General features: G+C 44.8%; 1 protein-coding gene across 2 annotated transcripts; it reads left to right on the forward strand.

The window, feature by feature from the left end:
* Positions 1-1,808: 1,808 nt before the first annotated feature.
* Positions 1,809-45,054, forward strand: mbd2 (methyl-CpG binding domain protein 2). 2 transcript variants are annotated; one of them, XM_064306959.1, is made up of 7 exons: positions 1,819-2,841; positions 12,854-13,013; positions 24,191-24,328; positions 32,648-32,738; positions 33,285-33,462; positions 39,688-39,823; positions 44,542-45,054. In XM_064306959.1, exons 1-6 carry the CDS (start codon positions 2,726-2,728, stop codon positions 39,809-39,811), a joined length of 807 nt encoding a protein of 268 aa, XP_064163029.1. In that variant the 5' UTR covers positions 1,819-2,725; the 3' UTR covers positions 39,812-39,823; positions 44,542-45,054. The 2 variants fall into 2 exon arrangements, with proteins under 2 accessions (XP_064163030.1, XP_064163029.1); XM_064306960.1 differs by lacking the exon at positions 24,191-24,328 and having other exon boundaries at positions 1,809-2,841.
* The last annotated feature ends 23,814 nt before the right edge of the window (positions 45,055-68,868 follow it).

The raw sequence follows: 68,868 nt of genomic DNA on the forward strand, positions 1-68,868 counted from the left end.
TTCACTTTATAAAATACAGCGGAGCTGGGCATTTTATTTGTGGAGTTATGATCTAATCAGTTCATTTTCCATTTCTGTCCCAATGATTCCAATGAACAAGCTGCACTGAGCCATTTTCTGTAGGTGATCATGCCAGCAGGCAAACATACATAGTGACCAAGAAACCAAGAAAGTAGCCAATGATTATGTCTTGCAATGGCTATTATTTATTTGGTTATGCATCTGTTGGAATGTTAAACCCAATAGTAAAAAAATCATTGGCTGAAAATCACAGCACTTTACTGATTTACATTTAATTTTTTTTTATTGCTGCCATGCACACATGCCATTCCATTCACGTTTTGTTGCATCATGAATCAGTCCATAAGCAGGTAGTCTGCGGTGAACTCCGATGGTAGCAGTTAAAGTGAGTCTTAATTTTTTGATATGTGCGTGTGTCATTTTGGGGGATCATGGCCCTTCAAACTAAGAATTATGCTGACTGTGAGAACTGGACATACTGTGTTCATGGCTATGAATAACTTACATAATGAGTATTGTACATTATCGGACCTGTGTTTTGTAGTTGTTCCAATGACCTTCAGTATGCACTTATTGTACTTTGGATAAAAGTATCTGCCAAATAAATGTAATGTAATGTAAGAACAAGAGTTGTACAAGCACTAAGTAGTCCTATAATTCATTTAATTTGTCAAACAAGTGATATATTAAGTACATGGAAGCCTCTAGCAGTGCGCAAAGCTGCTAGAAAGCTGGCCTACACATCAGTTCCAGTCAAAGTGTTGTACACAGCATTTAAAGTGTCAGAATGTTAGTGGGTCAATGACTCTAAATACTACTTGCTCTCCAAGAAAGCTGGGGTTTTTTGTTACTATGATTAAAGTGTTTCTATGGGGAATAGGTAAATGTGTGACATAGAACAGAGACATAGAATTCAGATGATCATTGCACCAACACAGGTGTTCAACTACATGGCATATTTTATGAACTTGTGACCTGCTTCTGAAATTGATCTCTCAGAAAACATGCATCTCACAGTATTTTAGTTAAAAGGTGTTGTGAAATGTTGGAATGTGAAATGTATTGGAAACGTAACTGACTTGTGCATATCTAGTGTACATCAAATTATATGGAAATAGGCCTATGGCCCTCATATCATACAGCCTTGTGTTAGCCTACAGACTTCTGTCAATCAAAACTCTTATTTTCCTGTCTACAACAAACCTAACTCTAAAGATAAAGGAAGTGCAATGATTTTAGGAACATTTAGGCTATATTATTGTCGCTGTAAGATTTTGGGGGTGTGCATATATGCCACACTGCTCGGTATGTTTTGTTGGCGAGGCAGATTACATTTAAAAATGGGTAGAATTAATGAAATGAAATCAAAATTAATTTATATAGCGCATTTCACAAACAATTGTCACAATACACTTCACAGACAACCCCGGCCTAAACCCCCCACATGAGCAAGCAGCAAGATACAGAAAAGCAGGCTGTATAAACAGCATAATAGCGCCAATGACGTTTCCTTTTATTGATTGATTGGCATTGGCGTAGCCTTCATATAGCCAAGTAGACCAACTAGTACGAGGCTAAGAAATTCCTTAGCCGTGCTTTCACATTTACACAGTTACATCAGAAAAAGTAATCAAGTTATCGTGTAGCGCTGTCACACGCATGACATGTGTTTCGTTTCCACGAAAGTAGGCTACGCAGCAACAATAAACTTTTGATTGGTCAGGCTAGGTCATATGACAAATTAGCTACAATCTTGGTTAGGTACTAAACGCCCTTATTTCAACGATGCGCATAATTTATGTAATATTACGCAGCTATTTCGGCAACCACAGTATTGTTCAGAACATCAGATTAACACGAACGAACTGCAAACCAGAAGTAAGCAAGCAAGCTTGAAACTGCACTTCATGCAACTATGCGACCATTCAGCGCCAACATAGTCAAGAGTTGGGTAGCCAAAACCAGATGAATGTTTGGCTATATTCTCTCGTCCGTTCATAACGGAGGATTCGGAAGTGCGTTTCATCCTGCATTGCAAACGAATATGAACGTTACAACCATATTAACGTTTTGTAAAGCCGTCATTTGTGATAGCTAACGCGAACTGTTAGCTAGATATCTACAGTCGCTCCCTCCTGTGCGTTAAAAAAGTGGAAAATACAACGAGCAGTAAAAAGTTACATTACAAAGCTTAAGCTGTTATTACGCGATACATTCCAGAGTGGACCAGGTTATCAAGACGTTCAGTACGATGTCTTTCTGAAATAGTTGGCTAACTTTGGAGCAATGTAGCATCGCTGTACGGACTTAAATCAGCTTTTGAAGCAGTGACGGCGGGGCCCATTGGAGGCGGGGCGTCGCTCTGAGCCAGTGTGTGTTGCCAGGCGCTTGGTCAGTGTGTGGGAAGTGCTGAAATTTCATAGCGTCACAGGGCTTTACTCTGCCGCCGTCACCGAGTGCTGGAGGTGCTGTCGTGAGTGTTAGCTAGCTAGTTGCTGATCGGAGAGTATAGCTACTTAGGGTCGGTAACGAAGCTAGACAGGACCCCGTGAAGAACCGACAGAGGTCAACTATTGGCAAACTTTATTGTATAACGTTATTGACCGAGGCCACATCTTCTGTTTTTCACTGGTGCTGTGTCGCAAGAGCTTCCCCCATTTTAACAGCGTTGGCTGGGGTGATACCCTCTAAGTGCAATAGCTAAATGATCATGGAGAGGAAGAGGATGGACTGCCCGGCTCTGCCCCCGGGTTGGAAGAAAGAAGAAGTGATCCGGAAGTCGGGGCTCAGTGCTGGCAAGAGCGATGTCTACTACTACAGGTAAATCTGCCAGTAACAGTACTGCGTAGCAAGAGTTGGAAAGATTGCGTGACATTAATGCACAGTTTGTTACCCATTTTTTCTGGCTATGCATGTTCTCAAAGTTAAGTTCTATTTTGAAACAAGGCAACTCGTGGATCTGTTCAGCTGCAAGCGAAGTAGCCTGCTTGCTGCCGTGTTAGCAGAGCAACACGAAAGCTAGCTACTGTGGAAAGTTAGTCGCGCTGGCTACATTTGTAACCGTTTCTGTTAAAGCGTGCATTAACACAAAGAAGGAAGTTGCTAGCTAATTGTTACTAGTTAACTAACGTCAACTCAACGGGCCAGCTTATTTACCAAAATGTATTCTGATGTATGCGTTATTTGACACTCCAGGAGCACTTTTTCTGTTTGATCTTAGCTACCATTTGTGAGTGTTTTGCCAACTTCATAATACCGAATAGGATATTACTTTCCCTGTGTGTTCTATGTAGCAACGTTACTGATTTTAAGCGGTATCTAACATCGCCAACAGCATCCAGCTGTAAACGTTATACGGTTCTTTCATGGAACACCGCAGCAGTTTTAAAAATAAGAGGCTTAGCTTTTAGTTCGTGCGCGGCGGAACAGTGGCTTCTCATCTGCGTGGTCAGAAGGTCACACAGGAAAGTGCGTGGAGAATCCAACAAGTACACAGTTTCTGACAGCTCTTCCCAACTCTGTTCAACTGTTATTTATCAGGACCGTTTCATTCAGGCCCACCACTGCGCTGTCCTCAAATACATCTCACCATCTTGCACGCCGTATTTCCCCGATTTAGCCTGTTTAGTATTAACACTTCCTAGTCGTTTAGTTTATGCTCGCCATTATCCACCCCATTATCTTAATCTGAGGAGACAGTTTATATTTAATAATACAAGCTCATCATTTTGATGTGAAAGGAAAATACACACATTGCGATTTCAGATACCAGCTTCTGTTATTTTGACACTTGTAATGTAAATTCACAAATAATTGTTGAACACATTTGCTTGCTACAGCATTTTGATGGGATACCTGGAAGTGGCCTGGTTATTTTGATCTCTGTCTTCCTTCCATTTTGTACCAGATATTAAGTCATTTGCTGGTGTGAGAAGAAAAGTTGTTTATAATTTGTCTGTAGAACCTCCTGTTGTTTTCTTGAGGGCTGCATGAGTCACCAGAGGTCCTGCTGACTACGGATGCCCTGCTTTGTTTCCGTCTTGCATGCTAGTGTGTTATGATGTCAGGAGCAATACCAGTGGATGCACTACTGGAAAAGCCCTCTGAATACTGAATGTAAAGAAATGTAATCTCTCTAGATGCAACTGGACATTTTTTGAAATATTCTGAGTAAACGGCTGCTATTATTTTCCCATTACCTAATGGTTTATTTCGCCGCAGTCACACAATGAGAATTGAAGATTATTTGTAACTTATTGGTTTGAGTTTGAACTTTTAGCTAATACCGGATAAAAGTGACCTGTTTTTACAGATAGATGAAGTCTAAGGAGGCAGTATTTGAGGGGGTGTTTTTTCTGTGGTCTCGGTTTCACTTCAGCCACGGAGCTCCTCGGAATCGAAACGGCTGTCGCCCGTGAAAAGGGCGCCCGGCGCTTCCTGTGCGCTGAGGCGAGGCCCTCTCGAGGCGTCCAGCCCTCCCGATTGTGCCTGTGGCTCCCTGTCGTCCCGGGACGGGGTCCCGCTCTCCGGGCCCCTTGTGAAAACGCCTCTCATTCTTATTCAAATGACAGGTCCACAGCATGCGGGAAAGTGCTGCTCGGTGCAGATCTGTGCGATAGCACGGGCTGGGGTCGGAGGTGCAGCTTTGGCCGAGTATATTTTTGGTGTCTCTCACATCCTGTGTTCAGATGTCTGCCTGCCTGCGTTCGTCTGCAGTGAAGAGGGACACGGACCCAAAGTGGATAATTATGTAAAAAAAAAAATAAACATCACGGCACGACCGAGAGGCTGTGAGCTCTCCACCATTCTGGATCTGGAGCTCTTATTTCCCCAGTGGCTGTGTGTTCTCAGTGTGCTTCATTGCAACCGAATGCGTTTTGTCCTGCCGGCAGGAAACGGGCTGTGACGAGGGATTTCTCTGAATGTAACGCCCTGGTTTTACAGCGGCCGCGTCGGGCACTTTTGAGCCGCAGCGCTTAAGTTGTCGTTTCTTTCTTTTTTCTTCCCCCCACCCCAAGCGAATCCTATTCACGCTGATGGGGCCCGGGGGGGGAGGGGTGTTTGGTTTGTTTAAGGTGCCGTGGTGGAGAGGAGCTGTAAACCGATCCCATGCCTGCGCTCCAGCCTGCGCGTCCCTCTCCGGTCTCTCTCGGTAACCGTTGTAAATAATGCGGGGGCCGGGTTTTCTTCGGGAACCCAATCTGCTGTCCCCGGCCACATGCCGGCGACTTTTCACACCGCGCATCAAATTAAGGAGGCCACGCCCACTTCCGCCCTCACTTCTGCTCCTTGTTTTTCTTTCTGCTTTTTGCGGACATTTTCGGGTTTGTGTCTCTGCTTCGTGCAGACGTGTTTTTTCTCCGGCGTTTTGGGAAAGGGTGAGATTGGCGCTTTGGCGAACACTCGCCTGAATCAACAACATGTTTGAGAAAAAGCTGGGGTGCTGGACCACATCTCTGTAAGGCGACCACTGCAAACATGGTTGGCTTTCAGCATGGACTTCAGCAAACAGCAGTCATCTCTATGTGTGTAGGCTCACGGATTGCGCAGAAAGGTTAAGGTGTCTCTGCTCAAAGTTGTCTCGAGTATTAGGGTGGCTATAAGCTTGCTCCACGAGAGAGAATTTAATTTAATTAAATTTTTTGCGGCGGTACCTAAAGAGCAAAGAAAGCAGGATTCAGATGAAGTCCGGCCAGGTGCTGTTCGATGTCCTGTTGGGGTACGAGCCTGAAAACGTGTCCCGGCATGACTTGGCAGTGCGCTCTCTCTCTTCCTGTAAACTTGGTCTTTCACCAGAACTTGGTGCAGAAGTGGGAAGAGTCAGGATTAGGCCATTTCCGGGTAATCTCGAGTCGGAGGAAGGGCTGGAGGGCGGGGGTGGGGGCGGGGGGGGGGCATACGGGAATGCTTGCTAGCCATCACGTAGTCTGCATGTTTCCTTCTTGCACCCGACAGGGACGTCGCTATGAGTCAGACTGACTCAGAGTATACAACCCCCTCCTCATCTAATTCTCAGTGGTCTAGCTCCTTGAGACAAAGTCAACACTCACTTCATAGTCCCAGGGTCACGAGCTTTTGGGCACCCCCCCCCCCCCTTCAAACCAGAGACCGTCTGATGTAAAAAGTAGGAATCGGGGAGAGCGAAGGAGAGGGTGGCCCCTTTTGTGAGTGCATTTACGTATGGTCAGATTCTGTGAGAGAGAGTGAAGGGGGGGCGCGGGGGGGGGGGGGGGTTGTTATTGTGTGTGAGGGGGTCAGAACGACTCATGGTTCAGATCAGGGAAGGAGGGGTGGACGCTGTTATTGAGGCTGCTGCGGTCAGGAAAACCAAACCTTGGGCTTGCCCCCCCCCCAACATGAAAACTGGGAGAATATCATCCACTTACCAACCCAGTCATTTTGGAGCTTTCTGCCAGTCATCCGCAGCTTTGTTCAGCTTCCGGCTCTGACTTGCACAACCCACTGATGACTGTCCTCGCCCAGGACCTGTTACTTGTGCGTTTTGGGTATGTAGTAGCGGTGGGAGATGAGAAGGGTGGCTGTTCTGAAGCTCAGCGGCTGAACACCACAGCAATGTCTCTGGGAGCGGGCACACAGAACGCGTGACTGCGGGTGGAGAGGGAACATATGTCCAATGGGATGGCCGGCAGAGATGCTTACTGTGTCCGTGCTGCCGCTTTTCCAAAAATCGGCAGGAATGCCAAACGCCATTTTCCGTGGTGCGGCGGAGGGAGGAAGCGAGCCTGTCCGCTTGGGTGGAAATAACAGGCCAATTTACACCACAATACTCTTGTTCACACGCTCTTTGTAGTCGAGCTGAGCGCGAGTACATCTCGCTTGTTTCTGTAAGCGCGTATGTTACCGAGGCGAGGTTATTGCGGTTGACAAATGTGCTCGTTATATGTGGTGCACATCTCTAGATTAAGCAGCTGGCAGAAAAGATGATTTCCTTTTGAAACAGGATCAGCATTAGGCCTATTTACAATCAAATGATTAGGAAGAGAGAGCATGTCGGCTTGGGTTTTACTTCTGCAGTTGGTTACAGGGTTCAAACTGGCCTTTGGAAACCTTGAGTGCTTTATTTCTGATTTCGAAAATGAATGTTCTGGAAATGCCTGGAGTTTGCACAGGGTGCTTGTACAGACTTGTTTGTTGTGGTTTCATTTATTTTGTGTAACTTTTTTAATTGGTGTATGCAGGCAAACGTGTAAAGTGTAAATTTAGTGACATAAGAGGTGACATATGTGGAGCTCAGGCTATAATCTCCTTATTACAGTGCAAGGATGAGCAATCGAAAATATGTGGTCTATTATAAGATCATGTAGGCCTGTTTATGAATAAGCACTTGAGCTGTGCTTTCATAATTTTGCAGGGACGCAGTGGCTGCATAATCTGCTGTGTCATGCTTTTCTTTTAGATTTACAGTAAAAATCAGCACAGCCTTCTGATTGGCAGAGGGATCCACCCTCGCGGTTGGGCCTGTCCGCTGATTGGCAGAGCGATGCGTGGCCTGCGTGCGTTTTTTCAGTCCTCCCGCTCCCATCGTCCTCGCGCAGTTTCACACCAGCCACGGAAAGCGCTCCCCAGGCCGCTAAATAATTCAGCCGCGTTCCCCTTCCCGCGGCCACGGCAGTGACGGGGTTAATTTCCGAAAGGGCGAGAGAGAGAGCGCGCGCAACTCTTTCACAGACTCCACTGCCCCCTCCCCCCAGCCTGTGAAAGCACACTCCTCCTGCCCACGCCCTGCTTCCCTCGCTCGTCACGCCAGCTGGGCCCGCCAGCAGTGGAAGCTTTGGAGGAGGGCGCGATCTGTGCTCTCCTCTCCGAAAAAGCCGATTTCCGAAGAAGGCCGGGCGATGCCAGGAGGAGCTGGCACGGGGGTGGGGGGGGGGGAGCTGGGGTTCAGAGGCCTCCCCTGCCATGTCTTGTCTTTCCTCCGCTCCCCCCACCCCCACCCCGCTCCCCCCCACCTTTTTGTTCCCAGTGGCTACGCTCCGCCGTAGCGACGGTCGGCGGCTCGGCTCAGCGCGCCGGGCGGTGGAGCTGGCTGAGGTTACACGGTGTGAAATGAATCCTCGCATCCGTAATCTCATTTCACAATGAGCGGGCAGAGAGGAGCTTACGGGGGAGGCTCTCTGTTCGAAACGGGGAGCCGCTTCTCTCCATTACAGGGAGTTTGCTGCAATACACAGAAAAAAGCCCTCGGCTTAGACCACAGAACCCTACGCTCTTCCCCATCACAGAAGTGCCAGTTGTCTCGGACTAGCGATGGATCCTCCTGCACAATAAATGCTGGTTTTGGAATATTTTTTGGTTTAACTACTTTATTTATTTAGTTTCTGAACATATCTAAAATCAGAAATGTTTGTGCCGCTGTCATTGGCGATAAAACCAGAAATTCTGGTTAATCAATACCTCGCTGTCTCACGCCTCGACAGCCAGAAAATCGTCTGGTCAGCAGAACTCAGACATAGGCTACCAGTCTTAGCCAATGGAAGCTGGCGATTTCAGTTCCTCTGGAGCGGCGAAGACTACCGCGTGGAGCGGACCTGTGCCCTCCCTGTCTGTGCCAGTCCTGCCTGGAGTGACGGGGTGCCAATCCAGCAGGGCGCAAAGTTCACTTCTCCAGCTCACAGAGCCCTGTCCCAGCGTTCTCTGAGCTCGCTGCTAACGGGCTGCTGTGTTATATAGCGCCTTTAATCTCTCGATCTCTAAGCATTTTACTCTCCACAGCCACTGACTGTGTGCATCTCCCACCTGGGCTGGACTCAGGCCAGCCATTTTAACTAGCGGCTGGAGTGCTGCCTGCCGTCACCTGGAGTCTCGCCTTGGACTGCGAGCAAAGAGACGAGAATCTAATAACGGACGGAAAAATACAAATAACATACAAGTGACGAGATGCTACGCTAACTCTAAACGAGCATAATTTGGCGTATGTCACTCATGTCCTCCTGTTTTATAATGAAGCGTCAAAATGTTCACAGAATTTTAGGCTTCAAGTTTTAAATGTATTTATTAAGTTGCTTGCTGTAATAGTGCTGGTAGCGCAAATGAAATAAAGATTTCTATTTCCTTCAGTTGTGGTTAATACCTTTTGAGGCCTGTATTAGAATATGAATAATCGGATCAATTTATACTGGCAAATATGATTTAAAACGTTGCAGTTCACGAGGGGGAAAGACAGGGATCCTCTACTCTGTTTCTCAGAGGGGAGCGGCCTAGCGTTAGCCTCGGCAGGCTCAAACTGGCAGCGTGCTGTTCATTCCCTCAGCGCGGCGCTACTGAACTTGGGCTTGGGCTTGGGCTTTGGGGTTGGGCTTGGGCCGGTCGGCTCGGAACCCCGGCGGCCCGCAGTCTCCGCTCCACAGGGCCGCTGTGCGACTCTTCCGAGCAGGCCCTGCTCAGACGTGCCTCCTGAGCGCTTAGCGAGAGTTTTATTCTCCCCCCCCCCCCCACCCCCACCCCTCTGACTCATCGCTGAGTCATCCGGCCCGCTCGGAAACCAGCCCCGCGCTCGCTCACAAGCGCTCGCTCTCCCGGGCGCTCGTTCCCGTGTGTCCACTGGTCACCCAAACTGCAGCGTATGGAAATAATTAGACGAGGGCCGCGCCATTGACAGACCGCCCTTCCTGCCTTCCAATCGGCCGGCCAACTCTCAGATGCACCGCGTGCTCACCCTCTTCGTTTTCCCAGAATTAGGTCTAGATAACACCGCCCCCCCCCCCTTCCGCTCTCAGTAGACCTGCTGCTGTTGTTTAATGTAAGGACACCGTAGGAATTTCCCACGATTTTCCCCTCATATCGCATCCTACAGTCATGAGTCTGCTTTTAAAAAACCCTAATAAAACAATTTGCTTTTTTTGGAAAAGAAGTAGTCTAATATTCTACTGTCTTTTGAATGTCAGTGAAAATTGCTCGAAAAGAAAATAATCTTCACAAGGTATTGTCCTTTCTCCCTCAGTAGCAGTACACCACTTACTATCCGGTCTTACAATATCACAATGCTGATGGCGTGAAAGATTTTGGCGGCAAGAAAGATTTTGACATCTTGCTGGTTGGTACCGGAATTTCACTACGAAAAATGTAGACGCAAAATATTTTTACAGCAACACGCCTCAAAATGTCTGCCAACTTTCCAACAGTAGCTCTGTCTCAAAGTAGCCCTGCGCCAAAAAAAAAAATGCTTCTGGAACATCGTACTTTCATCCTTAAAACCTCACTGAAAAGCCGTATAAAGCAGCGGTGCGATGTGGGAGTGGGGACGCGCTCGTCAGAGGAGCTGGGTTTGAGGTTCCTGTAAGGGAAGTGCCGCTGCCGCACGGGAAACTGTGAGAAACGAGAAGCGAAACTTAACCACCGAGATCAAACTCCGCTCCGCGCCGCCGCCCGGCCTGGCCTTCTTGCTTTTACGAGGCGCGGGCCCTAATTCACGCCGCGGCGCGCGACCGAGCCGCGCGCTCCCACCAGGCCGCGGGCTAACGGCGGCGCGTCAGCGCGGGGTCTGAGGGACGGGGCCCCCCGGACGCGTCCCATTGTGCGCGGGGTCAATAAAGCGGGACCCTCCCCCCTCTCTGATGTATTGTCGGGGGAGGTGTGCACTCTCAAGCATGACCAAGGGCACAATAAAAAGACCCCTCGGTTTTGGGGCTCGCCGCCTGTAACGGGTAACAACTGGGCTCCCGGCCCGTCGACGCGTCTCACCGCAGCGCGTTCATGCCTCATATACTGGCCTTTTCCATTTTTCGGTCTTCAGGGTTTTTTTATTTTAAATAAACAGCATTGCGATTGGTTTAGCTGAAGGAAGTGGAATAGATCGCATTTCAGCCTATAAGTGCAGTTTGCTCTACGCGGAGAAATAAACACAGATTAAAGTCCGCTGTCGCTCCCACCCAGACCCAAAACATATCCCTGTGATAATATTGTGGAACTGCGTTTGGCTTTTGAAACGGGAACAGCCCAGTCGGAGGTAACTCCAGAGAATATTGACAGACGTTTCTCACTGATATCGGTTTTGTTTTTTCAGGTAATCCTGGCTCATCCCTGGCATATTTTCCAGTCGTGCCTCAGTGTGAAAAATACAATAATAGAGTTGTGGAGTCTGGATTTCACCTTACGTGTTGTGCTATTTTTAAAGTTTTGATGCCATCTAAAGATCTCCTAGAATTTTCCCCACTGAAAAGGACATTAGGTACCAGTCAGTCGCACACTGGTGAACCTGCATGGGTTATCTGACTGTGTTTTTTCATGTTTTAAGAGGACATTTACAAATATAGTGTATAGCGGCAGTCTCTCTCTCTCTCTCTCTCTCCCTCTCTCTGTCTGTCTTTCCTTCCCTCTCCTCCCCTCTACTTCCCTCTTCCTGTTTCTGTCTTGTTCTTTCTCTCTCTCTCTCCTTCCCTCTCCTTCTCTCTGTCCGCCTCTCTTTTTCTGTCTCTGATGCAATCCTGTGACCCATAGGGTGTGAGCCCTCCACCCCCTGCCCCACAAAAGAGATGATTTGCTCAGTTGTGTCTTTCATGGTAGCCTGTGTTTTCCTCTCCTTTCTGACATAGGTTCCACTGCTCCGTAACTAAGATACATCATGAACTGTATGAATGTAGACGTGAGAATTTGAGAGATTTATGTTTCGCTGTCTGTACTGTCTGGAGGTTGCAGCCTAATCCCAAAATGACTTATTTCCATTTCAGGGTTGTTAGGTAATACCCGGTGTTTGTGTGGGCTTAATGCGACAGGCGCCACTGTGGGAGTGCTCAGGTCACTGTGTTAATTGAGAGGCGTTATGGCAGAGCAGGGACGCAGCAACGTTGCGGTAATGTGGGGTACGCAAACATCTGGGCCAAAAAGAGATTTGTCCTCCCGATTTGCTGACGCCTTGGCAGTCATTTATGTCACTTGCGCTTAGCGCTAAGCCTTCGCGCATGTGGCAGTGTAGAGAAAGCAAGTTGGACACATTAGCAGTACAGAGGCAGAGGTCCCCTGACTGCATCTGTGCAGTTCTGCTCTGCTCAACTGCAAAGTCTGCAGTCCTGAAGGGAGGCAAGGCCTGGGTATTTGCATCTGTAATTAAGCTAATCTGTTTACGGCGCAGGAGGTCAGCACTATAAATACAAGCCCGACTCATCTGCCCGTCTTTACCACAGGCACGAAATGAGGAGAATAAATGGGAAGCGGCTCTCATTTGGAATAAGTCTTTGCCCTGCTTCCCATCCGTCTGCGTTTAGAGATCCTCTCTGGGAGGAGGCTCCACTGTGAAACGCTCAGCTGGTGAGATGCAAATTTTGGTCGCTCCTGAGCTCGGATTAACCTTTGCCAAAATGGCCTTTTTAGCAAACTATGTTTTGCTTCTGTGTGTGCTGGTTTCAAGGCTCCTGTCCTGTTCTGCAGAATGCGAGTGACTCCCTGTAATTCAGTATATATACATTTAAGAGTCCTGCCCACAGTTGATTACAGCACAGCTAAAAAACTGTTAGTCCTACCCTTGTGAGAGTTTTGGGTTATTTGTCTAGTCTTCTGTCCATTCCTTCTGCCAGAATGTGTGTCAGTGCGGTTATTTTCCTTCAGACTGGCCTTGAGGGAAAGGACCTGTAGTCGTGTCTGAAATCCCTAACCCTGTCTGCTTCGGGCTCCTGCGCTGAATTCGCTCTCGTGGGTGAGCGTCGTGTTCGGGCGAGGCCGAAGCGCAGGTGCGCCGCGGCGGAGGGTGCGTCTGTTCCGCGAGCGTGTCATTCTGACTGGCGCCTTGCCCTCCCGGCCACGGGTACACGGCGTGGCGCGGGCGTGGCGCTGCGCACTGGCCGGGCACAGGCACTGACGCGGTCCGCCTCTCTTCCAGCCCCAAGGGTAAGAAGTTCCGGAGTAAGCCGCAGCTGTCTCGGTACCTGGGCAACACGGTGGACCTGGCGTGCTTCGACTTCCGCACGGGGAAGATGATGCCCAGCAAACTGCAGAAGAACAAGCAGAGACTGCGCAACGAGAACTTCAGCCTGTCCAAGGTACTGCCCCACTGTACACACAGAAACAGTCACAACCATGCAGCCTGTCCAAGGTACAGCCCCACGGTTCACCCAGAAACAGTCACAACCATGCGGCCTGTCCAAGGTACAGCCCCACGGTTCACCCAGAAACAGTCACAACCATGCGGCCTGTCCAAGGTACTGCCCCACGGTTCACCCAGAAACAGTCACAACCATGCGGCCTGTCCAAGGTACTGCCCCACAGTTTATCCAAGCCCCACAGGTCATCCAGAAACTGTCACAACCATGCAGCCTGTCCAAGGTACAGCCCTGCAGTTCACCTAAAAACAATCACAACCGTGCGGAACAAAAGGCGATGTGATTTTTCAAAGCTTTGAGTTGGGATATGGTAATGTGAAATTACTGCAGAAATTATGATGATGATGATGATTATTATTATTATTAATAAGATGAATTAATTTTCATCACCCTCTAACACCTCTGTCCTGGCCATTGGCCAAGCTCATTTAACTTTCTCACAGAAGAGTGGTGATGTGTTTTTGGAAGGAAAAGTGGTGTTTGGTGTTAAAGGGGGAGGGGGGGGGCTGAAATTTGAAATGCTTTGTACTGGAGAATGCATCACCCGAAAGGGAAAACATAAGATTAAGAATACAAGCGTTTTGAAATCTACACCACTGTAACCAAACGCACTCTGTCAAAACAAATGCGAAGCTTCACTTGTTTGTAAGAGTTAAATTACAGGCATATTGTCCATTCTTTACTTTAATGTCAGCCTTTGGAAGGCTCAATTCCATGTTCGCTTCCACGTTTACCTTCTGCAAAGCCGTAAGATCGCTGCCGAGAGCAGATCCACCCGAGCGGGTCCTGAGCGTTTCCCAGCGCGCCGCGTACTCTGGAGAAGCGCATGCAGCATTAGCTCTGGGGCGCTAACGGTGCGCCCCCCCGGCCCGTATCCAGCCCCGGCTCTGATTTGTAGGCGGTAACGCGACACCCCTCCCCCCCCACCACCCCCCCCCAGCTTTGGCTCAATGAGCCGGCGGGGTCCTGTTACGGGCTGCGGCCGACCAGCAGCGTTAGCCTCCGCCTCCGCTCGCGCTCGCTCCGCGCCGGCTAAATAAACAGCGAATAAACGGTAAGGCCTGTCACATCACACGCTGTCATTTGCAGATTTCCCCCCGCGGGCATTCAGGGAAACATGTGAGTCGGGGCGTGTTGCTGTGGGGAAAGCCCGCCCGCCGTGGGCTAGCCTGTAGCTGGGGTGCCTTCCGGAGGGCCTGTGTAAATGAATACGGGGTGTGATTGTGAGTGCACCAGCTGTTGGGAGGTTGGGAAGATAAGGACGGGCGATGCCGTCTCGGTAGATGAAATATCTTCATTCCTCTTCCTGTTTTTATGTTGCTTTAAAGGCATACTGTTGTTCTGTAAACGCAGGACCTTGCTGTGGTCCTGCGTTTACAACCGAAGAAGTCTCCTCCTTCGTCTTCAGCCCCTCCCTCTCGCCCAGAGTACCCCACATAATGTAGCTAGATGGATAGCTGGAGGTAACCTTAGTTAAGAAAGTCCTTATTGTCACTAGCTTCACACTGCAGGTGACGTCACTTACAGGTCCAGCAGAAAACCAGCTTTTCATCCCTTTGGCGAACTTCAGCTGACGCCACCCAGGAAAAGCAATTCCAAGGTTAAATCTGGTTCTTGGAGGAGCTTCGCTGTATCCCAAACCACAGGCTCTGTAGCCACACCCACCCCTCCCCACACAGAAAAGGGGGCCACGCCCAGTAACGTCCCAAACACGTTTTAGAAGAAAAGGTGCACACATTCAGCAAAAGTGCATAAAGACAGAGATTAACAGTGCATCATAGATATGCTTCAGCATAGTTATTTTATAATATTTTCAAGGTGAAAATCCTGCATTGTACGTCTGTACCCCCTCACTGGCTGCCATTTTGTGGAAAGATGTGAAGCAGCGAATGTGGACACACCACACATAACTGACCGTGCACGTGACCGGCGGCACCAGTTTTCTCCGTTACCTCGGAGACCTCTCCCTTTTGCTGTGTTGAAATCTAGCGGCTCTCGGACGATAAAATGGGTTGGTAAATTTTTATCTCAAACCTGTGCCGTGCTCTGGTTGTTGCGGGCTGTTGGCCCAAGGCTCTGCTACGCACTAAAACGGGGAGTTTCTTGTGGTTGTCCGCCAGCTCCGGACCTGTTTTCTGGTCAGTGCAACGATGTGGACCGGCTTACAGATGGAGGAGGTGCTTTTGGGGCTGGAGGTGGGGCTGGGTGGGGGGGGGGGTGTCACACTTAGCCAGGATAGAGTAAATGTAATTATTTTCCGGTAAGGGAAGAGGATCAGCTGTGCATTAAATAGCAGTGGCACCTTATTTGTGCCACATGTCTGGGTAAATTGGAAATAGTTTTATTTTTTGGTATGTGCAACATTCAGCTCCTCCATGGGGCCTCAGGCTGTACCTGGTTCTCCCTCATCCTTACTGACCTCTCCCAACATCTGTGGGGCTACAGAGAAGTGGCGGAGTCGCCTGGAAGTCCTGCGCGGTGATTCTCTGTCTGGGGCCTGAACTATTCAGCTCACTGATAAGTGTACTGCTGTCCACGACTGGCTGTGCTTACTGAAGGTTCTGTATGGGGTCTGTTAGTGGGATGATATGCCAGGGAAAACCCTGCTTTCTCTGCATTGTGTTTCTCTGCTGTGTCTTCCCTATGGGAATGGGCTCCATCCTGCTGAAGGGACAGAGCTGATGAATTTATGAGGGCTGGCTGAACGCGTGATTGATTCGGTTTAATTTGAAATGGAATGCGGTGCGACCTCAAGCGTGCAGCGCACGCAGCATTAGCCTCCGCGGCGAGCACGAGGAGCTCTGCATTAGCGCCAGAGAAAAGGCTGCGGCTGACTCCACAGAGCTGCCGTGGCGTTCGAAAATGTAGGGTTTATGGGAAAAAGCCAGCAGGAGGGGCGCCCGGTCATGCACGCGCTCTGTTTGAACGCGGCCAGTGGGATTTGGTTTGTGGGTAATGTTGTTCGGCGGGTACAATAGCCTAGCTGACAGATTGTGTATCGGCTTCCACACATTGACTTGCGCTGTTGTGTATGTTGTATGATGAGTATTGGTTGATGTACAGTAGTGATTCCTGGACTGTTGCACTTAAAATGTAGTTAAGGAATACAGGCGTTTATTCTGCATATAAAGCCTTGGCTTTCTGTAAATTGATAGTCCAAAGCTTCATTTACTAGTATAACATTCCCATGAAAGTACAGAGATGCTGATTGGTGTCCTAGCCTAAAGCAGTGGCATCATGGCCTTGCTTCCCCTCTGGCTGTAGTCTCTCTTGTGCGTTTATCTCACAGAGTTTCCTGCTTTAATGTCCCTCCCTTTTAGTAAACCTCTCATTCGGTGCTTCAGTAGCCCGGCTCTTGGATGTGTGTTTGGCTGAGGCTCGGGGGAACCCTTCATCAGCGCTGTCGGAGCGCGCAGAGTGTGTAATTAGCGATTGCGAGACTTTTTGATGTGGGTGGGGCATCTTCTGGTGGCTGCAGTACCTTAAGAAAGGGCGTGGCACCATGTGTTTATCCTGCTGTTCTCTGGGTTTGGCTAACCGTCGTTCTGTTAAACCTCGCTGAGATGGTCACTTTTCTTTCAAAGATATACAAATGAAAGAGTGTGTTTTTGACAGAAAATGTCTATTTAGATTAATAAGAATATGTTTGCCATGTCTTTTTGTGGGTGAAATTAGGAACACAGTGAACATATTAGACAGCTCAATCTAGCCTACTTAATCATGTTTTCCAGTGGATTTGCCTAGCTTTTAGTGAACCGAGTGTCTTATACCAGCTGTGTTGTTACCAATGTTCATTTTCAGTGTCCTCTTCTGGGTTGTCAAATTATATCCTATGTTAGTAAAAATATCCAACAATTTAGTGTTTTCATAGCTGAAGTCAGTGCTTTCCCCAAAATAATATTGTTTGCAGTTGTTGGTCAGTCCAAAGCATCAAAGAGTGAAATAATGAATAATAAGTGAAATAATTAACTTTTTACTGAAGGAGACTTGATGTTTGTTAGAGAAAGAAGGTTTTAATTGCTAAGGTGGCTGTGGGAACACAAGCATATTTCAAAGTGAAGGACTAGTTCTCATTTATGAAGTTGTAAAGGCCCATTTACATGAATTGGCCCTGGGGTTGTGAGCCATTAAACCTCACCTTGATAGGGGAGGCGCTACACTGCATTGTTAAAACGCAGCTCTGTGATTGGCCCGGTGCTGAGGTGTCAGTAGGTAGGGAAACGCTGCACATGCAATTGTCAATTATATAGCTACATTCCCTGAGCTTTCTGAGACTTCATGTTATGATTTTTACACATAATTCAAAACATCTCATAGCCTTGTTGTGGCTCTGCTTCTTCATAGTCAGGTTTCTGTATAAAGGATTCAAATGCTACTCCTTTCACGCTGATATTTTAATATAATTTACTACCTCGCAGAGGCAGCACCTGGCAATGTGTAAAAACCAGTGTTTTGGAGCGCAGCCCTATGTAGTAATAGATCAGCCAATAGGAGACTGCATCGGATGGCTGCCAGGACTTCAGCGGGCATCTTTCAGATGTTCACATTTGCAAACAAAATGGCGGAGCCGCTCATTCCAGCATTAGGCCTCACCAGGAGATCTGATCCGCGGGCTGGCCTGGTACACCGTCTGTGTATGCAGGTCTGTCAGGGCGGTAGGAACGGAGTATCTCTGTTTATTTACCTCCAAAAAGACTACACTACACGATCACAGGTTTGTGAAAGTGATAAATATTGCCTTATATCATGACTGTGATGACTGCTGTACGGTATGTAAAGACATGACTCTGAGCTCTGAGGAGAGACTCAGCCTGTGAACACACCCACACAGCACCAGCAGCGCATTCCAGAGCTCATTTTAAGGCAGGCGTGTGAGCCGGGCCTCGCTCCGTCGCCATGACGCCACCCCGGTTCCGTTCTGCCGGCTCGCTGATGGCTGTGGCTGGGGAGGCGCTCACGCGGCATGAAATTCGCTGGCCTCGCTGTCCACGGCGCCCCGCCCGGCTGCTCGCCCGCGCGTGAGCACGCTCGTCACGGTGGGAGCGCTCGCTTGCGTCAGCAGGCCGCCCCCCCTCCCCCCACGGGACCGGGGGCTGGGTTTTAATTGGCGTCTGCTCCGCGCGCGGGTGAGGAGGAGCTGCTCGTCTGTGGCGGTTGCCATGAGATCGCCCCTCCCCCCCCCCCGCTAATGGCTGGGCCCTGAGATAACGGCACGCGCCGGTACCACCCAGGGCCAGGCCGAGGCGCAGCCGCCAGCCCGGCGGGTTATCAGCGCGGCGAGCCAGCTGAGCGCCGCAAGGTCACCGCACGACGCGACACGGCGGGGGGCCGGGGGGTCGGAACCGTGACCTGGTGCCACGCACAGCCGGAAGGCCAGGACGGCGTTTGGGCGGGTCAGCGCCTGGCTGCTGTCGTTGGGTCCGTGTCCGTGCCAGTTTGGGTTGTGCCACTGCCTGCGGTGGCGTGCTGTGCTTCCCCAGAGGCCCGTTTCCGTTCTACATCTCCGCACGCCTTTAATGAGGAGAAGAGCCTTTGTAGGCTGTCCAAATTCGATGTCATCTATGATTTGTATGAAATTCCAGTTTTTACATTTGTTAACTGGCCCCGCCCACCGCTCCTGGCCGGTGTCTGGTAAGGCTGCGGGTGTGGCCTGGGGGGCAGGCTCGGTCCCGCTGGCCCCTCCCACAGCGCCGGGGCTGCGGGGGAGGGAGATAGCATCTGAAGAATGCGGCGCAGCGCGAGTCCTCGACCGGTGTCTGGAGGCAGGGAGGTCTCCGCAGACGGGGGGGGGAGGCGCCGTTAACCCCTGTGCCTCTCCCGGAGCAGCACGCCAAATCCAAGTAGCACTTCCTTCCCCCCTGTTTGCAGTAGGGGTTGCTATGGAAACGCAGCAAAAGTGGCTGGGTGGAAAACGCAGCCCCACGCGCCGCAGTCAGGCGTTCCGAGCAGGTTAGTTACCCCACAGCGCTCGAGAGGGATAGGGTTAACCCCCCCCTTAAGAAATGCATGCTCGAACCAAAGGTCAGTTATGGGGCAGGCATCAGATTCTCATAGCGTATGGTGACTTAACCACACGCACACGCTCCAGAATTCATCCCAGCCTCTAAATTACTCCAAGAGTCCAGAAAGCAGGGCTGTGGTATCGTCTGGGCGCCATGGTAACTGTTGGCCCCCTTTGTAGTTGTAGTATCCCTGGCTACCCTTTTAAAAGCACCGGATTACTGGTTAAATGGGTGCCGGTTAATAACGGGCCTGTGTGAGAGAGCCCAGCCGAAGGTCAGGAGAGGTGCCTGTCGCCGAGCAGGGCTGCTGGAAGCGGGAGCACTTCCCCTGTACAGACGGGAACATGTTGTGCCGGATACTGTACCTTGTGCAGAACCGTCGCCTCACGTGACCCGGGCATGTGCAGCCTGAAATAACAGAATAAACAAGCACAGTCCCTGGGGTGCGTGTGCCGAGGGTTCACAGCACGCGCTCTGAGCTCGTTTACGTGCAGCACTCACACGTGCTTACAGTGAGCATGCAGCGCTTAACTGCTAACTGCTAACCGCTCACATGCGCTTACGGCGGGCACACAGCGCTTAACTGCTAACTGCTCACACGTGCTTGCAGTGAGCACACAGCGCTAAACTGCTAACTGCTAACCGCTCACATGCGCTTACGGCGGGCACACAGCGCTTAACTGCTAACTGCTCACACGTGCTTGCAGTGAGCACACAGCGCTAAACTGCTAACCGCTCACACTCTTACAGTGAGCATGCAGCGCTTAACTGCTAACCGCTCACACGCTTACAGTGAGCACGCAGCGCTAAACTACTAACCGCTCACACGCTTACAGTGAGCACGCAGCGCTAAACTGCTAACCGCTCACCCGCGCTTACAGTGAGCACACAGCGCTAAACTGCTAACCGCTCACACGCGCTTACAGTGAGCACACAGCGCTAAACTGCTAACCGCTCACACGCTTACAGTGAGCACGCAGCGCTAAACTGCTAAGCGCTCACACGCGCTTACAGTGAGCACGCAGCGCTAAACTGCTAACCGCTCACACGCGCTTACAGTGAGCACACAGCGCTAAACTGCTAACCGCTCACACGCGCTTACAGTGAGCACACAGCGCTAAACTGCTAACCGCTCACACGCTTACAGTGAGCACACAGCGCTAAACTACTAACCGCTCACACGCTTACAGTGAGCACACAGCGCTAAACTGCTAACCGCTCACAAGCTTACAGTGAGCACACGGCGCTAAACTACTAACCGCTCACACTCGCTTACAGTGAGCACGCAGCGCTAAACTGCTAACCGCTCACACTCGCTTACAGTGAGCACACAGCGCTAAACTGCTAACCGCTCACACTCGCTTACAGTGAGCACACAGCGCTAAACTGCTAACCGCTCACACTCGCTTACAGTGAGCACACAGCGCTAAACTGCTAACCGCTCACACTCGCTTACAGTGAGCACGCAGCGCTAAACTACTAACCGCTCACGCGCTTACAGTGAGCACGCAGCGCTTAACTACTAACCGCTCACACTCGCTTACAGTGAGCACGCAGCGCTTAACTGCTAACCGCTCACACGCTTACAGTGAGCACACAGCGCTAAACTACTAACCGCTCACACTCGCTTACAGTGAGCACACAGCGCTAAACTGCTAACCGCTCACACGCTTACAGTGAGCACACAGCGCTTAACTGCTAACTGCTCACACGCTTACAGTGAGCACACAGCGCTAAACTGCTAACCGCTCACACGCGCTTACAGTGAGTACACAGCACTAAACTGCTAACCGCTCACACTCGCTTACAGTGAGCACACGGCGCTAAACTACTAACCGCTCACACTCGCTTACAGTGAGCACACAGCGCTTAACTGCTAACTGCTCACACGCTTACAGTGAGCACACAGCGCTAAACTGCTAACCGCTCACACGCGCTTACAGTGAGTACACAGCACTAAACTGCTAACCGCTCACACTCGCTTACAGTGAGCACACGGCGCTAAACTACTAACCGCTCACACTCGCTTACAGTGAGCACACAGCGCTTAACTGCTAACTGCTCACACGCTTACAGTGAGCACACAGCGCTAAACTTCTAACCGCTCACACGCGCTTACAGTGAGCACACAGCGCTAAACTGTGAACACATGCCATATGCCGTGTGAGTTATGTAAAAAGGCTATTTTTTTGCTGTGCCCGGTCCTGTTGTTGTATGGCTGTCTGTTTTTTGTTTTTTTACTAAGTCAGTTCTCTTAGTAAATACGTACTGTGTTATTGGCAGTCCAGCCCAAAAGCAGGTGGATGTTGGAGTGCCATGTGTGGAATCTGGAAACGGTTTGGGCCTTCAGTCCTCACTCACCCATTCACAATGCAGAATACCTGCAAAACCTAAAGGGAATGAAAGCTGGGTGATTTTCTCTTAGCCTAAGTAAGCAGCAGACATACGAACAAGCACACACAAAAGTAGAAAAGAAAATGCTAACATTTAGGTGTCCTATGTTTTGTAACTTGTAAAAACACTTTTTTAAAAATCGGCCTGAATTTTTTCAAATGTGGCCTTAACTTTGTCTGTCAAACAAGGCCTGTCAAAAACATTGTTAATTTAAGAAAACATGGTGAGTGCATTATTTTTGAAGAAAAAAAAAATAATGTTTGCAAGTCAGTTTAATTGCATGTCAAAGTTAAGGACAAATGTTGATCGAGTCATTTTCTAGTGTTTATCACTGCCCTGGATTTGTAATTCCCTGTTGGGCCTTTTTCCGCTAGTCGAAGCTGAACTTCCTTTGGTAAATAATATTTTTGAAAGGCTAAGTGGTGGCTGAATTGGAATTTCAGTTTTGTTTTCTTCATGTTCCACCCCTGTCACTAGGTAGGATTAACAGCATGATCTTGGGACATACAGTAATCTCCGAACTCATCTACCACGTGCAGCTTGAAGCCAGCTATGCTTGCACTAGTCTTGCACTCTGATTGCATAATCCAGTGTACGAGTACTTAAAAAATCCTTTGAATGAGTACCCATAGACTTTAAATTATATACAGTCTACAGTGCAGTGTGCTAGGTAGTATACAGTCTACAGTGCAGTGCATTGTCATACATCACGTCCAGTGTGGGGTAGTGTGCAATGCATTGTTATACATAATGTCAAGTGTGGGGTACACAGTGTACAGTGCAGTTGTATTGTTATACAAAGTGTCCAGTGTGGGGTACACAGTGTACAGCGTGCGGTTCTGGGCCTCTCCTCCCCCAGCGTAGGGTGCCTCTGTGCCCCAGGACGGTGTGGCTCTTTGGGGGAGGCGCTGACGTCTTTGCCCTCGGCCCCCCTCCCTCTCTCACCAGCAGGCCCAGATTAGAGTTAACCCTTCAGTCACTGTGCCCTGCAAACCCATCAGTGTGTGCGTGCATGCACATGTACATGTGCGTCCGTGCATGTGCATATGCGTTAATGTCTCCGTGCATGTGTGTGTGTGCGTACGTATGTGTGTTTGTGTGCGTCCGTGCGCATGCGTATTCGTTCATGTGCGCGTGTGTGTGTTTGTGTGCGTCCGTGTGCGTGCGTATGCGTTCATGTGCGCGTGTGTGTGCGTACGTGGGTGTGTTTGTGTGTGTCCGTGCGTGTGCGTATGCGTTCATGTGCGCGCGTGTGTGTGTGTGCGTACGTGTGTGTGTTTGTGTGCGTGTGCGTATGCGTTCATGTGTGCGTGTGTGTCTGTGTGTACCCGCTCACACACTCCCTGTGGAAAGCATCACCTTTACTGCTGCACTCTCGCCATTTATGCTGATTAGCTTATTTTTAGATGCTCTCTGCCTCCCTCCTCCAGTCTCAGAAATATCATTAAAGCAGCATTTTATGAGCCGGGCCACGGCGCTCCGGAGCAGGGCTCCAGTGCTGTGTGTGTCACCATCTTCCAGGCCCTGCAGATTAACAGACTCCCACGCCAGCGGCTGCCCTCAATGGCTATTCTGAGTTCTAAAGCCTGAATTTATGGCGCGGCAGCTGTAAAAAGTGGGGTCTCCTCGCCGCTGAATGGAGAGCTCGGGCCATAAAGAGGTCTGCACCCCCCCCTCTTTATGGCAGCATGGCTTGGCTTTCTCATGTAGCGCTTACTTCATATGAATCACCCCCACCCCACCCCTCACCCCACCAGCCCCTCTCCCACTCCTGCACTTCCTGCCGTGAAAAGGTATTGAGTTTCTGATCATCTGAAATGTAGCTTTTCTTTGAGATTGTTTTTAGTTCTTGGTACCTTGTTTGGTTCTTCAGAAGTCCTCACTAACGTGCAGGGTGTACCTGTGCAAGTGTGTATTATCAGGCACAAGTTCTCAGTTGAATTCAGGTTTCCTTGGAAAATACATGGATTTGGAATGCAGTGAGAGTTTTGGTGGGATGTAGCCGGCACACACCAGCTCAAATTCCCTGACAAGGAACATTTATGAGTCCTCGAAACAACCAGCCAAATACTTTCACTTTCCCTTGTTTTCCTGTTCTCAGTGGCAGAGTACTATAATGGCTCAGGAACACAGAGGCTGCTGGTTTGAATCTCAGGTGGGGTCCTGCGTTGGCACCCTTATATTACTTAAACTCAATTGCGTCAGTGATGAAATACGCTGTGTATAAATGTTAGTTGCGTAAGTCGTGTGTGTAAGGGTGTTTACTAAGCAAATCAGTGATGTGAACGATTACTGGCGAACTATAGTGCCGTGCTTTTGTTTCATTCCTGCCAGGTTGTGTTGCGAATCTTTGTGGGTATATTGTGTCCCTTCGGTTTTGTTCTGTTTCTGCTGTATCGTACAGAGTCAATAGATTCAGCGTGCCAGGTACCCTGACTACAGCAACAGAGATAACTTCTTTAAACAGTGTGCCTGTTGAGCAACACTGACACACACAGACACACACAGGCTTACACGCAGCGCAGAGGACAGTTCGCATGGACTCATGTATAATGCTGCCTCCATATGTATTGTATTATATCAATATGTACAATTTGTATGTTGTTTGTGAGCGTGTGTGTGTACATGCGTGTCTGTCTCCGTTTGCATGCGAGTGTGTGCGTACGTGCGTGCGCGTGTGTGTCCTATTTCCGCTTACGGAGCCCTGCTCTGTCTCTCCAGGGAAAGCCGGACCTGAACACCGCACTGCCCATCAGACAAACCGCTTCCATCTTCAAACAGCCCGTCACCAAAGTGGTCAACCACCCCAGCAACAAAGTGAAGACAGACCTGCAGAGAGCCACCGAGCAGCCCAGACAGGTTAGGCCGCGCGTCGCCCTGGCAACACGCCGCCCGCTGCCCCAGCGTGGGTGTCGGCCCTCCGGGGCGTAGGCGCTAGCATTTAGGGGCGTGGCTGTGAGGAGAGGCCGCTGCGCAGAGCAGGAGGTGGGAGGCTCACAGCGAGAGGCTGGAGGTGTTCCTTCCGTAGAAACGATTAGGTGCACAGGCGCCCGTCCGTTTCAGTGGAGGCCTAACGGACTAAAGCTGCTTGCACACGATCAGCGTCGAAATGCTCAACACGGTGTGAAACCGTTGCGTTCCTATGGAGTTCTGATGGCTGACTTGGCGGCTACACTAAGCCAGGCGTAGCGCACAGCTCACAGTTAATGCCGAGTAAGCGATCCTCAAAGTTCAAATTGTTTGAACTTTCACTTGTTTGAACCTGATCTTTTATAGCGAGTTCAATCACATCACTGCTTTGTATGAAGCAGGCAGATGTAAACATGGAAGAACATTTTGGGATGAACCTGGGATTTTCGGTTTCACAAAGCGAGTTCACAACGCAGACAGCATACTGCTATCACAGCTTGTTACAGTTTTCCAAACCGATGGATGACGCCAAGTGTTGAAAACCATAGGCCTTTCCCTAGCCATTCTCTTAGCAGCTAAGTCTTTGTGCCATTGATAGCCATTTTTGGTACAGTTTTTAATGGAAATTGTGAACATGAATAGTCGTCCTCCGACTCATCTGTGTGAGCTCCACCTGTGAACTGCAGTGTGATGAGAAGCAGGAGCTGAGTATAAAAATATGATTTGACATTCCAAAGGGGGAGAAAAATGGTAGGGGTGGGGGCAGTAAAAAAAAAAAAAGTTAACTTCTCATTACCAGCTCACTTAAAAGATTGGATAAATTGCTGTATTAGTCAGACAATAAACATGGCCTTCACATTAACAATTCTGCATCCTCCTGTGGTTGGCAGTATATTACTGGCTTAAAAACTTACCTGAAACTCAACTGAATACAATAGTCTTGATGTCATAGCACTTGTTCTCTTTGACTCTAGAATATAACTTGAAAAAAATGAAGGTTTGCATAGTGCCCTTATGTTGAACAAACTTTAATATATGTCCTCGTGTTGGATGTCCAACCAGACACTTTCCCTGGGTTTTCATTTCCTCATTAAAGAGCCTGAGGCCCCTTTTAATCAGACCTGCTCAGAAGCTCAGGTGAGCAGTCATTTAGTCTTCAGGGAGGGCAGCTCCACCCCCTGTCATTGCTCTAAGCAGGCAGTGCTCCAGTCCTCTCCCTGCTGTAATCAAGCGTCCTTCCTGCGGTGCAGACTGCAGGTAGCCTCGGTGGGGGCCCGAGTGTCCCCTAAAGCAACCGCTTCCTCAGCTGAGCGCTCCACGGCTGCGACTCCACCACACGACTGCGGCCCGGTATCTGTCCACTTGAAATTTGAATTGGAGGAATGAAGAGTCACTTTTTTCTTCAGTTTGGCGAGTTAATTTTAGCGACTGATGAACTCGCCGGACAGTTTCTGTGAAGAAAGCAAATTGACACGTGTGAACTGGAAGTCAGGTTTAACTCTCAGTTAAAGGAGTTGCAGAGAAAGGCTGAGTGGCCCCAGGCCTGTGTCTGGCTGTAGAAGCAGGCCCTCTCTGCATGTCCGGCGTCTGAGACAGGTCTGACGCAGGTGCTCCAGTGTGAAGCTCCACGGTGGCTGGAGGCGTCTCCGGTGGGGAGTCCCGGCTCACTGCCAGCGCTCTGGGGGCGTGGCAGAGCGGTCCCCGTCCTGTCAGGGCCAGGGATTGGATCAGAATGGGCCAGGATGCTTTGGGTTTCCACTGTATCAGTTCCTCTCTAACCTGTGTGAGAGATGCTCCTGTCCTCTGCATGGTGCTGGTGCTCTCTCGTAGAGTTAAACACACCCAGGCTAGCAGGAGAGGCCTTCAGAACAGCGTGCGTCAACTTTACTCTTCCTGTGTGTGGTGGAAGCCACACAGCTATAACTCAATAGGGAATATTAATGATTTCAAATCAGGGAGAACAGTAGGGGGGGGGAAGTATTTAAGTTTCAGTTTCATTCCCTTGTGCAACATAAGGGCCCACATCACATTAAGTCATTTCTTTCTGTGAAATTGAAATATACTACAGTATAATGAGTCGATACTTTGACTGTAGTGCAATAAACCCGGTGAACCTTTGTGTGACGTAGAATCGTCATGTCATACATGTGATCTCCCAGTAGAGGGCGCCCTATCCTCACAGGACCCAGGGCTGCACTCACAAGCCTGTCTGCTATTCTGTAAGATTGAAAGGTCAGTTGTTTATGTGGAGGAATTGAGAGAAATTTTCAAATAATTGCAGTTTTCCCCTCTGTGATGAATGTTACAGATGCAATCAGGAGTTCAATATTCTGCTTCTGGCTAGAAATGCACATGGTAACTACTGGGTCTGAATTGGCAAACGATCAAATTATCTTTTGGCCTTTGCAAGAGCTTGTGCTCTCAGGAACTGCTATTATAGATGTGATAAGTATTTCCTCTTCATAATGAAGAATGATTTGAAGTTCCAGGACATAGTCTAATGTTTGATTAAAGAGGCAGTTCACCCCAAAAAATAAATAAGTAAGGCTTTATTTCCACTTACCCAGAGTGCTATCTGTCCATACAGATAGATCGTTTTGCTGAGATTTGTAGAGTTTTCTAGATATCTGCTGCAGCTCACCCTGATACACCGGACCTCAATGGGTCAACATTTGTGGTGCTCAAAAGCGCCAAAAATGAACATCTGAGAAACTGGACAGCAACGGCTCTTTCGGACAGCAGACTGCCCCTTTAAGTAGCATGCCATGTCCTTCAGTGCCTCTGTTTGTCAGCATGGTCCGTAGCACCCTAAGGGTGGGGTAATAGAATTTTCTGCGATGTCGGGGTAACCTCATGTACCACCTAAATGTTCATGTGACAGGCCGTATTCGGCAGGACAGCTCGGAATCAGACTCTGAAGCGGTCCTTGGCCAGATATCGCCTCCATCATGTTTATGGCTCTATGCAGTGGCCTTGCCGCTGACAGAATGGCATAGACATGATTGTCTGTCTTCATTTAAATAGAGTTCAGTCTGGAGACAGGCGGAAGCCATTTGAGATGCTTGTCTGTGTTTCTCTGTGAGCTTACAGCAGTGTTGTGCCCCTTTATAACTCGGTTTGCATAGTTTAGTCTGCGTAATTTCCATCATTGCCATATACAGAGCAGTTATCGCACCCTCCGCCTATCAAATGGGATTTTCTCGGAGGCCAGGGCTAACCGTTCGCTCGAACTGTGTTGCGAAAGTGGCAATAGCAATATGCAATGGCACAATAAAAAAGCATGATAAATCTACTGCAGTCCATTTGGATCAAATGATAACACGAAATGAGAGAACGATGCGTGCGCCCGCTAGACTGTAGAATGCTGGAATGTTCTGTACCGCGCTTATTAACAGAGCGATTACTAAACCACGTGTGTGTCACACTGGGCACGCTCAGTGCGGGCCGAGCAGTGAATCAGACTGTGACAGCCAGCCGGAGACGGGGGGTGTAGGGAGGGGGAGGGGAGGGATTGCAACACTGCGTGTGGCTAAATCCCCCTCCACGTGACTGCGGAGTAACTGGGGAGTAATGGCGGGCCCGAGGGAGGCTTCACGTATTGAGGGGTAGATGCTGTTGCCCACAGACGGTTTCGCGCAGTCTGGCCTGTTTGACAATTCCTCCTCCTCACACCTGAGATAGGGAGTCTGGACCTACAAGTGAGGCAGTTCTGTGCCAATTTTAAAAGTAGCTCCTGTCTGTTAAGCAGACCAGCCTCCAAATTAAAATGTATTCAGGGTGTCTATGACGAGCATTACAGCATGAATGCGATTGGGGATGATAGATTGGGAGAAAAGGTGGTGTGGTGGGAGGGGGGGGGGTGGTCGGCAGGGGGTGTATGTCCAACCGCAGAGGCTCCTTTAAGGGATTCAGTCTTGGTTCTTGCCTCAGTGCAGTGATTTAGTGACTCACTGTTTGCGTTGTGATGTGTGAAAAAGTCAAGGCCATTGAGCAATTTCCCAGAAGTCCCGGAACGGGTTCAGGCGGCACTTTCCGGAAGGCAGCCCAGTCACCAGCTCATTCCAGTGGCCGCGCATTGGAAAGGACAGTGCTCTGGGGCTGAGTGACGCGCTGCCCCCGCCCCCGCCCCCCGCACCCAGATGCAGCGCTCCCTACGTCATGCATTATTCACACGGCGGCCCACGGCTGCGCCTGATTGCAGGGACTTACAGCAGCCTTGGGTGATGTCATCGGTGATTAGGCCTCTGCTTCTGCCTTCCCTGCCACCTCAGGATCCAGCCTCTTTCTGAGCTGCTGCTCTGCTGGAGAACATGCGCCAGACATTCATTAGAGATGTTCTTTTGGGTGCTTAAACACATAACTGGGTGCTTTAGCCAGTTATGTGTGGAGGTGCTATTTTGTGGAACAAAGAGCAGGTTATAGAGGAAAGAACCCGTCTCCCAAGTCAGGCAGAATGCTCTGGGCATGTCTCACTAGCATCCCCTTGTGGGGTTTGTAGGTAAGTGCTGAGTTGTGGCTCCAGGAATTTTACATGTTAACAGAGGACTGCATGCACATTTGAGGTAATTAACCTGGATTACTTTAAACTACACTCTGTGTGAGTGTGACTTACTGTATACGCACTTTGAAAGGCTGGTGAAATGATAAAAACTTTGAATAGGAGCCTTTACCCAGCATAATGCAGAGGGAATGAGTTGAACTGGTGCCGGATGTCTGAGTCCTCAGGTTTGCCTTTGTTTATTATGCAGTTTCACTGAAGTGTGGCGGGGGTTGCTTCAGCGTTTGAAGACTGCATGCTGTTGTGACCTGGTTTATGCCGATGCTCAGTGATGATTTTGTCAAACGTGAAAAAGCTGCTTTTTGCCATAGCAAGAAAGCTTTCGAGTATAAGTAGTTGAATCTACTCCAGTCCAAAAAGGTAAATGGCAGAAAGGAGGACTTATAACGCAAATATTTATACCTTACGCTGCTGAGAATCACCATTGTCGGACTTGCCTGTTCTGTGGTGTAATTATTATTAGTATTATTATTATTAACAGAATTACATAAACTTGCAAACAAACAGCATCTTTGTCATATTTGTGTCCTTTCATGCAATCAAATGTCTTTCACCAAACGCTTGTCCTGTAACTGGACATGGCATCCTTCTGGTCTTCTGGTCTTCATTGGTCTCTGTGGTCCAGTCAAAATGTTGCTTTCCAGCGAGCCTCCTCCCCTGTGCTGCGGCCATGTTGTGTCTCTGGGGGTTGCCGAGTCGCCTTTAAATCTCACAGAAAGACCTGCCAACCTCCAGCCTGGTTGTTATGAAAACAAACAGCCAATGGGAACGCACGCGTCGGCCTGAAAACACTCCTTTTCCATTATTGCGAGGTCACAGATCAGAGGAGAGTGGAGAAATGAGAACATAATTGCGCCGCGCCGGTGCAGCTGAAACGGGGCCAGCCGAGTTGTATAAAACACCTTAAAGCAGATATCCACCTCTAGAGCTGGCCACTGTGTGGAGCGTTAGCCTTGTGAGCTGCGCTGAATCGAAGTCCTGCTGGGGAAATAAATAATACGCTGTGATGAATCAGCCGCTCTGGGTGCTGCTCTTGTTTTCTGTTCACCCTTCAGACGGGGACGTGCGGCATTTTCAGGGTTTCAGCTGAGAATGTCTGTTTACATGAAAAAAAACTCCTCAAGTAACTATTCTGTCCTGAAAAACTGGGCCAACAGAAAACTAAAATTTATTTATTTCTTTGCATTGACTGTGAACAGACCACTGGAGTGGTGATTCATTGAGCTGTTATGCTCTTCATACAGTTTAATAAAATCAATGTCCTCCATTAGGCACTCAAAAGGGTACAGTGACAGGGAAACTCATACCAGCACTTGTAATATGCGGGCATCACTAAAGGCAGATTACAGTAAAGTACCGTGTTTGTCTTTGTTTGGTCATTACTTGCTCTTTCTGGTTAATGCTGAAATGCGCAATAAAATATAACTGGTCCGACTAGCAAGGTCTGCTGCCCTCAACATTAAAAAAATCCTGTAATGTGGAGGGAGTGGAAAACCTAATTATGCCCTACATTGCTGAGTAGGTCATTTCTTTTTCTGTCAGCTTCTTCATATAAAAGGCTTGGTGCTTCCTTTGTTCTCAAAAGGCTTCCTGTAAAACTCTGCTCTCAAGACTTGAATTAAGGTATTGGGTGACATTTTCTTTTCACAGTAATAGCTGTAAGACACTAAATGGAATGTGACAATTGATTGTAGTGCTGGAGTGAGGTTTACTGCATTCAAAGGGCAGGTAGTGGAGGGGAGAGCAGGGCACGGGAGCGAAGTGCTACAGACCACGCGCGCTCGCACGCAGACGCACGCACAGACACGCGCATGCACACAGATGCACACGCACGCACATGCTCACACACACACACACGCATACGTGCACACACACACACACACACACACACACACACTTGCCCACCCACACGCATACGTGCACACACAGACACACACACACATGCGCACATATGCATGCACACACACACACACGCATACGTGCGCACACACACACACGCATACGTGCACACACACACACACACACACGCATACGTGCACACACATACACACACACATGCGCACATACGCATGCACACACACACAAGCATTTGCTTTGGCTGTAAACGACTGCAGTGATAGAAATTACCTCTGCAGTTCCTCTCTTCCTTCCTAATGATGAAGGATGAAGTCTCACCATTAAGCAGATATATGGTGCCAGTCCTGATCCTGACCATTATGGTCTCTCTCACACAGCAAGTCAAAGTCCCAGCAGTGCACCTTGACACATTCGTCCTGACTCCATCTGAATATTGACAAAAGTAGGGTACCGCTAGGTCTAATTTTTCTGTAGACATTATACATTGCAAAGAATAGATTATTAGAGCGAAGACTTCCATATTTCAGCGTATCTCGTCTGACCTAGTTTCAAATCGTCTGAGAGATCATGATCTGTTCTGATATCCGGCACACAAGAGAAGGAATGCTGTGATTTAAAATTCATGAGCGGAAGGCCAATACCACAGAGGGTAATATGTCTCTGGAGGCCATAGCTGGTCTCACGACTAAGTTTTAAAAAAAAATCCTTCATATGACTGTGACACTGACGCTGACTTTTCTCTGCCATAAAACGGCTCTGCCATCCCCCGCCTCCGCCCTACCTGCAGAGCCGAAATGGGCCCCGGCTCCCGCTCGGCAGTGCGCCAGTTAGCATTACTTACGCTCCACAGACTTTAATTGATCCAGCAGTGTTCTCAGGAGCCAGCCCAGAGGCGGACCGATTTGCACCGGCCTGAGCAGAGCCCACCGCCACCGGTCTCGGGCAATTGCCCGCGGACGGGGACACGATTTGGGGACTCTGTCCCGGGGCACGCTTCCGTTCCTCTCTGATCTCTCCCCCGGCCCGCCCCCGCCCCCCTTCTCATTTCGGGAGGGAGATTGATGACGCGCCGCTTTCCCGAACCCAGCGAGGCGCCTTCAGACTCGGGACGTCTTGGCGTGGAGCCCGGCTGTTTATTTGCTCCTTAGCACAAAGTTGCTTTTGTTCTTCCGCGATTTATGTATCTGTGTCTTGAGGGCTTCGCGGCGCTGACTGAATTAGCTGCAGAGCCCAATAAATACTCGGTGATTTTACAGGGGGCCCGCGGGGAGGCCGGGGCGCTCCCGAGTCGCTGTGCGGCCTGTCCTCGCGGGATTTATCCGGCCCTCTCCATCACTCCTGCGGGAGCGGGGCGGAGCGGGACGTTTAGGACCGCAGCCTTGTTTATTCGTTTTCCTGCGGGCGAAGTCGCCTCCGTCCGCTAGCGTCGGCTTCCGCGCCCGTCCCCGCCCCTGTTTACGCTGCGTACCAGATCGCCGGGGAAACGCGCTGAGAGAGATGGAGCCGCGGTTTGTCATCCGCCGATATGAGTGTGAATGCGTCAACGCCGGGTGAGGCTTCGTCTGGGGGTGGGGGGGGGCTGGCGCGCGCTCCTTCCACAGAACTGACGGGCGCGTCTGCCATGCGTCGGCCGTAATAACGGCAGGATGTGCAGCGGCGTGGTTAACCGCACGGAGCTCTCTGCCCCGCTCTGACGTCTCCCTCGCCCTCGGGCGTCACTGCTGGCTTTCCTGTTATTTAAAAACATGTCAGCGTCTGATCTGATTTAATAAAACCCACTCACCGCTCGTCGCAGGAAGACCGGAGTCTGTTCATTGTGTCTGCTGATGTCCTGCTCTCCTTCTGTCCGGCAGCTCTTCTGGGAGAAGCGGTTGGAAGGGCTGAGGTCGTCAGACATAACGCAAGAGGTCCTCAGGACCATGGAGCTCCCCAGGGGCTTACAGAGTAAGGCCAGCGTTCATTACTGTTGTGCTTTGACTGGAGCCTTTTCAGTTGTGTTGCAGTTTTAAAATGCCTGCCTCCACTGTCCTGATTCATGGTGATTCCTCTTCAGAACCAGACTTTTTGTGTTCTGTTTTTGTTGTAAAATGTTGCACCCCTAATTGTATCTGATAAATATTTCTGTCATTTATCTGTGCAATATTATAAACCCCCCTGGTATTAGGCTAATTGTCGGTTAATTGAGAGCCTAATCATATCTGGTGGGATGAATGGTAGGTGGAATCAGAGGTGGAAAATCCAGGCTCAGAAAGTAAAAGTGCATCCCAGTATTTTGTTCCAGTCACCTGGATTTGCTAATTGGCACTGGAGGTAGACCTAATTAGTGAAATCGGGTGGCTGAGTTCATGGGTGGAAGAAACTCAGTGCTGGACTCTGTGACCCGTGGACTTTCCACCCCTGATGGTAATGGAGGTGAGCCTCCCCCTTTCATTGTGAAGTGAGACACAAAGCCAGGGCTCTGACCGCGCCCGTCTCCCCCGCCTCCCCCAGGCGTGGGCCCGGACACGACGGACGAGACGCTACTGTCGGCCATCGCCAGCGCGCTGCACATGAGCTCCGCCCCCATCACGGGCCAGACGTCCACGGCCGCCGAGAAGAACCCGGCCATCTGGCTCAACACGTCGCAGCCGCTCTGCAAGGCCTTCATCGTCACGGACGAGGACATCCGGTGAGCCCCGCCCGCCGACACACCACCCCGCCCGCCATAGTTATGTAGCTGGTGGCCTTCTCTTATTTGGCAATGACAGTGATGTCATGAATTAGCTTGTGGTTAAAGCAGCATCACTGATCCTGCTAAGTGGTGCTAATACAGAGACCCGTCATCACTCCCCCCCCATTGCAGATTTAACATGAAATAGGTTTTTATCACAAGCTGGTCTGCCTAACTGGACTATTGGAAACTAGAAGAAATTTATGGTAAAACTTTTCAGCATCAGAAATGGCTCCCTGTTTTGACACATTGGCCGCCGTATAGGAATGTGTCTGTCTACCTCCGTACAGCCTACGCTGGCTGCCCCACCTTACCCAGCAGCTTTTACTCATCCTTGTCACATGCTCATAAATGAAAGCAGCCCTCTTGTAATCCAGAGGAGCTTGCTGGTTGCATAGAGGTGTGTAATATAAGATGCATCTGACATGAGCTGATATGAGCTGTAAAGCTGATGTAAACTACTGTGGGTGGCATTGCTTCAGTGCAGCAGAGTCAGTGGAGGGATTGTGGAGGGATTGCGCAGTAGGATCATAAGACAGTGTTTCTGCTGGGCCTCCATCAGAGCCGGGTCTCTGTCCTGCATACTAGCGTGGAGTCTGCAGATTGTTTCATTTTGGAATTTTGCACTATGGACCATATTATAACTATCAATTTACTGTTTATTTGTTAGATAGTGTCAAGAAAGAAATACCTTATGCTCTTTGTCTGGGGATGCAAGCTACAGAAGCTAGATGAGGTGGTTACTTTTCAATAATTACTTCTTGTTGAGCTTTGGCTTGGTCTGCATATCATTTGGTCCTCAATTGCAGTCATTTGGTCCTTAATGCATGTGACAATGATTAGACTTCCTTATGCAGGCAGTCAGAAAATGAGTTTCTTCAACTGTTAGTTTCCCAAATGTTGAGATGGTACGAGGTGTCATGGGTAATTCTGAGTCCTTGTGTGCTTTTGTGTTGTGTTAAAAAGCACACATGGTTATATGTTATTACAGCTGCTTGATAAAAATGCTAAGAGCTTGCTAAAGGTATGGGTGGGTATAAAAGTGGATTTTGGGTAGCGTGGCGACAATGTTGCGGCCCGTATCGGTTTCCCCAGGCGACAGACGTCTGCGCGCCGCCCCGTGTGATGAGCCTGTCAGAGATATCGGGCTCGTGAAAGCAGCGGCGCTGTGGCGGTACATCATAATGCAGGGAAATTGTAAATGGAGGTGCTCAGCATCCTTTGATTCGCGCTGTCACAGGGCCAGGCTGAGCTCGCCTGCTGCCAGACGAGTGAAAGAAGCGCTCTAATGTCTGCTGTAATCTGAGCGGCTCAGAAGGGCACCGAGCGTCTCGAAACCGCGCGTCGCGCTCTCTCAGAAGCCTGGCGTTCGGGCGCTAGCTAGCGACGCGCGGCAGCTGGGCCCAGCGCTCCAGCACTGTCCCTCTTTATCTGAGTGGAGCCGCTGGTCCAGGGCAGGACACCTTGTGGAAGTGGGGCCGTACCCAGACTCCACCATGGTCCAGCAGTCTCCCCATGGCGGGGGTACTGTGTGGGGGAGGCCTCTTCTGGCCCAAGTCTGAACATATTGGAGATAAGAACTCTGCTCTAGTATGAGTGCCTGTAAAGAACACTCTGACGCAACCCCTCTTAGATTTAACAAAGGCACTGATCATACTTGTCTGTGCCTTGAATGTACTGATATTTTCAAGGAACCATTCCTGTGCAGTGGATTGCATAATATTGCATCTGTAGTTTATACATCATTCTAAATTACAGTTAGCAATTGTGTGTGTGTGTGTGTTTGTGTGTGCATGCGTGCGTGCGTGTGTGTGTCTGGATGTATAAAACATGCACCTAGCACCTATATCTAAACTATCAATGTGCATCAGATCTCTCCTGCTGCTTCTGTATAAATGTTAGTTCAATCAGTTTATTGTTCTAGTTAAAGAGAAATGCAGTGTCATTGTTTCCTTGGTAACAGTTGAAGATTTGGTCCTTGAACTTGCAGATGCAGTGACTTTTCTAATGAGTTGCCTGGGGATTCAGAAGATTTTCTATTCTCAAATGAACAAATGGTCTGTGCGTAACACTGGTGCACCTTTTAGTTGGAGACATGGTTTTATCGATCAGAAATAAACATGGAGGAACCATATAGTGTTTGTTTTTAAATGTAAAAAAGAACTGCCAGCATGCTATGAAATATAAGTGGTGGCATTGCCTTTACCACAGTCTACATAATCATTCCTATGACAATTAACGCCATCACCCAGGCCAGTAAATCTATCATTGTAAGATAAATGTATTTAATGATTCCTTTTTGATCCAGCCCTCTTTTGCTCTTCTAAATTGCCATGTTCTGTATTAATGAAGCGCATATGATAGATAATGACAACCAGCTGCAAGTGCAGTTTCTACAACCTCATATCTTCAATCACAAAATACTTTATTACCTCGGGGTAGATTAGGTCTATTTTCAGTGCCTGTTCATGAAAGTCCACGGGCCAGTGAAATGGGAATATGTCTAAAAGGAGAGAGCTGCAATCCAACTGGAAATTGATGACATGCATCATTTGCATGGCTAGGCATTCTGAACCTCATCTTTTTAGTCAAAGACCCAGCCCTCCTCCCTAGACCATCGTGCCAGCCGAAGCTGTTCATGACTTTATCAGTGAAAAGTGAGGCTTGCTCTTTCAGAGAGGCATTCTCGGTGGAGGATGTTTGTGAACGTCCTCCATGGTTTCGTTTTCAGTATAAAATTGTCCCCGCACGCAAAGCGTGTGTAGATGCCCTCATGTCTGGACACTCGATAATTGGTGTCTTGCTTCTCAGCGGGCCCTCACTGCAAAAAGCCTGTTTACAGGGTCATTATATCTCTGCGGAATGGCCCTGGCGTTGCACTTCCAGTCAGCTTTCATCATTCTGGGTGAGAAGGAAGCTCGTCTGCCACAGAAAAATGCCAAAGGAGAGAAAGTGATATTTTTCTGTGCATGGACTGTTCGAGGCCATGGTGCAGCTTGCAAATCCCGGCAGGTCACAATTTCATTCCCCAAATGCATTAAGCGCTTGCAGGCCACAGCTTAGGGTAAGCATGTGACTCGCCACTAGATGGCACTGTACACTTGGTAATAGGACCGGTTTAAATCTGCACTGAGAGGGGCAGCACAGGTAATGCTTTGCTGCGAGATCACCTCCCTTCAGCCCGCCTTAGTGCATTGAGCCTTATCAACAGGGAAAATGCATTAGGCTCAGCTGCCTGGCTGTGGGTTATTAGGAACCATGGGCAGAATGGATCACAGCCATTTCTCTTACCTCCTCATTGCATAGATGGATACGGAAAAGAGGAGCGGTTTAAAAGCATTCCTCACCCTCGCTGTTATGGCAGGAAATAAATGTTGCCACCAGCTGCGCAGCAACCTTAAAAATAACTGTTGTCCTGTGAATGTCAGGTCATTATGGATAATGTTCTAAGTAATATGCCAAAATAGTATGTTATGTTGCCCGTTGAATTGTCTAATTGTCTCAGCATGTATGTCTCAATTATTTTGTTCTGCTTAATGCATCTCAATATGCGTGCGTGCGTGCATGCATGCACACACATATACATGCATACAACGTGAAGCACAACAAATTTTGTTCCCTGAGTATTTTAATTATCATAATTTCCTTCAAATCCATAGCTCTAGCTTGAAAAAAGTCCTCTGTGCGGATGGATTTAGGTAGAGGATGGCATGTATGTAACGCAGGTTTACAGAAGTGTAAATATGACTGCTATTGAAGCCTATGCACCTTTGAGAGAGTATACGGAAAGCTTGGTGAAAGAGACATTGTGACTGAAAATGAAATGCCTCACAATACAATAGCTGGAAAAATGGCCATTGGGATTTTGGCGGTCAAAATGTTCGGGATCTCCAGATATTTTGTTGTGCACTGGTTGGCAATAGTAAGTTGGCAGTTTTGATTAAATCCAAAAGCCTAATCTTATTCCCTGATCTGTGTTAGTATGTGATTACCCCCGCTCCTCCTCCCCCCCCCCAATGCACAAGGTAGAGTTTATTATTTCTGGGGCCCATATATCTCCCCTGTTTTCACCAAAACAGCGTGGCAGCACCTCCAGTTTCTGAGCAGAACTCTAAGACTTTGGGCAGGACATTGTTCCTGAGCTCTGTGAGATTTCAGCTGTGACTGGAACATTGCACAGAATGCTCCAGAATACAGGATGAACTCACCACCCTGCTGGAATAGGTTTGTTTCCCGGTGTCATGTGCTGGAAATTTGGAAATAAAATGATAGAATTGGAATTCTATCATTTGGACCGCACTGTGTAGAGTGTGTGTGTGTGTCTGTGTGTGTCTGTCTGTGAGAGTGTGAGAGAGAAAGAGAGATAGAGAAATTTATAGGCTCATTTAGGACAAGAAACACAAGTGCACAATCAGTTTGTTACACCAGTAACTGCATGTTTTTATAAAGACTTTTTAATAAAGTGCATTCATCACTTCCATTGATCTCAAATAGAAATCATGACAGTAAACCTTCATCAGCTGTCCATGGCCTAGTCTCACAGAAGCTTCTTAAGCACAGCAGGAACCCCTGTTGCTGTCCTGTAGGTTATTACATTACATTGCATTTATTTGGCAGATGCTTTTATCCAAAGCGACGTCCAATAAGGTTATGCACAGCAGACTCCCCTCTCTTAATGGACGTCTCTGTGCGCTAGCTGCTAATTTCAGGCAGCAGCTAACAGCCCTGCGCCCGTTGAGTGATCGCTATAAGAATGGAAGCAGAAGACACTTATCTGACCTTTCTACTGGCTCCCGTCACTGACATGTACAGAGGTGTGATCGCTGCACTGACAGGAAGTACATGCTCCAGGCTTTGACCGCAGCGTGGCTGCGAAGGCCATCTCGCGCAAAGGTGCTGATCTTATAGAACATGGGAGGTCCTGTGGTGACACGCAGGACGTATGGGAAACTGCCGTCCCTTACTGACTGCACGAATCTGGCCCTGATGAGTCATAGCTGGAAACGGCTTTATAAGGTCAGAGGGAGGCCATAGAGCTTCACCCAGCCTCATCTTACTGAGACGTTGGGCCGGTTTTTTTGTGGATGTTTGTCAGTGGTCAGCCCGCTGTCGTAAAGGTGACGCTCGTGTTGAGGATGCTCATTCTTCTGTGAAAACCAGAAGCAGATTTGTTTTGATTGGAGGCCTGGGCCTTATTACTGTGAAGGGAGATGTGGATTCAGATGTATAACAGAGTATTCCTGGCCATGTTATCCTTAACATTCCACAGTACTTTTTTGTCTTATAGTGAATCATGTTTGTAATCACATGTAATGTTTACTTGTGGTGTGTATACCAGTGTATATACCCTATAACTCTGTATACCCCTTTGAGGGGGTTTCTATGTGTTAACATTTAACATTTGGGTGTAACAAAGGCTAAATGTTTATGACATTTAACCACAATCAGCTCGTCACAGATGTTTATTATTCACATTATTTTTTATTTTGACATAGTTAAATGTGACAGTTACTTAAGCTCAATGGTGTCAGCATTTAAAGAGTGACCTGAGGTGCCTCCCTTCTAAGCAGGAGTCTCACAATCACCTCCCCCCTCCAACTGTCATATCCATACAACATATACACAACAGATATGTTTTACTAATTAGATCTGCAACATTATTCAGATTTATAATAAGAATAGAAATTGCTACTCATGAGCCACTTGCTTAGGATTCTGTGTTTTGTTAGCGAGTGTATGATGGTGATGTGATATTGTGGCACACGGGAACAGTGTTGTAGGTTGGCATGATGAAGCAAGTGCTCTCATTTACAGAGGGTTAACACAAATGGGAAAACCGCCCAAAGCTTAACCTGTTTAGTTTTCCCCCGTCTGTCAACCTGTAATTACAGACGGGGGCTGTAAGGTCGCTAAATAAATAGCCCTGCACGGATCCTAATTCACTGGCAGTCAGTGCAGAGCGCAGAGTGGCCACTGCCTGCAGCAGGACCGGCTGTTCCTGCGAAATGACTGCAAACGGACGATTCATCATGGATCAGTGAGCCGTGGCGGGGGAACAGCGGAATGGCGCCCGTGAACTCCCCCCGCCCCCCACCGCACGTTACCTTGCCCCCCCTTGTCGCCGTGCTCGATCTGAGGGTCGCCCAGCGATCCCGGGGCTCACCGGCGGCTTTGTCTACCCAGGGAACAGGAGGAGAAGGTGCACCAGGCGCGGAAGAGCCTGGAGGAGGCGCTGATGGCGGACGGTTTGGCGCGGGCCGCTGAACTGACCAGGGACGCCGGCTCGGAGGGCAAGGCCAGCGCGTAGGAGCTGCCCGAGGTGAGAGATTCGGGGGTGCGTGTCACAAAGAAGCGATTGAGATTCTGCCACCAGTACTGACCCTGGATCAGTTTAATCCCTTTTCACACAACGGGCAAAGTGATGGCTGCGGTTGTGGGATATGTTCTGAGATCAATTCTGGGGCCAGAATGTAACCATGTGGGGCTCATGCTAAAGACCATTCTGAGCTCAATGTCTGCCGGGAAACATGTCTTTCTTTGAACCGGCATTTCTTTTAAATATGTAGGGCCGTTAATGATTTTTTTAAAGAGTTTAGGCTGCTGTTTAAAACACGGAAACCCACAAAGCAGTAATTTCATTGAATAGTTGCAATTGGCTACATTTTGCCTTATTACTAAGGCAATTTAACGTAGAGTGTTGGGCATCCAAGTACGCCCATCTTACCATCCCGAGGTGCAAATGCGTGTCACAGGGGGCCGATTCAGTCCGCTTTGAAGAAGTTTATTTGCATTACCTTAAAGCAATCACATCGCCCACAGAATGCAAGCAGGGAAATCCCTTTCAGTGACTTTTTCCTCATGTTAATCTTTATGTAAAAAAAAAAAATAGGTGGAATTTGAATGTGTGTGTGTGCGGGTGCGCTCGCATGCATGTGTGTGCGCACGCACGCGTTTCTGAGACTGAAAATTGGTTCTGTGTGTTTGCCCAAATGCTTTACATGACATTGAACTGAGCTGTTGCGCAGTCTGCATGTTAACAGGATGTGTAAGCGTGGGCGCACCCTCCCGCTCGCGGCGGACATTTTGGACAAATGATCCGCGCGCAGGCTGCACCTGCATTAATGACGCGCCTCATAAAATATTCAGCCACTCGTTTTGCAGCTTCCGCCGGCCGGGGTCAAAGGGCAGCTTCGAGCTGAGCGGATCCTCCCTGCATTGCCAGGAATTTCTTTTCTCATTAATGATTGAAGGGAATTAATAGTTCATACAGGCAGCCGCCGACTCTGTGCCATCTCATTTCATGAAGCGGGAGTCCGAAGGGGGCCATCGGCAGTTTAACTGCGACACGTCTTAAATGGCTGCGTACGCCCTCCATTTTGAAAACATATTATAACCCCCATTAAAATTCTCAGGTTCCTTATGAATGCTGATATATGCTGCGCTGTCCTTCTGATTGAAAAGCACTGGTGCACACCAGGAGTAAAATTGACTGAGCCACCCTTTTCCACGTAATCAATTTCACTGGCATCAGCCAGTGAGGCAGGTTTTTACCACGTCTTTCTTTAATATCGTCTGTGCTCTAGTAACTATTTGTGTTTTTCGAAGAATTGGCGTTTATGAACCTGTTTATTCTCACATTACTTCACATTAATCTTATTTATTTGACAGATGTTTATCCAAGGCAGATTGGTAGATTCAAGTTATCGAAGGCAAAATGCAAAATCAAATTTTAATACTAATTACCAAGAACAAGTACCGCAAACAGCATTGTCCTTAATTTGATTTCTGCAAGCAGTTCCAATCTCAGCATCTTTTAATCTGGTACATCTCTTTATGCTTTAGTGAAAATGAGTGCTATTTTTATTTTTATTTTTTTGAAGAAAGGAAGACGTTTTGCATTAGTAGACCTGAAATACAAGGCCTGTTCACTCCTCCCTTTGGTAATAGCCTTAAAAGAGCGTGACTTGTTCATTCTTATAGCCTTTAGGATAGCAGCGTGTTCACGTTGTACGCCAATAGCAGGTAATTTCCGTGTGATAGCAGTGAGCGAGCAGTCTAAATAAGTCTTTAATAATCCCTGATGGCCCCATAGCTGAGCGTCCATGGCTACTGTAGCCCCCTGCTGGATTTATAGGCCTTGGTCCCCCATAGTTCAGCTGAGAGTGCGCCGGAGGAAAGCTTTTTAACCCAGAGAATGGCTCTGAAGTGCATCTCCAACAGGCAGGTCTCTGCTTCCTCCTCCAGCTTGACAAATAGCTACACGCTCGACAATGTTTCCGGAAAAAGGGTAAAGCAGCCAGGAAATGACACATGGCAGCTCCCCCGTTTGATGAACGGCTGTTAAGAAAAAAATCTATTTAAAAAAAAAAAAGAAAAAAAAAACCTCCGGTCTGCCATTTGACTGTGAGTGTTATAATCTCCTGGTTGAATTAAAAATCCTGTGTCAAGCTAATCACGGCAGGAGCAGGATGAGCTAGCTGTGGGGGGGTGAGAGTGAGGAGGGGGAGGAGGGGGGTGCAGGATTTTCCGTCCAGCCGCTCGCCAGACCAGCCGGTGGCCTGCGAGACCGGCTCAGTGTTTACCTGCAGGCGCGCGCTCGCCTATCTTCCCAAACCACATTTCACCCCCTCCACTTCAGCCTGGCTCTCTGCCAGCCCCAGCCCACGGTTACTGCAGTGTAGATTAATACGCCATTTGTGTGTCAAAGACAAAAGCTTTACGGGCAGAGCTTTTGCATGGAGGGTGTTGACTTTTAGAACATTTCACCATCCAGTAGAGTGTTGACAGATTTAACAGGAGTGATCTTGAAATTTTGGTCCATCCTGTCATGAAAATGACTATTTGGATGCAAACTATATTTTCTTGTTCATAAACCATTGATGCAAACTATTTCCATACACTGGTTTCAACACATTGTCAAATTGTTTCAAGGAATAAATGGGGGGGTGCATTTCTTCGTGATCATGTTAACATTAGTGCTTTATCACTTAATTGCTGCTAAAGATGATTTAAGGCTATACTTCTTAGCCATGCTTAATTAGAACATGTTTAGACATGGGGCATTAGAGGTTTCAAAGCAATTTAAAAACGTGATAAGATCCTCCTCAAGAAATTAAGGAAGCGTTCTCCAAATGGGCTCAGATTATGCCTCTGGGATATGTTTGGTAGAATATCATTAATTACTGCATTATTCTGGATTTTAATTCTGTAATCATCTCAAAACAATTAACTTTATTTCAATATGATTGCATGCGGTGGTGTCCGCAAAGAGCGTAGCCTCTTTGGAGCATTAGCTTCATTGCCTGAAGTGGCCATAAACACGCGTCTGCTTTGACTTTCCGTAATAAATGCCTTTGGCTCTGTCATCGTACCGTTGAAACCAAGCGGCACCTGGCTCACGGAACCCAGTGCTCAGAGAAGTCGTTTTTCATCTTGACCATGCCGTTGTGACAGACCATCTGTTTTGATATTAATTTAACTCATCGCTCAGCTGCAGTCTGTTGTCTGGTGAATTCTAATACTGTTGGCTCTAGACCTCCCTGAGTCTTTAGATAACGCTAAAAAAAGGCATTTAAAAAATTAGCTTCGCTTTGACGTGCGCTTGTTCACATTTTTTTATATGCTGTATTTTGTAAGCTAAGACTTATTTTTTAATGCGTGCTGATCTGTATATCAACCATCTTGAAAATACTGAGGAAATTAAAGAACGTTGTATATAGTATTTCATTAAAAAAATATAAACTAACGTGTGAAAGTGCGTGTTTATTAGGCATGGGTCCTTTCAGCACGTCTGTCAGAGAAAAGCTGACGTTAATATTTGAATCCCTAAGTAATCATTGCATTCTGTTGCTGAATTCAGCTTCTAAGAATGTATAATTAATTCTCTCACTGCAGGCAAACACTAAAATTGTGGGGCAGTTGTTTTAATTATTCCAAATGAGCATTTTGTCATAGCCAGGCTGAAGTAAGAGGTGTCAGTCCTACTAATGGAGGCGCATGATATTTGCATAATGTTTTTCCTTTGATTGGGGGCCTCTTTCAGTGGTTTATTTGCAGTTTCGTCACTCGCGTGTAATTTGCGAGGGGATTAAAGGCACTTTAAGACCATCATAATGTGTGTATCGCAGTGTCAACAACTCATTTATGATCAAGTGCTTTGTGCTGTAATTTATGTGTTTTGCCGTTCGTAATGAGCCGGTTGATGATCAGTGATTAGGGAACGCGCTTGGTAATGGCGGCGAAGGCCTCGGTTTGCGAGAAGAACGCGGCCAACGGAAAAGACATCAGACGACTTTGAGGAGAAGGGGCGAGGAAGAGCAGGCAGTCGCCCCACGCCTCCTACGCTCTGGAGGTTCGGGGCTCCTCCCTAACGGAGAGACGTCCTGGAGGCGTGCGGCGCTCCGAAAGGCCGTTCCTCAGGGGGCTCAGTCCCTCAGAGGGGGCCATTTCCATCCCAAACGCTGCCAGCGGGGCTCTGGAGAGAGCAGCGGGGAGGGTCAGACAGAGTTCAGGTTCTCCCGGCATCCCCACGCTCCAGTAATGCCGTTTCATTTCATGTCCTCCACAAGCTCCAAGTCTCTATTGATTTCTGCCAGTCCTATTTTTTAACCATTTTCTTTTTTATGTCATTTTTTTTTTTTTTGTGGAGAGTCCCCTTTCAGACAACCTGTATGATCTGGGGTGGCGTTGCTGGTTAACCTTGTTTTTGAAGTTTGAGTACATGTTTTAGGTTTTTTTTTTTTTTTTAGGGTGGGGGGGGGTCTTTGAAGGTTCTTTTGTCAAGCATTTAAGTGGGAAATCTGATTTATAACCCAGAAAATCTATCCATTCTGTTACAATGTTATCTGGTCAACTTTATAAACTGAACTGTGTTCGGGTTCTTCAAGTTGCTATTGCACAGTCTGAACTGCTCTGGAGGAAGAGGGAGATTTTGGCTGGCCAGTGGATACGTGTGCACTGTAAAAGCCTTGTGATGGCTTCTCTTTTTCATCTCCGCTTTTTGTTTTAACTGATGCTTTATCGGCATTTTTTTCACAGGCGCCGATTCCCTTTTTGCACCGGATGCAGGTTCCAAAATGCTGAGGCGAACCCGGAGATCTTGTCATCAGTCTGCTTTGAAAGCTGACCAGACCCAGGCACAATTTAATACCTTCTAATAAATAGCTTAAACCAAGGCCTTTTTGACTATAATATTTTTTTGATGTACATATCTATATATAATTTCAGAACAATGCTTATTTTGTTTCCGAATTTTGAATTTAAATATTCTTTTTTATAAAGGCAAATATTGAGCAATACTATATGAACTTCTGGAAACTTCTCAAGTCAGGTTGCAATCTGCTGGATTTGTATTGCTAACTGTTTTTATTTTTGTTTTTGGTTTTGTTGGTTGTAAGGGATTTGTCATTTTCAGGGTTTGTAACGGATAATTAATGCATTTTCTGAACATAAATGGAAATCGCTTATTTAAGAAAAAAATTTTATACCTTAAGAGAAAATACTTGTAAATTCTTGCATCACTTTAGAGTAAATAAATGATTATATTCAGTAGAGTGTGATTCTGTTGTTTTTGATTCCTCACACAAGACACATTTGAGAGACCAGCACTTCACATAATATATTAACACTGTTGTCTCTTCTTCTCGTGAGCACAATAGACTGCCTCATCAAATTGTTTTTTTTCCAGTAAAAGGCAATTTGATAAGATTCACATGCTATACACTCCAGGGTTATGTTGTGAAATCATCTGTGTTCAAAACCGATATAAATAGTTGCCTATTAATAAATCAGATGTGGTTCAACAAAGAGTTTAAAAACCATGTTTAATTACATCCGTGTATGTCACTGAAAAAATGACTTGTTGGTCAGGTTGTTGCTCAATTGAATCAATATTTTCACTGATACTTTTAATCCTCAAAACAGGAATTACAGTGAATATCATAATGTGATGAGAGATGGTATCATGGCATTGTTGTGGGAGCCTGCCTTTTTGATAGTTTTGAAAGTTTGTTTGTTTGCCAAGTACTCTATAATGAGGTAGCTTGTTGATACTTGTTTGGGCGTTTCCTGTAAAGCATGACAAAAAACAGGTTCCCCCTGGTGCTGCACAAATGTTCAAATGTGTATTTTATAATACATAGGAGAATGGCTGTTATATGTAAGTCTCCTGAGACCAGCTGTACCAGCAGAGAGCACTTTGCTCCATATACAGTGCATTGGCTTCCTGTTCTTTCCGCACTCAAGCTGTCACATCCTGCTAAAGAACCAGTTTTTTTATGAATCGTTCAGTCTGGATCGGTTATTGACCACTATGGTGCCAACTGGCGGAGCATCTCATTGGGCATAGTGTTATTCCGGGAGGGAGGGTGCATTCGGCAGAGGATCCCCAGCTTCACTGAGCATTACAATGAGCATCAGCAGCTCCCCTGGCTAATTGGGTGCCAGCAGTCTGCCTGTACTGTTTGTAGTGTAGTTTGCCCTGGCACAAATGGCTATGGATTCTGGTGGACGTCCAGCTGAAAAATCGCAGTGGCTGACTCTATGCTTTTATTCTACTTCATTGGCATTTAGCTGCCGTTTTTATCCAGCGCAGCTTGCAATGCGAGCACTAGAGCAAAGATCAGGGGTCGAAGCGCAGTGTTGTTCTGGCTATCACATGGAGCACATTCCACCGCTGAGGGCCTGGGAGAGACAGCAGGCATCACTGGGAAGTCCAGGCTAGGAGAGGTGGAGGGACCAGATGTCCCAGGTTTGAGGGTCGGAGGGGTCTGACTGGTGCGTATAATCTGATGATCTGTTGAAGGTATTAAGGGGCAGTCTCCTTGGCAGCTGGTAGGCTTGCAGTAAAGTTTTACATTTGATGTGTGGGTATGGGCAGCTAGTGCAGGGCAGTGAGGACAGTGATGTGGGACTGTTTTGGGAGGTTGTACACCAGGCATACAGTAGCATTCTGGATGAGCTGCAGAGGCCAGCTGGGAGAGGCAGGCAGAGAGCTGCAGTAGTCAAGCCTGGAGAGGACCTGAGCTGGAACCACAAACTGATTTGAGGAAGTGGTTAGGAATGGGAGGACTTGTAGAAGATGTGGTAAAGCCAACATCTAGCTCACCATTGGGATATTCATTTTTGTTAAGTTTGTCCTCTTGCAACACTCATAGGCTCTCGGTGCTGGAAGCAGCCATAGGGTGCGAGAGAGGTCACATGGCAGGGAGGTAGAAGGAGCTGTAGGGTGCGAGAGAGGTCACATGGCAGGGAGGTAGAAGGAGCTGTAGGGTACAAGAGAGGGCATATGGCAGGGAGGTAGAAGGAGCTGTAGGGTGCTAGAGAGATCACGTGGCAGGGAGGTAGAAGGAGCTGTAGGGTGCGAGAGAGGTCACATGGCAGGGAGGTAGAAGGAGCTGTAAGGTGCGAGAGAGGTCACATGGCAGGGAGGTAGAAGGAGCTGTAGGGTGCAAGAGAGGGCACATGGCAGGGAGGTAGAAGGAGCTGTAGGGTACAAGAGAGGGCACATGGCAGGGAGGTAGAAGGAGCTGTAGGCTGCAAGAGAGAGCACATGGCAGGGAGGTGGACATCTCGGTCATCATCAGGTTGAGCTTTATGTCGTAATTTTCCATCTTGCTTAAGATGTAATTAAGGCAGGCCAGAGGACATGTCACATATTTATGAGCATACATTTCATTTTGGCATTACAGGGACTTAGCCAACAAATACTACTATGTGTCATTATGAACTGGAAGGAAATGAATAAAGGCTTAAATGGGTGGTGTGCTATACATGAGTCACATTCATATTTGCATATATTTGTAATGGCGGGGAAACCCCCGCCATGGACACATACCAGAGAGCTGCTGGAATAGTCGGGAAACTTAAATTAGCAGGAGCACGCTTCCCAAGAGGTTGAAACAGAATTGCACAAGTCTCACCATGGTAACAAGGGTCTCCATAATTGTTGTAACTGAAAGAACAGCAGAAATGGCCCTTCCTGGAATAACTTTTAATTCGAAACAATTCACAAGCGTTTACTACAGCCTGCATTTTAGTATAATCAGTCAAATCTTAAACACTCCATAGTTTATCAGAACACTAAAGCTACTGCTAAAATGGCTGAGTAGGCAGGTGCTGGCTAACTGCTTTGTAGACTAATGTATCTATTATTAACATACCACAAGTAGACAATGAATTGGTCACTGCTTACTTTTATGGTTAATATGTATGAATTTTATTGATCAGAATCACGAAAATATCCCATATTCCTTTTTGATTCTGTATATTTCAAACTTTCACTTCCTTTTCACTGTGGGGAAAAGTGTATGGGCTGACTCATGCAATTCAAGTTATTTTTGACATACTTAACGCTGAGTTAACTCTCTCTATGCTTTGAACCGAGTCAGTCACGGTTAGCAGCTGTTGTTACATGTAGGAACACTTTGATTGGTTGTCAAAGCCAAAGTCAAAAGGCCAGCAAAGGGTCTATTCCACCACTGTCTACCTAATTGGAAAAGATGGCTTTGAGCTTCCTTTTTTGTCATTTTTGAGTCCTTGTAGTCCATGCAGTTTGGCCTGACGATATCATCAAAGGTAGATATGGCTGGCAAACTAGTGGGGAATGAATACTTGCAGTTACGGATTTAACGAGATGTGGTACAAACACTCTGTGTTGCCACTGTTTGGCTTCATTCCATATTGCAAGCCTTGTACTTCAACATGGGTTAAATGTACAAGTGATCTCAGCCAGAATATCTGTAGGGAAATGGAATATAAATATGAAATTCTATTCAGGGTACTGTTTATCAAAAATGTGTGCTGTCTTTTTTTTTCGTCGCTCAGGTCTGAAAAATAACTGCTTCTGTCTGAAGTAAACTGGGAGGAAGCGTTCAGATAAAGTGGATCAAAAATCTACCTTGAATCACAAAATGTGCACTTGAAAGACAAGAGGGATATGCTAGCTCATGCAAGGTGATCAAATCTGCATTGGGTACAGTGCGACACCGGAACATGGCTTTTTCTATTGAGTGGCTTGTTCCATAGCAACACTGCTGTAATGTTCTGTGGCAACTGGAAGCTGGGTTGAAGAATGATTCAGGACAGATGTGGCTAATGGAGTACCCAGCCTGTTTCAGGTTCATTCAACTAACACCAATCATGGGGTTCATTCATAAAATTTAACCTCCAGGTTTGGGCAACACAATTAAGGTCAATACCATCGCACAGCGTGTCACTATTGGGGACACCTTGCTTTATATGATTGGAATGAATTACAGAACAGAGGTGACAATACACCATGTGGTCTGTTCATACTTGAGGTAAGCAAGCCCAAAATAAACGTAAGTCAAGAATGACTCACATAAGTAAATTCAGAGGTGGGTGTGCAAGTGAAGGGGAGTCAAATAAGATGGAGTTCTGAGCTTGTGTCTCATTGAAAACCACCTTCGCACTTTAAGTACATTTTTTCCCCACATGCATTTTGTTCAAAAAAAATGTCTAGTGTATGTTTCATAACTACAGCTGGCTGGAAAAATATTTGCATTTTATGTAGAATGGTTAATGAGTAATATAGAATAGAATAGAAAACTTCATTGTAATATAGTGTGCTTTTACATTTTTAATTGATTTGTTAATTTTGAAGCCTTATGACACTCTTTTCATCCTGTCATTGCATTTGGCAATCAATAACAGCAATTTACTGTTACTGCTATCAACTCCCATGTGTTTTCTTTTCCTTTAGTAATTCCATGTCATTTTGGTCAGTTTTTCCAACACTCAGTTGAGATGTTAAGTTATGTTTTTGGCTTCTCAAGCCTCTACCTCGTATGGTTTAAAGCTTGATGCAGCAGTGGGTTTTGAGACTCTAGACAGCTCTTCCTCAGGGGCTCGATCGTAATCTTGCGGTGATTTTTTCTGATGGGTAATTATCACATTTTGAAAGTGAGACCAGTTTCCTCCTCCCCTCTCTTGGCAATATCATGCTCAGCAAAAATCCGTAGTAGCCTGGCTTAGAGACAATCAGTGCTGGCTTTTCTTCTTGACTCTCCCGTTTTCCTGAAATGTGATTTTTGGGCATTTTATAGCTGCTTTTTCCTGGGACTATATTTTTTCCACCAATGTAACACCTTTCCTGGCAAAATTTGAATCCATTGCTCACACATCTTTCCTGAAACTATAGATTTGTTTATCTATAGTTTTGAGAGAATATATGAACAACCAACTCTATTAGCAAACCCCCCAAATGTCTTTGAAAAGGAAATATTGCTTTCTAATGTTCAAAACTGTCTTTCTATCCAAAATGATGCAAAAATGACACATATCAATGTTATTGTTCATTTTCCTTGATCTCCAAGGAGGAGAAACATCCTAAGTGGCTTAAAACTTTGAAATGTGAACTGAAATATCACTTTCAAAACTTAGATTTCATCACAACACAGCCAGCTAGACTGAAAGATTTTTCAGAGCTTTCCAAAATAGAGGGGACACTGAAGGAAATTTTTTCTGATGTTGACATATTCAAGCACCAGAGCTTGCCAACAAAATCTAATCTGTTTTCTTCTTTGAGTTCTGGCTGTCAGCTTCCTACAGTAAAGCAATCACAGCTTCCCCCAGATTCAGATTTTGCCCAATCTGACAAACCTTGAAAGGTCTCTTTAATTTGTAATATTCATGAATGGTCTATTTGTCTAAGTCTGTCTCCAAGACTGTGATTGTCAAAATTGTGCAAGTACCTCAAGAATTTATTCTGATCTTTGGAAATCAATTTGTAGCCCACATCATTGTTTACTCCCACACTCACAAATCATCCGCCATTGTGGCTGAACACTGGCTGCTATATGTTCTATAACAGTCTGGGTTACATTTTTTATGAAGATCACTTTTTCCAGGACCAATTTATACTCAGAGCTGTCACATGAACTCATCACAGTGGCGCCGCTAGACCTTTTTTTGGAATTTTTTTTTTCCTTCCTCTCAATTTGGAATTCCCAGTTGTTTTCATATAGCAGTCTAACTGCTGCAACATCCTCTAACAAGCATTCACACTCCTCTGAAGCTTCCACATACATTCCCTCCACAGCCCACTGGTGAGTTTTGCAGTCATTATGTTGGAGGAATACACTCCATGAGCATCTGGTTGCAGGCAGACTGCTGGAGCCCCATCAATCAGGGGAGTTGCTGTTGCATGATAGGGCAAGGACGGTTTCACTGAATGAAAAATCCCCAACCCTGACTGATTCTGCAGTCAATCATGCATTGCCTTGCCACAGTCTGCTCTGGCACAGTCAGGATTCAATACCAGGCTATGGCAGTTGCTTCTCTATAGCTTCAGATATAGCTCACCATCACTGGAGCCTGGTCACTTTCCTTCTCTTTTTTTTTTTGGTAACACTTGAAGTCTATCTCAGCTTGCAGCCATGTCCTTCCACCACTGTCCTGGTCTACGCCCTCAACATCAGGTGGGGTGGTGAAGATTTCGACTTTGCTGGGCTCCATAGATCATGTTTAACATGTTTGTTAATGACGGCTTGAGATAAATTGAGATTTTCTTTGAATGGCCCATCTGTGTTTCATTTTTTACATTACATACACGCTTCCATTTAGATGAGCAGAAACGCTCTTGATAATTCAAAGTAAATGATCAATAAAAGGGAAGATTATACCTCTGAAGTTCTACAAAAAAAACCATCAGTTGATTTAAGGGACTTATGGTGGAAATTATCTCTAGCTCTAAGAACATGTATGACCCACCGGGTACTATTTGACTTCAAATTTTCATCCCTTACAAATAATGACACAAAAATATGAAATGCAGAATTTCATTTACAACTGTTGTATAAAATGTTTTTTTATGAGGAAGAGTCAATGGATTATTTCCAGGAAAATTTAGTCATGCTATATTGATCTTAAGTGTAACAACATAGTCTACCTCCATGAACATGTTATTACCGCTTTATAAAGCACTTATAAAAATGTTGTAATCTGTGACACCTGAAAAAGTGATATGCAGCATTTTTTTTATTTCTGAACTTGTTTTCTCAACACATTTACCAAACTTGAGCTACCATCATAAGAAAATTGCAATTGTTTAAGAACAGATTAAAAGAAAATAAAAATATAAAGAATAAAAAGTAGTCCATACATGCCCACACCTTCCAATTACATTTTATTATTTAAATATAATAGAAACCAAAGCTTTGTAAGGTATAAAGCCTGACAGGAATATTCCTTACAGAGTGGGTTAAATGATAGTTCAGTGCAGTCCAGTATTCAGGAGATGAAGCATTGTTCTGCTGCATAATGTCCCGTTCTAGTTTTTTAGAGGCGTTTGAGGAGGGTTGAAAAAAGGGAGCACGGGAGCGGGGGGTTGGGGGAGGGGGATTCTTTTACATTTCATGCAACAGAGATGCATATGTACAAAATGAAATAATTGAAATTACATTATAATTAGGAAGTCAAACTTAAGAACAAATCTTATTGAAATTTAAGATCATTTTCAGAACTTAAAGTTTTGCTGAATTTTAAGTAAAGAAATATATTCAGTGAGCCCAGAAGGAGGTAAAGGAAGGGTCCCTAGGGGCAGACTATCGTCACTTATTATTTAGCAAATACCGTCAAACCATTTAACTGATTGTAAAGTGCTGGGTGCTTTATATGTAAATGCATATACAAATTGGGCTTCATAAATCAGTAGCACCATGCTTCAGAGGGTCTTCTATATATACATTTTTGATACCAATATAGTATACTTTTCTTCCCCTTTTTCCTCCAATTTGGACTGAGGGTATTCTCAAGTGGTATTCATCACTGCAACCTCTGCTCTGAGTTCAAGAGAAGCACGCTCTCCTCTGAATGGCAAGCCACTGCTTCTTTTCACAATGTGGCCCACCTGAGCCAGAGGAAGACACCTGAAGTGCAGCTTTGGCACGCAGACTGCAGGTGCCCGGTTGACCAGCAGAGGTTGCTGGTGAGCAATATGACATGTTCGTCCGAGCCAATGGAATCCCTGTCTTCTAGTGTAAGGCTACATTCAAATATGCGCTGCTCTGCGAGCCTGCCAGCCACAGACAATACTTTCACAATCCAGATGCCAGAGCGTGAGTTCCATCTACACACTGGATGAGCCACCCACCAGCCCCTCAAGAGTCATTTTATTGAGACACCTTTTCAATCTGGGATTTAAAGCATTTTGTAACTACATTTTCTCCAATTAAAAACACTATCTTTATTTTTCAGACATTTTAAATAAATTGAACTGAACACAAACTTCCTCCATTGTATTGAAGTTATCACTAGGACTTTATTAACTGAGTAATTATGACAGTTTTCCCTTTGGAACAGCCAAACAAATTACAGTGTCAAGGTGTGAAGGCATGACAGGTGTCGTCGTATTTCCTGGTATCCTCTGCCTCTGAAGAAGCTGTATGTTGACAATTTTTGATCATTTAATTATGATTGTTAAGAAGGCCAGTGTTTAACTCAGAAGCTCAATTTGCATTCACTAATGGTCCACCAGAGCCAAGTTGTTATCAGTTCATGAGAAATTAAAAATTTCTTTCTTGGCAGATGCTTTCACATAAAATATCTGAGGAATCCCATTTGCATCTCATAATAGGTCACGTTTTTTATTTAAAAAAGTTGAGTCTTGAGCTGGGAAGACAAAGCGTTTCCATTTGTCTGGTTATTTTCATTTTTAAAGTTATAAATGAGATCTCCAAATTGTCAAGATATGCTCCTTTGAGTCTTAATATGTGCTGCCATATGGTTCTATGTTCCATTTAGCTCTTTTTTTCTGCAATGAATAGCAACTACATTTTCTGACAGCATATTTTTAAAATATGATTATGAATACAGGTTGACACAAACTTGTTACATTTGTAATAGAAGTTTCAAGACTCCTGTGTAATTATTCTGCCTTTTTATGATATATACTGTGTGTGCATGTGTGCGTGTGTTTGTGCATGCGTGTGTGTGCAATGTTATAGTAAATGCTATTTTATGTCTGAATTATAATACATGCCACAGTAATTATAATGTATTAATATTCAGAGCCTGAAGTACAGCAGGACAACGGAGTATAGTTGTCATATATCTCTGTGTTCTATAGCATAATCCTCAAAATGTACAATTTTCTCCTTGCTGTCAGTTTTTGTTTGTTAGAGAAACAATTTTAAGTGGCATGAAATTGCATTAGAAATCATAATAATTCATGTTGTTTGTCACGTCGTATCTGATTACCGGCCTCGGTGATTCTCAGAAGGTGTTTAATCCGTCTGAAATGAGGGAATACAAATCCAATACAGGAAGAAATTAACAACTTTTATTGCTGTTGTTTCTTCAGCCTGGTCCTTCAGCCTCAATGAAATGCCTGGCAAGCAGCGTACGGTAAATTCAGTTTAATCCTCTTTCCCTCCCACAAATGGAGTCTGGTCTGCTGGACTTCTGTATAACATACCCCTGAGCAAGAACACTTACTGTTTGACAGGCATTGCGTACTAGCTACCTGGCACCTTTCTCCCAGCAAGAATCCAAATATATTTGAATAATTCATTCCTGCTTGCAGTGTTTGGTTATGTGCAACCTTTGATCAGCATTTCCAGAGCAGAATTATACATATAGAACAGTTTATGTGCTTTGGTACAGCATTACATGGACATTAAAAAAAAAATCTCCCCTTTTATGACTAGAATGGCTTTTTGGCATATTTCTAACAGCCATATTGTCAGTCACTATATACACTACATATACTCACTTGCATACGGTGCAGACCATATGTATGTGGACAGGGACATCATTTTTGTCGTTTTTTTTTTTTTTTGCTCCTTACTTGAGCTCTTGTAGAGGGGACGAGGTTTTTGGCCAAACTGTCATGGTGCTGAAGTTTATAATTCAGTTGATCTTAACTAGAGCCCCAGGTGCAAAACAAAACAAACTAAAACAACAAAATTCCACCACTATATTTCAGACAAAGGTATAATGTTATTCAACACAGACAAGCTTCTTCAGATACTACTTCAACACCGCCAGTGTGCATGGCCAAAACAGAAACTTTAATCTCATTTGACCATAACATCTAGTTCAAATCAAAGCTCCAATGTCATTTAACAAACTCGTCACTTATATTTCTTGATCACCAATAGATAAATGCACAGGAATCTGTTATCACACTATGGTGTGCATTAACAGTCTTCAAAGCTTTCTGAGATGATGTATCTTTTCAGAAAAGATGGGGAAAAAAATCACTTATTGTCACTTAAAAATGTAAATCTGACGATTCTTTGTGGGAGTGGCTTGTCATGTCTTCTTGGACATTTTGTTCTCATTTCTTCTGTGTACGTGTGCACATCTGCCTGAGGCTCCTTCTCAAAATAATCTGTTCCTTAGCGCAGTGAGAGATGGGGATGAATAGGAAATTGTAACTCATGTGTTTGTGTTTACTTCTCTATTTATTTCTGTTATCATGAATTTGTACAGTTGAGGGTCTTGTGTTTGTGTGATGGTGGAGTGTGCCTCCTGATTTCCTAGAGGGGTGGGCAGGGGTAAGTCTGCCAGGAGGGTCCACCGGAAGCCGTCGAATAGATTGTGGATAGCAGCGCTGTTATCTTTGATTGTATGGATTCTTTCGAGAACCTGAACACTGTTTTGCTTCCAGAGAGGTCAACAGCAAAGTTACCTTCCAATCATCAGTAATTGTGCTGCTCATATTTTAGTGGATGAGAGCACATTTTCAGTCTAATTAACTGAAGCGGTAATCCAAATACAATCACACACTGAACCAACTGAAAACATTCCTCAACAAGATGTTCATTTTGGCACTATTTCTGCATGCAATTTTATCCTCAATGGTTCCACATACTAAATGCGTCCATTGCAGGAGACTGAAGATAGTAGCACACCATGTGGTCTCTGAAACCTCCTTTATCTGCCATTCATTGACATTACTCCTTGTGAGGTAAGAGTAAGCAAACTATTATAAGTAGAAGGTAGAGTGCTTTCCTCAATTGTATTAGGTGATACCAGAGCATGAATGAATAAAAATATAACAAGGAATAAAGTGTGAATAAAAAAAGACTGTTAAACCAATTCATTTCACTATATGTAATATCTCTGTAATATAATGTATGTATATATTCAGCATTATTATTTCTCCACCCTGTTTCTACTACCACCAGTCCTATTACAGAAAATGCAAGCTGCAACATGGGACATTTGTCTACATTATGCCTTATTTTATATGTTTAGTGTAGGTAAAAGTAAAGGTTCTGCTTTTTCTGGTAATTTCATGACGCAGATTTGGCCTATGTGAATAATCACAGGTCATGCATGTGCCGTGTACTGTACATAAACAGATAAAAATAGCTTCTTCTCACAGGGAAGGGTATTTTTCTTGACATGCCATAGAAATGCTGTGTGTAATCGCCATTATGCCTAAGGGAATTCTTCACATAAACGGTGTATGACCTTCACTGTAACATTAACAAAGATGACATATAAATCAGTCAATAAATAAATGTAATATTGAGGAGGAAGATGGACTGTAAAATGATTACTCTTAAAGTAATCTATTCAGTAATGTTAAAATGTGGTTTTTGCATCTCTGTAAAGTGTGATATTTGTTCCAAAATCAGATCACATCAGATCATTTCAGCCAAATGTAAACCCACACACACACACACACACACACACACACAGTGCACACATGCATATATACTGCATGTATACTGTATATTGCATGTGTGTTTATAGAGGTATTTCATAACTATGAAATTCTCTTTCATAATCGTTTTTTGAGTAAGGTCATTGAATAAATTCTTTGGGTGATGATTTCTATGCATGGTTCTCAACAAGAGCTGTATTAACCCCATGGTAAGCACTGTATAAACATTCATAAATGCTCATGTGAGTAACTGCAAATAGGCGTATGGTGTGTTATACCGATGCAGCAAGTGGTCTTGCCATGACATACCATGCAACACACAATATGCGTAATTCTGGTTATTGACATAATTTGTTGACGTCTTATTATTTCTTGCAAAGCTATAGTATAGTTCTTGTGAAGGATCATTCGGAGAAAGTATTAATGTTCTCTGAGTGTTTTTGACAACTTGTCTGGATTGTATCCTATATATGACTGAACTGTGTGTTCATTACAATCTTGAGTACATCATGGGAAGACTGCACGAGTACCATGTCATCCTAATACACAAACACATAGCTTCGTAACCGGTGTAAAACACACCCAACAGTGATTTTTTTTTTAGCTTGAGACAAATATAGTTATAAATTTTAGAAAAACACATCCTACAGTTGTGATTGCTGTACTCGTTCATTTTATTTCATATTACGTCCCAAATGTTATATATTTTTACTACTGTATATTTATGAAGTTATTCATTATTTATGAGTTTGGAACTATGTTGTCTGGCCATGCATCTGATGCACCATGTGAACATGTTTCTGTTTGACTGATAGCACAGCAGGACATTTTATGCTTTCCCAACAGAAGCTTAATCTAAAATGCAAGGCCTCATTTCATATTCAGTAGCTCTCGCTGTTTTAAAACCTGTTGTGTGTCTTGGTGACAGGATGTTGGAATTTTTTTAAATTTCCAACATATTTTTTCCAAGATCATCCCACCCCTGAAATTTACCTCAAGTTGTATTACATGCTATCGCTGGCAGTGCTACCTCACCTGTCCTGTTTCGCCAATGAAGTCAGATATAATTTGACTTTTCTTCCCCCTGTACACACATGCATACACACTCATGTGTACATGCACACACACATGCACACACACACGCGTACATGCACACACACATGCACACACACTCATGCATACACGCATGCACCCTCATGAACACACATAAATTCATGTTCCCCATTCTGTTGCTACAAAGGAAATGAGTTTCGTTTTTCATCAAATCGACCTTGATGTCTCCTGTTGAGATTGCAGTCATTCAGGGCGTCGAGAGCAAGTGAAGGGTCAGTTATTGATTAAGCTGTGGGTTTCTCTTCACTGTGTTTTCAAACTCACTGTATCACTTGAGAGACAGGCCTTTCTTTTCACTTTACTGGACAGAAGAAGCAAGTGGTCAAGCCATAGGCCTTCAACAGTTGTCATTTACAATGAAGCCATTATCAAGCAAGGTTGAGGATGTGAAGGAACCTGAAGAGGCAGCTTTGTTGCTTGTCCTTTGTCGGTAGCAGTTTATCAAGATCTCTATTATGGGAGATTCAGCTTACCTTACATGTTCAGTTCAAGTCCATCCATGTGTTAGAATGCTTATTGGACAATATAGTAATTTGGGTATTAATGGGAAACAAATTGAAAAAAAAAGATTTTTAAAAATGAACCTTGTTGTTTCACCGAAAGCCTTTCTCAGACATACTCCTCTTGAAAGTGGTGACTATTCCACATTGCTGGTGTTACATGGTGTTACAGTGTCAGTATTTCTCTCTTTGTCTTTGTCTCTCTGAGTTAGAAACTTCCCCAACTATTTTCAGTTATATTACCTCAACTACCATGTATTAAGCGCTATATAAAACAGAAATTTTGACTAAAATTTACTCATCAAATTGAGTTTTTGAGAAAAAAAAAAAGTGTAGCACTTGCATTTTTAAAGACAAATGGTGATTGAATGTAGGCCAATGTGTTCATTCATTTCACTGAAAAATGAATGATAATTTCATTAAAGCCTCTGTGTTCTGTGCATTGACTCATTTCGGGACAGGGGTGCCTGCAGAAATTATCCACGTGGTGGGCCCACACTCACACTGGCTGCCATAGATTTCTAATGTTGAAGTTAAGTTCTACTGAATTATATATGCAACCTAAATATAGGTTAAGCGTATTGTGGAAGTTCGCTCTTGTGCATTGAGCAATTCACAGTACTGCTAATTGAGGTGTGCAGTTAAGGCCGAGTAGAAGGATACAAGAAATACAATAAATACAGAGGCTTTAGTCTCATTTACAATGGCCATTTTGTGATGAATGTTCATCACGGCTAAACCCATCAGTCATGTGTCTGACATTCAAATTTAGTTGAGCTAGATAACTTTTTGCCTGTATCCTACAGCATATGCTGAAGCATTTGTAATTTTTATCACCCTTTTAATAGATGAGTCTTACTGGTAGTTGCTATGCAACATGATCAGATCCGAACTGTCATTCTATTATTGATAGCACAGAGTGATTTTATTATGTGGTCTGAAACATTATTTTATTACAATGAAAGACAACTCTTTAACCTGTTTATTCCATTGCAATTTTTTATTGGAAAAAGTCAAGTCATATCTTCATGATGCAATACATGCAGTGTATGTGGGTTTACAGCAGATATATAATGTGCTCCATAACATTTGGGTCAAAGGCATATTTTTTCTTGATTTGGCTCTGTACTCCTTGTAGTCAAACAATGTTGTTAAAGTGCAGATTCTCAGTATTTATACATTGGGTTCTTTTATACATTTTTGGTTTCATCATGTGGAAATCACTGAACTTTTTATTCATAGTCTCTCCATTTTAGGGCACCATTAGGTTTGGGGCAATTGGCTTCACAGGTGTTTCTGTGTATTCAGTTGTTTCCTTTGTGCAGGTATAAGAGAGCTTTCCGTATCTAGTCCTCTAGACTCTAGGCTTTTGATTGCCTTTGGTGTCTGTTATTGGCGTTTGTCAACATGAGGACCAGAGAAACATAACGAAAATCAACCTTTATTAAAGAAGACAGATTGAGGAAACAAGTCCTCATTTACAATGGTGCAGAGATTACAAAATACAATTAACCCTGTGAGGCCCAGTATTGCAAAAATGCAACATTTATTTCCCAGTTCCTTAGGCCCTATACTACATTTTAGCAACATATTTGGAGTGAAATATTTTTAACTGTTTCACAGAGAGTGTCTAGAGTACTCTTCAAGCAGATCCACTTTGTCTCTTATAACATCCGTATTCAATTCAATTCAATTTTATTTGTATAGCACTTTTTACTAAGAACTGTCACAAAGATGACAAAACAACTGGATTTTCCATGCGTTTCATACGCTGAAGAGAAAACTTAAGGCAACTAGCCCACAAAACAAAAAGGGACTGAAGAAGACAGCCGTACAGGCCTGACAGGGCATGACCAGAGAAGATACTCTGCACCCGGTGATGTCTGTGGGTCACCGACTTCAAGCAGTCATCACCTGAAAAGGATATGCGACAAAGTATTAAACTTGACTTATTTACATAACATTAATATGTCCCACACATTATAGGGCCCTGAAATGGGGGCTTTGTATAAAAAGTGTTGTCATTTCTTCACGGTGAAAGCAAAGTGTATAGGTGTCACCATAAATACAAGAGTAAAATAAAATAAAAATCAACCTTTATTTAATTTTAATAATTTAATTTCTAATAACGTTCACAGTTGTCATCATTGTTATTACACACCCTGGTTAAATTACTTTAAAAAGGGCAGTTGTTCATGTTTTGAATTATAAGATATTTGAGATGTGAAGTATCAAATGGAAAACACAAAACTCAACTCAGAGATAAGGTTAATGTGGCTGACATAGGAATTCAAAGAAAGAAAATCTTGCTTATTCATATGGAAACGAACTGCCAGGAGTCTCATTGGAGTCCCATTAGATTTAATTAACCTATTTGTGAAGATAGCATGGCATAATTAGAGAATTTGCGGGGATTGACAGGAAATGTAATGATGGGGGCTTTTTTGGCATTCTCCTTGCCTGAGAAGTATTTCATGTTAAAAGTGTTTTATCTGACAATCATTCAGGCTTCTGTGTATAATGAGAGGCTTTTCACAAACTGTATGATATGATAGTACTGACAGTTCAAGCAATCTATTCAAAATGAATATTTATATTAATTTCTTGGTGGAAAAAAAATTCTCTCATTTAAGTCATTCATTTGTATTGTCATTTACATACGTTGTTACACAGTGGAATATTGCTATGCATCAATATAAGATCAAAACTTTTACTGCTTTAAATTTAGCAGATCAAATGGACAATATGAATGCAGTTTTACAGTTAGCTTTTACAGTTGCAGGAGGAAAATGACAGAAGTGACCAATTTCCATTTACAATGAAATTATTTTGCTAGCTAACATGCAACCAACAATACAGTAGGTCACAGATATATTGAAGTCATGTTCAGCTATTAGCAACCTAGAAAAGTCACTATGGTTTCATATGTGTGCAACCAGAAACTGGTCTTACATTTTCACTGAAAAGACAAGCTCTCAGGATAATGATGAAAGGAATGCACAGAACTCACTTATGTTAGCTAGCTACTATACATAGCTCCCCAGCTAAAATTAATCATCAGGCCTAAGATAATTTCATATTTTTGTCTTTATCTAAATAATTGCCCAATACATTATTGCAAATGATCACAAAACTACCCTACACTATTGTCTGGCCGGCTACCGCACACATATTACAAAAATAAAGATCAAGCTGAAGATTTACACTACATCAGATGATTTACATGTATTTAGAAAGCCAAAATAATTATATGGGTTACTGGACATTTTGCTTTTAAATTGTAGCTAGCTGTGTCCTCCCCAAGAATCTTGCTAATTAACAGGTTGTAAGTCTTTATTCTCCTTTACAATACATGTCAGAATGTTTCACTTACAAGTATTACAGTTATGCAAGAAATAAGTAAACAAAAATTACATAATTGAATTGTGTTTTTTTAATGATGGAAAAAAAACAATTTTCTATATTCAATGCACAGTGAAGAAAAATATTTTACTTATGGGATTTAAATTTTTCTCTTACATTCATTGGTAAGCTAGCGCATGGATAAATTTATCCTACACAGGTTGGTTATTTTCCCAGGTACAAACAGACCTGATGATTTCATAAAGTGTGTACATCTCATAGAAGAATCTTTCTTGGTGCATTAGGACTGATGGAATTTTAATTAATTGTCTAGCTCTATATATATATATATTGTTTTTAAAAGTGAACATGAAGCAACTAGGATGTCACTATAAAACGGGGGCCTCTGTTGCTGTAGAAATTCAAATAACAGGGATGGTACTGATGTCTGATGAAAATAATAGTGTTGAGGTGTCCTTAGAAGGGGAGGTTCTCTCCAGATATATTGATTTTATAACAATAGAACTTTCCTTTACCAAGTATACTGATGACAATTCACAAACGTGTATGACATTTATCTGAAACCAGCCTAGTCTCAGTAACAGTCCAGCTATTTGCAATCACAATTTGTCACCCAAATCCAAACAGGGCAATTTGTGCATATATTTCTTCAAAAAACAAGCATCTGCTACACATCTCTCCACACAGAGGCAGTACTGAAAGTAAGTAAAGTTTTAATGAAATGTGAATTGTTCATCAGCATATCATTTTAAAACCTCCCAGACTCATTCAGATGATACACTCAAGTGCATGAATTGATTTAATCACGCATTTGGAATTCTACTGCTGCTGACGGAACAGTCTGTTCTGTACACAACGGCAGTTGCTCGAATTTGCAGGGTTTTATTGACAAAGTGGCTAACAATGTTTGCCCAATTAACCAACATGTCAGAGTGCCCTGCCGTCATCTGCGGCCCCAGCTGGTGCAGAGGCTTGTAATGGTGGACCGCTTCCAGCTGATACTGTGATGATCGCAATGGTCCACGTGCCCCCAGGGATGTTCTCTGGAAAAAAAAAAAATAGTTTAAATGACCTTAAAATTACCAGCTAACATGTACATCTAATTTGAAATTAACTTCTGAGGTAAAGTCAACAAATTTTTCTGACTGACCCTTGGGTAGTCAGTTAACCCCTGGAAAAGCCAAGTGCCCGGGCCAGTGGTCATTATAAGGATGAGTAATAGCTTGGCACATTCAGCCAAATACTTCTGGTTTTATTTTTCACCCTTGAGACCTTTCATTTGTTTTATATACTGCACCCTTAGAATGTATCTCCTTGGGATCTTGCTTACAGTTAATCTAGTGCACATTTAAAAAGTGTGTGTGGAACAATAATTAATAAACAAAGAAGAAATATGTTCATAAATACTACATATTATAATACGTATTATTGCGGAGCCCACTTGTAAACATGTCAGATGTTGGACTAAAAGTAATTTGACCTCAGTCCAAACATTAAATATTTGTGAAATACATAATCTATTAAAGTCACACAATAATTTGCTTTCTTTTCAGTGGAACTAATGAAAGATGTTTTTATTGAATGTTCTTCATCTGGCAACAGCATGTGTTGAGCCTTCCACAAAGAATCAGAGGCACAAATCCAGTTTCATTTGAAGGCAAAATCACATGTGCCAGTGAATAGCTACTGACATATGATCGACACATCCAGGGGTGTGTAAATATAATGAACTTCTCTTCAACAAGTATATTGTCTGAACAAATAAAATCTTCCAGATTGAATGCTTTTCTTAAAAGTAAAGTAGGTTACACGGTAATAGCGTAAATAGTGTAAGGAAAAAGAGAAAGCAAAGGACTGAAGATGACAAAAATAAAAACCCACACAAAAAAACAACAAAAAAATAAACAAGTTGCCTGCAACCACAGTTATGACAGACTCAGCAGCCTGTATGAAAGGGTTTTCAGGATATTGATGGTGTTAGCGCAGAGCTTGATATCATTCTCTGTGTCTCCATGCATTGGAGCCACACAAAGCTTCAGCTGCACCGTATCTATAAACTCTGTATTTGTGAGGAAAATAGCCAATACTTGCAGTTAATTGTGCATCAGAGTTTAAGAGAAAAAAAAACCCTAATTGGTCATTGAATCCAGGCCATCTGACCCAGGGCACCCATGAATTCCTGTTTCAGACTGTTTCACCATTCCCTAACATAAGAATGTTCCTAAGGCAACATAGGGAATTTATACAGGGTCTAGCTGTCCACTTGTACTTCACAGCCTTGCATGAACTAGTTGCTGGGTACTGAGCACTGAGTCAAATTACATAGCTATGAGCAGAATATAGATTTACTAATTGCAGGAATCTTGGGAGAAGCAGGGGTTTAAAAGCAAAAAAAAAGGAATGTGTGTGCCCTGTTTTATATGTAGATTAAAAATGTCTGCAGGAATTTTAATGCATTAAGTCCTTTTTTTCCCCCACTGCTGAATGTATGATGAATGAAGCGTGCTGAAGGTAGCCGGTCACAAACATTGTTTTATAGCCGGAGGGGTGAAGGATGGCAAACAGGAGTTTTCCGGCTTGTGTTAATAAATCTGGAACAAAAAAAAAAATGAATTTCTCGTTATACATTCTGTAAAGACATAATGGTGTTTGTGTTCCATTTGCACCTCCATCCCTTTCATTTGCAAAGTGTTTTGTTGTAAAGAGGAATAGCTTATTTAACCCTTGGATGCTCAGTCTGTCACGTGGATGTTAAAACTGTCCTGTTCATTCTTGTTAAATATCCAGTAGTTTCCAAGCTCAAAACTATTCCATATCTTGAAATTTATCGGTGGTTTGAAATGATGCAAAGAGCACAGAGCCCGCTACAGACCTGAAAGCTGGAGAAGCTTGTTAAATGACAAGAGCCAACTGGCTGTAAATCCCCAGCGTGCTAAAGAAGGGTGCTAATTATGGCTGGTGACTTTCAGGCCCTTTACCGCGCAGCATGCACGCCAGTGGCTCTGCTTCCCAAGCTTTGATTCCCAATTAAAACGCAAGTCCCCGGGGGGAGGAGAGGACCATGAGGGGCACTCTGCACACTTGGAGCCACTCTGTGACACACGCGTGCCAGATTAGTACAGCCTGCCCTGACCTTGATATGCCAGCTCCTTAAGTACACTCCTCTTATATGGAGAGCAGAGAGATTGCTGTACACACACACACACACACACACACACACATGCACACACATACACACACACAATGACACATACACACACACGCAAACACACGCACACACACACACACACACACACACACACACATGCACACACATACACACAATGACACATGCACACACACACACACACACACATGCACGCACACATACAACACACAAGCGCACACACAATGACAGACACCCGAACGCACACACAGTATTGTGCGGTTTTGCTGCCTGCAGGAGTAGGAGTGAGGTTTGTAAGGGAATGGAAGGGGAAAGGTTAGATGCCAGTAACGTATGGAGCCCTTTCTTATACAGCCTCTCATTAGTCTATGCAAACTCATGTCATCCCCAAGCTATGCTTTCATCCTGCTATAGAGAGAATAAGGAATCAACTGTGGGCTCAACAAGCTTACACTGGTGTACCACTTCAGCTCCTCTTTGAATGTGGGAAAGGAACAGTTATGTTGCTCTTCCTCTTCACGGAATGCCCAGCTTCCTGTTGTGGAGCCATTCCAAAGTCAAGATACATTAATGACAAACACAGCTTGATCCTGTTTGAAACGGTTAGCTGGAACACCAGTGAACAGCCCCAAGCTGTTCAGTACCTGCAGTCATTCAACACAGCAAATCCGATGGGGGTGGGGAGAGTCTACTGGAGTTCTGCAATGTGATTGGCTAATCCAAGGGGCCATCCCATCCAGAATACCTCCCATGAACAAAATGCTACATAAAACTACGACTACCCCACTGATTCCAGTGAAGGTTTTAAATGGTGCTCAACAGAATGAAATGACAGTGTAAGACTTATTTATGATGATTTAAATGTTAATTTTTTTTATTTTTTATTTAATTTAAAATTTTAATAATAACAATAATACTACTATATGGCAGATGCTGTCATCTAGAGCAACTTGGAAGACATGATGTTTTTTTTAGCAGTAATCAAGCTAGAAAGCGTCTGCAACTGAATGGCTAATGACAATAAAAAAATGGATAACCTGAAAAGGTTTAATAAAAAGTCATTAATATTTCAAGTGATGGAGCGGCATTATCTTGTTAGGGTATATTCTGATATACTGAAAATTCAAGGAAGACAGCAAAAATACCACCTGCCTCTCTGCAGATGAAGGCAGGCATGTATTACTGTTTTACCATGAATCAACAGCAGAATACATAATTAAATTCAATGATCAAAATCAGTTTTGTGTACAGCCTATTCTGATTATGGTAGGAATAGCTACTGTACACCATATCCACCATTTCTAACTTTGAATGCATTTCTGAATGCACTGTATGTGTAGAGTTTAATTCACATTGAATATTTTGTCATTGTTTCCAGCAGATTAATACATGGTGCTGTTTGGTACTGTTCACCGAGATGCTGTCTTGTGAATCATATACTACTGCAGTTCTCCAGTTAATCCAATAAGTAAATGCAGATTGTGAAAGAGTTGAGAAAAATGGACAGCACTCACAATAATACTTCTGACCTATTGCTTTATTGCATGAATGTATGAGGAGACCATATGCACAAATGCTTCAACACAAGCAATTCAGCACCCAGTTTTTAGTTAATTGGATTCAGTTGAGCACATTCATTTTCTATTGATTTTTGATACTGTGAAAGAGTGCCGTTTTTGTAATCTAAAGATCTACAAAATCCATCCTGGTTTATCAATGGTTAAAATCAAACTCAGAATCTCTTGGCTCTAATCCAATATTTTTCCTCATTCTGAGATAAATAAAATCCCCATGAACTTGGTGTTCATGATGGGACATAGTTAAATTAATGAAAATAAGATGTGGTGACCCTGAAGTAATCAAAACAATATTTTGTGTTAAATAATAAAATAATAAAAAGAAATAATAAATAATAATAAAATTGTACAGCGCATTGGAAGGAAAGGTTATTCAGTGTACTGCTGATTCACAATAAGGCTGGTGACTGTCTAACTGTAAACAAGCTGTCACTTAAAATAAAACATGCCATGTGTCACATCCTGCCCCTTGAGAAAACCTTTTTTTTTCAAAATTACCATATGAATTAGGCGAATAAAAATAAATAAGTTTCACTCTCTCTCAAATTTGCCATAGAACTAGTCATATGCGTATTTAGCTTAATTTTATTTTATACTTACCTGTGACACAGCTAATGTCTAATGGCTAAGGCCATCCCTTATCATTCTTTAAAAAAAAACATAAAATTCAGTGTTAGCATATTGCTGTATGTGCTAGAGCTTGTTTTGGTTGGAAATGAAATAGACCTGGCTGGCATTTCTTTCCTTTGTCTTGGTATATTTCTCACCCTCAGTGCCATTTTCAAGCTTCTGCTCTTCCTGAAATAAAATAGTACTGCATGATAATGAACAGTAATTTAAACTACTGAAATTACTGCAGTATTATGAAACACTCATGCCAGGGTTGACTGTCTCATAATTTGGGTTTGATTGTCACAAATAATTTTATTACACACTCTGGTTGTTTTGTGTCAGAGATTTCCTGGGTAATGTGAAAATGGTGGAAATCGTGGGTTGCTCTGCAAGAGGCACAAAGATATGAGGGACGTGTGTCAAATAAACAAGTCTTACATCTGTTCATCATAGGATAGCAGCTCTAGGCAGGGCAAAAACTGTGCAATAAGAGCTCTCAGCAAACAAACCACAATGGCTATAAGCACTGAACAGTGTAGCAAAGCAGTTCCTGCCAATCTGGTCTTTTTCAGGCAGAGATGATTTTTGGTGGAATTCCAATTAAAGTTAACAAATGATTGTCCTTTGTCCCACACAAATCATAATTATGACATTTGTATGATGACAGCCGTCTATGGAAAATTTTTCAGCCAACCACACAATATGTAATTAATTGCTAAAGAGAACTATGGTCTATTTCATCAGTCAAAAATTGACTGACACATGTAATCAGACCAATTATAAATGACTAACCACTGATTAAGAATGGCTGTTGCATTACATAATAATGCACAATAAAAGACGTGTGAATTAAAAAAAAAAAGACTACTAAGGCCATTCATACATTCAGGGGGGTAAACTGCCTTTAACGTATACAATTCAGCAGTGCATTCAGCAGTGCATTTTGTTAAATTATGATTATGATCGAAATGTAAGTACACACAGAATAGAATTGCAGGAATTTTGAAATTTTGAACAACATACCCCTCCCCCCAACCCCAGAATTTAAGTCCTGGTTATTACACCGATCATGTATTATCCCTTGGCATAGGAAAACACAGATATATGACTTTTTGTTTTTCTCAGATTGAGTTTCAGAGGTACAGATTTCATATAGGCTTGATTATTTATTTACCTACTGCATATAACTTCAATCTCATACAATAATAACACTGTAGCATTTTATTTCATACAACACCTAGATACCTACAATATCCTAGCTGTATATTGTCTGTACTGTTTTCCTAGATTTTTGCTTTAGAACCTTCAATAAAACACATTTCTAAAACAATGTATTTCTTCTAACATGCCAAGCTTGAAACACTCTCAGTTTTCCTGTGAAAATAAAAAGTCCTTTTACTTCTTAAAAATAATATTTAGAGGTAAAGGAACATGGACCTTATTGGCATGATTCCGGTTAAACCTGCATATGACCTCTCGCATGTTTTTCACTGTTCACAGGTGCATCATCATTAGCATTAATCTATTAAAACCAATAATATGTCGGAAGCATGATTAAAAAGCATGTCAAATCACAAATATGTGATGACAATGTTCTTAACTGAACATTCTAATGCTGAAGTAACAATCACCACTGGTAACTGAAATCAATTGAGTTCTAGAACACTGACTTAGAAGTTTGAAAAAAACATTTTAAAAAACCTACTCTTCAAAAGGGTTAAATCAGCATAATTGGATTCAGTGGTACTCAATATCCTCCTTTGGCACCGGCACACACCCTCAGGCTGTTGTAATTGCAAAACATTTACATTTCTTTATGACTGTGTTAGACTAAATTCATAATGCACCACTAATGAAAAGATATTTCTTCCAGTCAGCAGTCCAGTTCAAACAATGCTGTCATCTCTTCCAGGGTATTTAATTTGAACCGAAACACGAGATTATATTGGAAAGGGACTGGCCTGAGGGGGGAAACATCCATCCTTTGCAATCATTTAATTTCAGCGTGTAAACCACAAGACTTTATTACTTGCTCTCATGTGTCCTGATAACCTCGGGCCTGTAAAATTCAGCACCGTGTCTATCCAAGCTACTGTCCACAGTTCTGAAAAGATCTGATTTTTCAGCTCGAACCGAACACAGGAAATTACTTTTTTTTTTGGACCTACGTCAGCCCTATCTTTGTCTTCATCCAATTGCATGATTAACAGTTTAAAAAAGTCCAAACAAATGTTTCTTTATATTTGTTTATACAGTTCATCAGGTAGAGTAACCATTAATCAGAAACAGAATTTAAACAGTAGATTGCTTGGTTTGCAGGCCCCTTTACCAAAAGCAGAGGGATTTATTTGTATCTTTCAAGCATGTGAAGTCTATCATCTTATTTACCTACTGGAA

This window comes from Anguilla rostrata, chromosome 14 (genome assembly GCF_018555375.3).
Source record: "Anguilla rostrata isolate EN2019 chromosome 14, ASM1855537v3, whole genome shotgun sequence".
Lineage (NCBI taxonomy): Eukaryota > Metazoa > Chordata > Actinopteri > Anguilliformes > Anguillidae > Anguilla > Anguilla rostrata.

Coding starts and splice junctions, on each gene's coding strand:
- mbd2 (XM_064306959.1), top strand. CDS start 2,726: ATGATCATGGAGAGGAAGAGGATGGACTGCCCGGCTCTGCCCCCGGGT. Junction 2,842..12,853: donor AGCGATGTCTACTACTACAG/GTAAATCTGCCA, acceptor CCTCTCTTCCAG/CCCCAAGGGTAAGAAGTTCC. Junction 32,739..33,284: donor GCTCCCCAGGGGCTTACAGA/GTAAGGCCAGCG, acceptor CGCCTCCCCCAG/GCGTGGGCCCGGACACGACG.